The sequence below is a fragment of the Lactuca sativa genome, chromosome 4 (genome assembly GCF_002870075.4).
Source record: "Lactuca sativa cultivar Salinas chromosome 4, Lsat_Salinas_v11, whole genome shotgun sequence".
NCBI classification, from domain to species: Eukaryota; Viridiplantae; Streptophyta; class Magnoliopsida; order Asterales; family Asteraceae; genus Lactuca; species Lactuca sativa.
In genome coordinates, this window is record NC_056626.2 from 151,388,865 (window position 1) to 151,460,953 (window position 72,089).

A 72,089-nucleotide genomic window follows, 5' to 3' on the forward strand; every position below is an offset into this window, starting at 1 on the left:
CGCGATATTCCTTGCGCAAGTATTTCTGAGCCTGAATACTAGAGATGATACGAAGGTTTGTACTTGGCTTATCTCCGTATATCAATAGGGCCTCTCGATTCGGAAAGTTCAGGCGAATGGCTTTCTCGGAACATAGGATGTCGGCGTAGTGAAGGCTTAGCCAATCCATACCAACAATGACATCGAAATTTTTGATTGAGACTGGTATAAGATCGATTAAAAAGGGGTGATCATCTAACGTGAGAGTACAACCTATATAGATTTCATTAGAGCTTTCTGTCTTCCCATTAGCCATTTCTACAACGAATGTTTCTTTTAGTGGTTGAGGGGTTTGTTTGAGTAAGTGTTTAAAGTTTTGATTTATGAAGCTCCTTTCTGCACCACTATCGAATAAGGCACAGGCATAAGAGTTGTTGAGAAGAAACGTACCCGTGACGACTGTGGGATCGGCTACTGCTTCATTGTGACCGATAGCAAGTAACCTTCCAGTTCCCCCAGCAGTTGCAGCTTTCGGACAGTTCTTCTTAAAATGGCCCGCTTCACCGCAACCATAACAAGTTGGTGTCACTCCCGTACCAGGAACCTGTGTAATAGGTTTGGGAGGGGCCTTGCAAAACCGAACAGTATGGCCCTTCCGACCGCAGTTGGAACACTGCAATTCACGGCATGGACCGTTGTGGTGAAAAGGGCACTTGGGACACTTAGGCAAGTTCCCACTGTAAGCCTTCGGCGGGGCTGGAGCAGCTGGTACGGCCGGGGTGGTGGCAGCATGAACCGCCACAATTTGCTGATCCCTGGAGGCGGTTTGAGTCTTCTTGCCCTTCTTCTTATCCCATCGTTTCCTTTTTCTGTCAGGTGATCCGGATGGTGCAGTGGTAATTGTGGTTGTTGTTGCTGGAGTGGAGGAGATTTCGTGGTTGATCAGGCTCTGGGCCAATTCCTTGGCGCTGTCGAAAGTGGTAGGGCGTGAAGCCAGAACATTTCCTCGATACGGGGGCACTAAACCCCAGATGTAACGCGCAATCTTCTTGCTTTCGGAGGGGATCATGTTGGGACACATAGCCGCCAAGTCGCAAAATCTGGCCGTATAAGCCATTATGTCGGTCCCCTTCATCTTGAGGTTCCAGAGTTCTTCCTCAAGCTTCTGAACTTCGCCCCTAGGGCAGTACTCCCTTCTCATAAGATCTTTTAGAGTGTCCCAGCCCATGGCATTGGCTGTGACCAAGGAGAGTGCGTTGACATGGCCGTTCCACCATGACAAATCCCTGTTAGTGAGGGTAGCAGTAGCGAACTTGATTTTGCTCTCTTCGGGACAAGAGCACATTTCGAATACAGCTTCGGTTCTTTCGAACCATTGGGACAATGCCAGAATTCCTCCAGTACCATCGAAGAAAGCAGGTTTACAATTCATGAAGTCCTTATAAGTGCATCCCTGCACTCGCTGGTGGACTTCACCAAATCTAGAATTCCCACCACTCGCATCACCCGAGTTCATTTGGGCCATGGCTGCTGTTACAGCTGCAGTCACAGCCGCTTGGAACAACACCGGATCGAACTGCGGAGGAGGAGGTGGTGGAGGAGGGGTTTGAGTTTCAGGTCTTCCTCTGCTGGGATGCCTTCGTGGAGGCATCCTTCACTGGAAGATCATAGAAATGATAGCAATAGTAAGAGCCTATTGCGAATATGAATAGTGTGTCTTGTGGATTAAATCAACATAATCCAAGATCAGGGTAAGAGTTATAGCAATAGAGAGATCAACTGCCAATATACTGGTATTAATGATGCAGCACAAGTTCATGAAAATTGACCTAGCAGTAGGTCTTACATCACACCATAGAGAAAATGTTGGCAGTTTAGAGGTCCTGCTAGAGTACTTTTAAACTAGGAATGTTTACAGACATAAGACCTACGGAACATAGAGATAAAAGGCTAGTCCTTTAAACAAAAGAGTGAGGTATCTAGATGTCTTCTACTGGCGACGGCTGCTTGTCGGGCGAACCCTCAGATCCTCTAATTGACGCATAACTTCTTGAAGGTGTCGATCATGAGCCCTTTGGCGTGCTCGGAGTTCCCTAACTTCAGCTCGGGATGCAGCCAACTGATGCTGCAGAGCCTCATTGGTCCTCCTTGTCCTGTCCACGGCTTCCTCGAGTTGGCGAATGCGAACTGTATTGAGGTTTGAGTTGGCATCCACTTCTACAACTCGACCAATAGTTGCTTGACCTTGTTCAACATTCCTGGCAATCCTTCGGATCATGATGGGCAGAACCCGATCTGCTGATCCTCCCTCGCTTACGTTGTAGAAACTTCGGTCTCCATTGTAAGGCAAGGGCTGACCCTGCTCCTCGCTCCATCGACGCAAGGATATTGCCCACATAGGAGTGGGGCCCTGAAATGCCGGTCGGGGGTTAGGGTTCGGGGCTTCAGGAGGTTGGTTGTTGACTTCTGGCTCGGAGCTCGAGCTATCCGAGAAGCCTTCAGCATGATGATCATCCAAAGGAATAGGGTGATCATCGTCTGACTCCTCTTCGAGCCATCCTCCATTGCCCTGGTTCGGAAAGTACGGATCACCGGGTAGGTGGAAGCCAGCCATGCTATCTACGCGAGAAAGGGGGAAGGAAGATTAATAGACGTACTATTCTAAGATACTTATAGGAGGAATCATTATCAGTTGACCCAATACTTGCATAGTGCATACCGATCACATGTAACCGTAGCAAGATAGTCCTTCGAATAAACCACCCTAACTTCAGACCCCTAATCAAACAAGAACAGGGAATGAAGCAAAGGCTGCAGATTCTGAGTCTATAGCGCCCCAATCACATGTAATCGTGGTGTATCCACTTAGCAACTATTGTCCTACTAGTAACGACCCTTGATGATAACACATACGTATAATCTAGCGATACAGAATACTCCTATAGTATTCTTATGTTAGCGTTATTGTGGTATTGTTGGTAAGTTTTAGACTTGTTGCAACATCACAACCGAACTTAGGCACATGCTAGTCACCCTCAGGAAAACGTAGTTGATCAGGCTACATCATCCTGAATGTGACTATATGTCTCTAAACCCAATTGTGCTGCCCAACAATCTTAATACTTTTGTTTTGTTCTAGGATGATACTGATTCCTGTGTTTCATAGTGATGTGTGTATATATATACTTAGTTAGATCTTTTAGATACTTAACAGTATATATTTTTTGGTCAGAGTGTTTTAGTCCCGAAGTGTTTATAGTTCGTATATCTTTTATAGGTTGATATACTTGATTCACTATAAACAATGCTCTGATACCAATCTGTCACACCCCAAAACCGATAACGGCGGAATACGTTTCGGAGTGGATGACATAGAGAACAGTATCATCACAATTGCATAATAGTAGAAACAAGAAACATACAACCATAGTATTACATAGTGAATTTAATTACATGCGTGTTTTGTAATGTTTAACAATCACCCAAAAGCAATTCAAAAATAAGAGATGGGTCTTGTGTGCTCCACCTTCTCCAAAAATGTCGCGTCTGTACCTGTCTATCTTTGACCTGAAGATACAAGTTATTTTGAAAACAATTATCAGCATAAAGCTGGTGAGTTCATAAGAGTTTAGTGTGAGTTTTTGTATACAAAGCATTAGTGTTAAAGATGTAACATTTATGTTCATAAGTAGTAGAAACTTAGAAAAATCCCATATTTTCCAGGAAATACATTGTAAGTGACAATCTGTCAAAAGTCATGCATTCTTTATTCCTTTGAAAACAGTTTATTTTAAAAATACATTGGCCAATCTCCAAATGACAAGTGATGGAATAGGTTGAGCCTGTAATCAGTGATAGAGGTGCAAGCTTCCTTTAGTGATAGATACTTACTTACTTCGGGATGCAGTTTAGTATTTAGTGTGGTATTTTAGAGTAGTTGTAGTGTATTCCTTGTATATTACTAATAGTGGGGATAATAGAGGATCCCATGACCTTCCCGGTCATGCACAGTATAGTGAGTAGTGGCATCCCTGGGCCTGTACGGCACGGACTGAGTTAACAGTCGGGATGTAATAGCGTCTGCCCCGTATAGATCTATACATGTAGAGTCGTCTCCTGCTGGAACACTCTGGGCGTAGTGAATAGCGAATAGAGTATCTCATAGCGGGTTAGTGTATTATTGTTTGTTTAGTGTTTTCTCTATTGTCATAGTGTAGTCATCTTTTAGTATGATCATAGTGTATTCTCTTACTAGTGTATCGTCTAGTAATAGTGAGTATTATAGTGTAGTTAGTAATAACTTTAGCGAGTAGTAGCGGTAGCGACCCTAACCATACCTATTATGGTTATCTTAGTGGGGATGTTTCTTAGCACGTTAGTGACTTTAGCAATAAGTGAAAGCAGTAATATTCGTATCCCACACTGATATACAAATTATATAAGTAAGAAATCAACGACAGTCGGACGGATAACTACTACCCTAAGCCCACAATCAAACAAGAACAGGAAATAAGGCGAGATACCGGTCCTAAGTCCTCCAAGTCTTATTTATATAAATATATCAGTGTAGTTACATTTTATAAGTAAATTGGTTTAATAAAAGTATTTTTCCAAAAGATCATTTATTATCTGACTTGCTGTTTAAAAATAGTTTGAAAAGGGTGAAACCCCTTTTTAAGGCATAGGGACAAATCACATGTGATTTGAACTAAGAGTAGTGAATCACATGTGATTAATCCTTGAAACTCGGAAATCGTTCTGTAAAACTTTGTATAAACATTTATAAGCAACTTGTATCTCCCCCCTAAAACATGTAAAACACTTGAAAGGTTCATTAAAGGGGTATGAACTCACCTGAAATCGCGGAAATCGGGTGAATCGGGTAAATCGGGTAATAGTGTCGATTGAGCGTTTGGTACCAAATAACCACTTGAGCACCTTTTAGGACCCTAATGTCATATGAAATATGTATTTTGCAAGAAGTTAATCATCTTATGCTTTTCATTATAGAATTTGGACATTCTAGTGTCGTTTTCGGGGTTTTAAGGCCTAGAAAGGGTTCCCGGGAGTGGTACAAGGCCATGAATGATTTACGGGAGGGTCCTTGAGTTCACTCTCTTAGAGTTTATGGTCTAAAAGCCATCCATTGGGAGTTTACGGCCATAAGCCCCCTAGGCTTGGCCGTAAACTCAAGTGGTGTCCCAAAGTGTATGTTTAAGGCCTTATATCACTTCCTTAATTTAGTGGTGTGTGTTTTGGACCAAGAGGGAAGGATTAAACATCTAAATTTGTGATATTTTTGGGGAGTTTACGGCCAAGACTTGTTCTTGGGCCATAAACTCTTATAAGTCCTTCAAGATGAAGGTTTTACTTGTACAACATGGTCCCAAATGGCTTAGAAAAATCCTAGAAGGCCCTATAGTGAGTTTGGAACAATTTGGCACATATTTATGGGGAGTTTACGGCCCAAGAACATCCTTGGCCGTAAACTCTTCATTTGGTGTCAAAATGAAGTGTTTAATGGTACAACACACTTCCATAGGCCTTAGATAAATTCCTTTCATGCATTAGAGTAGTTTAGGGACTTGTTTGACACAATTTCTTGGGTGTTTACGGCCCAAGCTTAAGCTAGGCCGTAAACTCCTCTTTTTGGCCTCAAATGATGATGTTTAATGCACTCAAGCCTTCCTTGGAGTCGAGTCTAATTTACTAAACACCCTAGAAGAGTTTTTGGGGCTTAAAACATGGATTTGTGGGGTGTTTGTGGTGTTTACGGCCTAAGCACATGCTTGGGCCGTAAACTCCTTTTTAAGCACCTTTTTCTTGTGTTTTAATGTCCAAACCCTTCTAGTCATAAGCCTTAATTAGTGTACTAGCTTAAAGGAAGGAAAAACATGGCCTTGGGCATGAATTTGGGGGTTTACGGCCTAAGGAGCTTCTTAGGCCGTAAACTCCTCTTTGGACCTTGATTCCCATGATTTTGGCCTTAAAATTCAATGAAGTATGACTAGAATAAGATAGAGGGTGAATACTTACGTTTGGAAGTCGGAAATTAGCGGAATCGGGGTCGTTTTTGAGTCTAGAGAGAGAAAGTAGAGAGAGAGAGAGTGTGTAGCAAATGAGTGTTCAATTGTTGGGCACACCCATTGCATATGTCTCGGGAAACGCACCCGATACACGGCTACCCAATGTTTAAAGTTAACTGGGTTAAAACTTTTTACCCGGGTGAAGTGGTTGAAAAGGTAATACAACTCTATTAGGTTAAACGGGGTTAACACATACGAGTTATATTTCTTATAATAATATCAAACCATGCTTAAATTTAGATATTCGGATATTGACGATTCCAAATATTGCGTAAAATAACGTATAGTGACGCTTTCCGTTAGTGAAAATGGGATTTTTAACGGAATTAGATTTGGGGTTGTCACACCTTCCTGATGCAGAACTTGAAACCCACCAATTCTTGCTTCAACTAGCATGCTTCCCAAGTGATTTCTCCACCAAAAACTTCCCTCCAAGCTTAAACCTCCAAAGAACACACATACACTCGAGTTAGGGCCTTTATGGACTCTCAATGGACTATAGAAAGAGAAAAGGGGCTTGTGTTTCTTTAAATAGAGTGCAAAACCCCGAGATTTTGGGTTTCATCTGCCAGCTCCTACTCGTCGAGTCCCTTCTTGGACTCGGAGAAGAGGCCACTAAATTCGCGAACCAGCCCGCTGCTACTCGACGAGTAGGGCAACCAACTCGTCTAGTAGACCTTGGAAACAAAAGAATTCTTATTTAAATCAATACCTGAGAATCGAGGCGTTACATTCTCATTTTAGAAAAATCATCGTTTTTGAAACTTTTTCTCAACTCCTCAGTTTGAGTCCAAACACACCCGGAGGTGCATCCGAATCCCTCAAGCCAAGGCTCTGATACCAACTTGTAACACCTTAAATTTTCAAACCAAAATTTTCATTTTCAACACCATAAAACACATGTCACACTTCCTCAAAAATCTCAAGTATCAAATATCAATATATATTTCAAAAATTGTTTATTACGAATCCAGGATCCACCAAAAACATAACTCCAGCTCAGGTGTGTGTACAATCAAGCCGGTACCTTCTCACGATCCTCAGAAGTACCTGAAACACATAACAAATAATCACGGTAAGCACGAAGCTTAGTGAGTTCCTAAAAATACCACACACAACTCATTTGCCACTTGAGGCTATAACTCAGTAAGACCCTCCGGTCTCACAGCTCGGTTTGGACCCTCCGGTCCTGGCTCGATGGAAACCCTCCGACCCCACATCTCAGGTTGGACCCTCCGGTCCAATCTCAGTAAACACAAAATATAACACACAAATACACACACACACACACACACACACACACACACACACATATATATATATATATATATATATATATATATATATATATATATATATATATCACACAAGCAACTAGCATAATATTACATAACTCAATAAGCACATAAGACCCTCCGGCCACACAGTAGATTACCACTCTATGTAAAGTATAGTGAGAAGGCTCACCTCGTAAGAACTCGGATAATCTCGAACTCGAATCACCGGTCTAGCCTCCGCCTAACACATACAATAATTATCCCTAATTAATAACATCTCTCATGAAGCTAGACTAAGCCTTCTATAACTCACAAAAGGGTAAAAGACCATTTTACCCCTCCATAGGCTTTATAGTCCACAAATTGGCCAAACCCTAAAAGTCAACCAAAAAGTCAACGATCGAGAGTACGATGCATGTACCAGCTCTCTACGCTAGGCATACTCTGCTGCCATGCATGAATCGAGGATGCTCAACCACTACGCTGCGTGTACTGGGATTACGCCCAACGTACGCCCCGGTTTCACTCTTCTCACTCATTTGGTCTTAATCAGTTAAGACCTTGGCTTATATAAAAAATCTGGACTCCCTAATAGCTCAATAAGACCTCGTCATGTTCATCCTTACTAGCATCCCATAAAAAAAATATTTTATTTTTTGTATTTTTATGGTCTGGATTTTTTTAATCACCTTAACGAAGGAGGTGGACTTCAACCAAGTCAGCCGCTTCCTGCTCGCGAGGAAAGAAAGAAGAGCGACAAGGTTAAGTTCACTTAGTCACGTCTCCCCAGATAAGGAAGCAAAGCCATAGCACGAGAGAGAAGGCGTTCCTTCGCCGTTTTATTTCGAGGAAGCGCTCAAGTCGAGACTATTATATGTCAATAGAGAAAGCGGATTCAGAAAGAAAGCGAGTCCTTTTAGTCTGTAATCTTGTAAAAGAGGGTTTCAACTAGACTACGGGTTGTTTTACTCCGTAAAGTCAGTCACTCTAAGCCTTTGCATGGCTGATATGGTCACAAACACACAAACCAATCACTCTTTTATCTCAAAAAGCTCATAACTCATGCATGGCTTGATTCCAACGTCTAAGATTGGATTTTTATGACATTTCACCACTAAATAGACTCAAAGGGTTTGATCAAAGTCTCTGGAGCTCAATATCTCATAAACTCTCCAACTTTTGGGACAAAAACCCTAAAATACTCTACTATGATTCACAAATGAATAGAGTAAGAAAGCTTGAAGCTTTATATCTCTATGTGAAGCTCTCAACACAGATATGCTCAGATCCAAGGGCCTCTCTCACTCCTTCTTCTCCAAAACTTCCCCTTTACTTAAAGAACACACAAAGACCTTTAAAGGCTCTCAATTGCACTCACAATCTCTAAGAACAAAGGTTAGGGCACACAAGGTTTTGGTATCTGAGAATGGTGGCCAAGAATGAGGCCATCATATCCTTTATATAAGGGACTCACCCTAAATTAGGGTTTTCACTTTGGGCCTAGTACGCCCATCGTACTAGGTGGCTTTCGCGTCACATGCACGCATATGAGTACGCTGAGTGTACACTCGCGTACACCCCGCATACTCATTTACCACCTTTGCTCAATAAAGGGCTAAATTGGACAAGTGCTCAAAAGATCAAGGGTTTCAAGGTATACTTGAACTCAGGATGTTACATCGGTATTCTGGTAGATATGATAGTTCTATGTGGTTATGATGGTAGATAGGATGTTGCTATGCTTAGTGATCTGTAGATCGGTTTGTCTGTCTGTAGACTGTTATATTATTATTTGATATATGTGCACATGTTTGATTGGTGGTTGAGGCTTATCTGCTTTGTGCGAGAGCCAACAAATCATGACATTCCAACCCGATGGTTGTGGGCCAAGAGTATTCCATCTCGATGATGATTGGACTCATAGTATGTGTACATTCCAACCCGATGGTTTGTGGGTCGAGGGTATAACTTCTCGAGGATGATTGGACCCATAATATGTTGGCATACCAACCCGATGGTTGAGGGTTTGGGGCATTCCAACCCGATGGTTGATTGAGCCCATAGTATGCTATTATTATATGTGTGCTATTTGTTGTGCAGGTATTTTGAGGGAACTCATTAAGCTTTGGGCTTATAGTTTTGAATTTTATTTCAGGTACTTCGGATGATCGCAGGAAGACGAAGACATGATCGTACACTTCCTCGTTTATGATTGTGATTTTTGGGAAAACTCTGATATTGATTTATTTTGATAACAATTTGTGAACATTACTGGTTTTGCAAACAATTTATGAACTTGGGTTGATTTTGAAAATTTTATAGTTTTTGTGAATTGTTATGGATGTTACACTAAGGTTGTTGTAACATCATTCTAACATCTTTAAAAGGATTTTTGATGGTTTAATTTTGTTATATACTTGAAATTTACTAGAAATTTTAAAGTTTTCGTTACCGGATTTTATAAAAAAAAAAAAAAAACAAACTATATAATGTATCAAAACCCTTAGCAAGAAGGGTGGAGATTGCTCAAGATCTACTCAATAAGGAGCTTAGGATCCTTAAATCCGCTTCTATATGGCAGAAAAACTATTGGGGAACCTTAAAGAACAAAAGGTAAAATGGTAAAAAAAATCTCTCTTTTATGGAATGATTTTTATAAGTGAAATGGAGTAGAATTTTACTTTTGAATATGGGTACTGTTTTTTTTTTCTTTTCTTTTCTTTTCTAATTGTAATCTTATTTAGGTTTTAATGAGCTTTTATGTTATTGAACTTTTTTGTTTATGTACGTAAGCTTTTTACTAATTATAACTGAATAATATATTAAGTAAAAGTTTAAAAAATATATGTTATATTTAGATATACTGTTTATGTTATTATGACATACCAATTGCCATGAATAATATATTAAGTAAAAGTTTAAAAATTATATGTTATATTTAGATATACTGTTTATGTTATTATGACATACCAATTGCCATGTATATTTTATTACACTGTCAATTCAGTTTTTTCATTATTTCACTCGGTTCAATCAAATATGTTTTGATGTAGTATTTGGTAGGACAAAATGAGGAAATGAATGAAAAAAATCATCAAAATTTAGTTTATATATATATATATATATATATATATATATATATATATATATATATATATATATATATATATATATATATATATATATATATATTTCATTCGGTTCAATCAAAATATGTTTTGATGTAGTATTTGGTAGGACAAAATAAGGAAATGAATGAAACAAATTCGTCAAAATTTGTCTATATTGTCTAATATTTTATCTAATTATTGCAATTTCAAACGGTGGAATTATAATGAAAATTAGTTACATACTAACTAGTGATAAAAAGCTTCACGAGTCTCAAAAACTATATATTGGGCCATTTTCTTCTAATGAACCTAATGAACATAACATGCCATCTCTTCAAAATGCTTCTTGATGATGAGCTTCCTACCCATCGCCCTTTACCAGGTTTAGTTCAATCTATTATTATGTATGATTTCAAGTTCTATATTGGTTTTAATTCTCTATTATTTTTGTAAGTTTGGATTTTTTTGGTTAAGTATAATGTGATTACAAAAGCTTGGAACTACATTTGAGGTGGTAAAACTTATGTTGTTTTTCTTTTAATGCATTTTTTAGACTAAGTTGATAGTTTAACACAAAATGTCATTGTCTTCCTAACATTTTTGTTTTTAACGTTCTTAGTCGCTTATATAAACCTTTACAGTTACATTATATTCACGGTGTGTTTGGTATCAACAACATATGTATCAACGGATGCTATAATAGAAACAAATGAAAGTAGGATGTTATAAAAGAAAATAAATCGATCCATTGTTTCAATCCAATAATAGCAATGGAATTATTATTATTTTTTTTTTTTACAATTTATAACGACATTCTTATCTTTTTATCAAATAATAAGAACATACTTCTTTTATTACACGGTTCACTATTTTTCCCAACATTGAACTTAAAAAGATTATTGGATCAGGTGGATTTGGATAGATTTGTCATATTATAATGAGTAAATTACATGAATGGTCCCTATGGTTTGGGGTAATTTACGCGCTTGGTCCCTAACTAATTTTTTTAACTCGAAAAGTCCCTACTGTTTGTTATTGTTACGCATTTGGTCCTTACTATTTGTTTTTGTTACGCGCTTGGTCCCTATCTTACCAAAAAAGACTATTATTTAAATAGGGAAAAATGGTGGGATAAGTAAGGTAAGGTGATGGGAATGGAGTTCGGGGTGTGTTTATTTAAATAAATCAAAAAAATCAATGCAAAAAAGTCTTTTTAGGTAAGACAGGGACTAAACGTGTAACAAAAACAAACTGTAGGGACCTTCCGAGTTAAAAAAATAAGTTAGGGACCAAACGTGCAAATTACCCTAAACCATAAGGACAATTCGTGTAATTTACTCTATTATAATGCATGGTAACAAATTACAAATTACACGATTCACTATTTTTCCCAGAAGGAAAAAGCTTCATACCTTTATCGACCTTTTGGCTAAGATCAAGTGTAGTATTAGTTCTTACCAATTTAATATATGATATGTGGGCCCTTGGCTTACTCGATATTAATCTTGTTTTTTATGTGGAAATATCTGTTGTAATAGCTTGCTATTGGGGTGTTTGAGTGTTGGCTTGGCGTTGCACTATTGCCTTGGCATGGCGCACCCCTCCGAATCTAAAGTTTAAACTTTGTTTTCCATTAAACTTATAAGCACTTGTAGGTAGGTACCATTGCACTTGTAAAAGGGATAGGGACAAAGGACAAGGATGTTTGGATCACAAAATCATCCTTGAGAGACAAACAAAATATTTGTGTTCTCTTTAACGAAAGCCAGGGAGGGCCTGTTTGCAAGTTCTTGCAACAACAAGGGATGTGAGTAGATCACCTTCAGTTCCAAATTATTCCATCAGCTTACCATTCGGTATTGATTACCCACCCTTCCTATCATCAAACCGCACAATCATTTCACCCATCAAATCCGTAATTCCTACCCCCAAATCATATTATTTAATTTCCATTCATGTTTTAGATTAATAATCAAAGATACCGTGGCTATTGAGTTCATGAAAATGTCCAAATAGCTCTAACCCGGGAGTTTAACTGTAAATTTGGTGGAACATATATATGTTAGACTAAGTAATGATCTTGGCTCTTCAAATCAAGAAAAGGTCTTAACACTCTCTTTTACTAGATTTTAAGGTGAGTACATAGTGTTTTATGAGCACACATCCTCTAAAAGTAAATCATTTGTAACAACGTAAATTTCAAACAATTTTTCATTTTTAAACCATACTTTTATTCATAAGATAATATCAAAACATAATGTATCCAATGTTATCATAACAAAAACATATCCCAAAATCTCAAAACATAAACTCTGTGAGTGTGTACGAATCATGCCGACGCCTTCCCGCGATCTTCGCTAGTACCTGAAACACATAACACAACAACTATAAGCATAAATGCTTAGTGAGATCCCCAAAATACCACATACAATACATACGCCTTTCCAGGCCATAACTCTGTGAGATATTCCGATCCAGGTATCTCAGGGGACTTCCGTCCCGAATCCTGGTAGACCTTCCGGTCCTACCCATATCGACCTTTCGGTCCATGTCATCTTGACCTTCCGGTCCTTATCATACATAACATACATAACACATACATATCACATAACAACATATATCACATACATCTCATAGCATACAAGACCTTCCTGTCACACATAGGTACCCTTCCAGGTACAATATAGTGAGAAGACTCACCTCGTATGAAGTCGGATAAACTCTTGTGCTCGACGTCCCGACCTAGCCTCCTACTATCATCTGAATAACATTCCTGATCAGTACCCTCTCATAGTCTCATCTCTAAAGATTGGGTAGAAGGCCATTCTACCCTTCTCTGAACTCTCTTGAACCAGTCTTGACCAAAACCCTAAAGTCAACTGAAGTCAACGGTCAAAATTTGACCCGACTCGGCGAGTCCATGCGTGTCCTCTGAATCCTCAAAAAGCCTGACTCGACTCGTTGAGTTAACCTTTCACTCGACGGGTTACCACTGGTCACGAATCGCGGGGCAACCTGACTCGACTCATTGAGTCCCTATATGGACTCGGCGAGTTCCCTCCATGGCAACACCCAAATGACCTTCTGAGGTCAGATCTATTTCTCTAACTTATAGATCTGACCTTCTTACACCCAATAATCACGTAAAGGTTCAATCTTTAAGCTCATGCAACACTCTTTATGCCCTTATATGAAGAAATAGCTCCTAAAATGGCAACCTAGATCCATAACCCCAAAGGGACTACATAAAGCTGGAAGATTGGGACTCTCTGGACCTCTTAAGGTCCAGATCTAAAGCTTATTCCACCTTGGGACCTCATATACTTCATATTCCTTAAAAGAAAGGGGGGTCAAGAAACCCTAGATTCATACAATCAACACCATACAGGAGGAAAGGTTCGATTTATTACCTCAAAGTGAAGCTCCTTGCTTCAAAGTCTCAGAATGTCAACCTCCTCTAGTCCCTCATGCTAGAACCCCCTTTCTCCCTTGCAATGTCACACCAAAAAGGCTCAAAATGGCTCTTCTCCACTCTCTAAGCTCTTTGGTTCGAAAGGAGCCTCTCAAGGGTGTAGGTGGCCGCCACTATAGGCCATAAGGACCTTTAAATAGGTCCCAACCCGGACAATTAGGGTTTTCCTTAACAGCACTGACTCGGCGAGTCAGATACCCGACTCGTCGAGTCCCTTAATTAAACTGGTCACCGAGTCACGATTCTACTCGACGAGTTGAGGCGTTAACTCGTCGAGTCACTCCTCATAACTCAAGAAGAAATACTCGAATTGCCATGCCTGGAAATCCGGATGTTACATCATTTTTACCAAATATTGTAATGTGCTATGTTATTTACTATATGTACTACTTGCCACATGGTGGTCTGATCTATTATAGTTATACGATGTTCGTTTTATCCGGTTGACATACCATGTTGTATGGGTGTGTTAGCTTATAGTTCATGATATGTTGTGTTTCCATGCCAAGTGCCAGATTGATTATTTATGCATACATGTCATTGTGGGAATATGTCGACATGTTCGAGAGTTGAGATTAGCATGACCTATGTTGTGATGCATTTGTAGTGCTATGCATAACCACAGTTGGAGAGAGGTGAAAACCATTGGCCCTTCTAAACAGGTCGTTAGACATGGACGAGCTAGCTATTCACAAATTTATGTGTCCATTACGTGTGGAGTATTTCGTATGCTTTCTAGTTGTAAGTACTCATTCTCCTATAGTGATGTATCGTGTGTTGAAGTCCCCCTGATTTTTTAGTCATCCAAGAGTATGAGATAGCAGCATGTGACGTTACCTTTGTAGTAGGCGGTGTTGCGGTTATTTGCATTGTTGTACGGTTTATTATGTGCTGATATATCATTTTTTTTATTTGTTGCTGATTATTGTATAGGATAATTGTTTATTTAAATTAATCATCATTTCATAAATACACTTTTATTTCATTTCTTTATGTATGATTATTATGGAACCAAAAACCGTGTATGTCTCTCTAGGATCCCACGCAACACCCCTTGTAGGGCCACTTTCTAAATAGTATTTTCAAGCTTTCAAAATAACTAAAAATATGTTTAAGTACCAAAAAAATAACAAATATCCGCAATATATTAAACTAAAAAAAAGTTTCAAAAAAATACAACAAATATTCAACCTTCATTAGACACTAAAGACTATACTGTAAATAAAGTCCAACCGTCATTATAGAAAGCAAATGAATAATTTTAGCCAAAAGTGAATTGTTACCACTTACCGTCAAAATATTAGGCATATAAAATTTAGAGTAAACTACAAATAAGTCTATTTCAAACTAATTATTTATGCTTTATTTCAAAATGGAATTGTTAGGAATCTTTCTTCTAGTTTTGATATTATATAATGATTTACTCTATATATCGTGAAATATAACTACTTTGTTTTCTAATCTTTTTAAAATATTATTTTCGCCTTTTGACTGAATTTTAGAAAGATTGTATATTATATTGACCTTAATTGTAATTATCTCTTATCATTATATTATTTCTTAGCTTATAAATTATTTTATTTTTAAAATGCATGCATGTAAATAACTTTTATAATTATTTCATATTAAAATAACAATTTTGTCTATGTTATTTCATACTAAAGTAACAATTTTGACCTTAATCGTAATTATCTCTTATTACATATGGATTTGATCCTTCCATAAAAGTGCATCAAGTGCATTCATCTTTGCTCATGGTGTGTAAAAGATGCATGAACCTGAATTCTGAAAGAATACGAAATAAAACATATTTATACTACCTAAATGTCAAATTCAAAACGAACTATATTAGTGGACCAATTTGATCCTTTCATAAAAGTGCATCAAGTGCATTCATCTTTGCTCATGGTATGTAAAAGATGCATGAACAGAAGAATATGAAAGAAAACATATTTTTACTATCTAAATGTCAAATTCAAAATGTACTATATTAATGGATCGATATGTTTAATAACTCGTTAAGGTTTCCAACAAGGGTAAAAGTAGGCTAACAAGGGCAAAGGGAGGCTCAGTAAATTGGAAGGATATTGGAAGGATCAAGGATGTGGCCTTCAACATTCAATAATTAATATAAAAATAAAATCATTATAAAATATAAACTATAGTATTATATAAGGGTGAGACAATTATTTTATAAAGTGGCCAGAAACGCAACAAAGTTCAATTATTAAGGACTGAATCATGAAAAAATAAAAAAGGTCAGACGCACGCTTTAATCACGCACACATGAGCGAATATACAGGATAAGGCATAAGCCCTCTGTTCTCTATCAATCGCGAAACTTCATTTCATAAACCCTACTCACTCAGTCAGTAACTTCGAATACGACGATGGCAGCCATGGCGTCGACATCGATGAACTTGACGACCACCTTTATTGGACTTGCCAAGCTTCAGAAAACTTCAATTGCCGGAAATCATGTCCCTCGAATGTGGAGAACTATCACTTTCCGCCATCGAGGTTTTGCGACAACCTCACGCTCTATCCATCCACCATTCGCCGCCGTTAGTTTATCCAGAGCAAAGAGATTGTCACGCAACTTATCTGTTGCTGCAACAGCGGCGCCGACGCAACAGGATGAGGATTATGAGGATTCTGATGTCTTCACCAAGATTCCTCCCGACAACCGAATTCCAGCAACGATCATCACCGGTTTCTTAGGCTCAGGAAAGGTAATCATTTCTTCGTGTATCTGAATCAGTTTCTATGACGTTGATGCCATCATAGTGTATGAATTTGTAGCACAAGTTCACATTATCTTCATTTTTCTTGTTTTCGCGTGAAGTTAGGTCAATAAGCAGTTTAAGAAAAATTAAAAATTTTAGCTAATGATTATTTCTGATTTTCTTGAATGTTCACAGACAACATTATTGAACCATATACTTACAGCTGATCATGGTAAACGGATTGCTGTTATCGAGAACGAGGTACTATCCAATTCCTCTATGACTTCATACAATAAAGTCGAATAACAATTAGTTCTGCATATTTTGGTTTTAATATCTAGTTTTTCTTGGAAAACTGTTTATAACATCACAGTTCATGTAGCCATGTGTATATTTTCACCCTTTTGTGTTAGGATTTGACTTCTTCTTTCCATTACATTTGCAGTATGGGGAGGTGGACATTGATGGGTCTTTAGTTGCTGCAAAATCTGTTGGTGTGGAAGACATTGTCATGCTTAATAATGGGTGTCTATGCTGCACAGTCAGGGGTGATCTTGTTAGAATGATAGGAGAGTTGGTGAGTAAAAAGAAAGGGAAATTCGACCATATTGTCATAGAAACTACAGGTATGTAGCAGTGATTTGAACTTCATCTAATTGTGGGCATTCTTTCTGGCATAATACTCAATAGATTTGAGTAATTTTATTTATCTTTTTGCAGGATTGGCAAATCCAGCACCAATTATACAAACATTCTATGCTGAGGATCAGATTTTCAATGATGTTAAGCTTGATGGTGTTGTTACTTTAGTAGATGCCAAACATGCTAATATTCATCTTGATGATGTTAAGCCAAAAGGAGTTGTCAATGAGGCTGTAGAGCAAATTGCTTATGCAGATCGTATAATAGTCAATAAGGTGTCTATTACTTTCTCTTTATCTTTCCATCATTGTGAAGTTAATCTCCTATTTAATAGTAGAATTGAAGTCTTTGAATGTTGCTTCTAGACTGATCTTGTTGGAAGTGCTGAAGTTTCTGCTTTGATTCAGAGAATAAAGGTACAAAACTGCTTATTTAGTTAGTTAAATCTGTCTTTTTGTATTGATCTTTTCTACTTTAATGTCTCTTAAATGCAGGGCATAAACAGTATGGCAGAATTAAAACGTACCGAGTTTGGAAAAGTGGATTTGGATTATGTTCTTGGGATAGGTGGTTTTGATCTAGAAAGGTTATTTCTCTCTCTTCATAAGTGATTATGTTCTCTTTTTTTCCCCATTAAGTCCTCCTGTATACATAAAGTCAGTTTCTTTTCTACACCGAATAAACCGTGTGAATGAAGACTAAATGATTTACCCTTACATCCCGAAAACCAAATATTCTAATATGCATCAATATTAATGTGAGGAGTTGGGTGGAAAAAAGAATGGGTTCATGGGCTTAATAGTTAAAGACTTTATATTTTTGCTAGAATTGATGATGCTATTGAAGATGAAGCTTCAAAGGAAGATGAGCACGAACATGATCATGACCATGAAAATTGTCATAATCCTGATCATGATCACCACCATCATAACCATGACCATGACCACAAACATGGTAACTTGACTTAATCTTAATTTTAATTTATCTATGCTTTTATAAACACACACACACACACACTCATAATTATATTATATAATGATATAATGATATGATGCTTTTTTTTGGTTTTTTCCAGAACATCATGATCACACTCATGATCCTGGTGTCTCATCTGTCAGCATAGTTTGTGAAGGGAGCTTGGATCTTGAAAAGGTGTGGTTCTTTCATATAGTTATAAATTACTTTTATTTATATAGTCTTTCAATAGTAATAATGTTTCTAAAACTCTATAACTTTAATTAAATTAGCGATATATCTCTTTATGTGTAAAGTTCCATTTTTTTAGAACATTATAATATGGTTTTCTATTTGTAACTTTATAAGTAAGAAACAAAGTGCGTGAACGATTGATTCCATTCCATTCCATTCTTTGAAGCCAACCAAACATGATAATGGAATGTAATGACACGTTCCATTCCTTTATTGATTCCATTCCATCATACCAAGAGCCTGACAAATGTGATGTGTTATGCAGGCTAACATGTGGCTTGGGACATTGTTAATGGACAGAAGTGAGGATATATACCGAATGAAGGGGCTTATGTCAATTGATGGGATGGATGAGAGATTTGTGTTCCAGGTGATTGATTATTATTATTATTTCCCATTAAAATTTATTGAAACATTTTCAGATAATTTGTATCATTAATAATAATAATATTTGAGTTTTGAAACAGGGTGTACATGACATATTTCAAGGGTCACCAGATAGGCCATGGAACCCTGAGGAATCAAGGGTAAACAAGATTGTGTTTATAGGGAAAAATTTAGATGCTCAAGAACTAGAGGAAGGTTTTAAATCATGTTTAATGTGAGAGCTCATAACTTACAGAATCAAACATCATATGATTTGAACTTGAACTTGATACGGATAATTGGATATGGTTATACTTTTTGTCGTGATTTTGTTGTATGATGAACTATATCGCTTCCCAACTAACTGTCTAACTAACTTTTTACCTCAAGCTCAAATGACTAATCTGTCCCTTCCTTTTTTAGTTACGTGCTCTACTCCAATTTCTTCTAGAATAGGTGTATTGTCACATTACCCCTGCTCCAATATAGGTGTGTGTGTGTTTGTGGGGGGTGGGGTGGGTGTTTGTGGGCGGGTGGGTGGGTTGGGGGGGGGGGGGGGGGGGAGTGGCTGGATGTGGGTAGGTAGGGGTGCGGTGGGTTGGGGGTGTTAAGGTGGGGCAAGGTAGAGGTGGGAGTGGGCGTGTGTTTATATTTTATAATTTTTTTGGAATTAGAAATATGTGGAAAACAATGATTATCGGTGTGCTTTTAGTTGTGGAAAAATGGGCCGTTTTTCGGAAAAATTTTTCAAGAAAAATGAGAATTTTGAAAACGCATTTAGTTCGTCTATTTTTCTAAAATTTTCACGGAAAATGAAAATTTTCCGTTTCCTAAAATTACAAAGAAAGTTGTAAATTTTTGGAAAACCGATAATCATTGTTTTCCACATTTTTTAAATCTAAAATTTTCCTAAAATATAAATATCCACTCCTATCTTATCCACCTCTCTATACCCTCACCTTAATACCTTCAACCCACCACACTCCTACCTACCTAACACTCACTCCCAAGCTCAACCTCACAAACACACACACACACACACATCCCCACAAACACACACACCCCATCCACCCCCACCCCCACCCCCATAAACACACACACAACCCCATAAATTTTTGGAAAACCGATAATCATCGTTCGGTTCGTCTAGGGGTGTTGTGGGTTGGAAGTGTTAAGACGAGGGTTGGTAGTAGGGCTGTAAACGAACACGAACGAGATTTGTTCATGTCCGTTCATTTAAGTTAGCCGAACAAATAAACGAACATGAATGAATAAACAAATGAGTTTTCTTGTTTATGTTCGTTCGTTTAACAAATTACATTGTTCATGTTTACTTGTTTATGTTCGTGAATATGCTAAGCGAACTTAAACAAACGAACATAAATGAACAAAGATAAAAAAACATAATTGAAGATATATTAACATAAATGAACATATAATACACTAATGTAAATCAAACACAATTAGGCATATGTGAACATAAAATGAATTTATATGAACGAATATAAACGAATGTAAATGAACAACATAAATAAATGTTTACGAACATAATTGAACGAACGTGACCATTGTTCATATTCGTTTGTTTAACTAAACAAATGATAATTTGTGTTTATGTTCGTTTATTAATTAAATAAACGAACATAAACGAACTTACCGTCGAACGGTTCATGAACAGTTCGCTGAACGTTCAGTTCGTTTACAACCTTAGTTGGTAGAGGTGGATGAGGTGAGAATGAGTGTGTTTATATTTTAAATTAATTTTGGAATTATAAAAAAGTGGAAAACAATGATTATCGGTAGGGATGAGCAAAAACCGAACCGAAAACCGAAAAACCAAAAAAATCGACATAACTGAAACCGAAAAGCCGAAACCAAAGCAATAGCCGACGGTTTAGGTTTGAACTTTACAAAAACCGAAAAATAACGGTTTGGTTCGGTTTTGATGTATAAAACCGCTCATGAAAACCAAACCGACCCACATATATATTATTTATTATATATACATACTAATTTAGAAGTACCAGATAAACAGTTCTTTGCTTCTACTGGCTGGATTTTTTTTTTAATTTTCTTTTTTGTCTATTGTGTCTTCTTCAATACAATGGTTTCCATGTGCTTTGATGGCCAATACATGTCTCTTCTTTCTTTCTTCTTTTATTATCGACTCTTCCCCACCGCGTCTAATCTCGATTTCCACAAATCTCCCACCGCCTGCCGCCTCAAATCTATCGCCTCGCATAATAAGAACATCAAGAACGTTTATCGGTTATCTTCATCAATACAGACCCTTCTTTTGGTACTAAAATAATCACTGTTTGAGTTGTGGATCCCATTCTACCAGGTTCTCCATTGTTACGTGTTTCCCATCGGCTTCTTCCAGAAAAGCACCACCGCCTACCATCTGGGTTTTACCCAATTTCAATCTCCTCTAGCCAGTCCATCGCTCTCTTCGCCACCATGACACTCAATCACATCCTCCGCCAACACCGGTAACTGTAAGTTCTCTTCTTTTACCATCTTCTTTTCTAAATCTACTCCACTTGGACCTCCCGTTATTCACTGCTCCCAGGTTCGATAATATGCGATGAAGATCAACAGAGGATAAGTAGTAGTTCTGGAAAAAAAGGAGGTAGCGAACGTATAACATCGAATAGCTTTCAAGAATTTCAAAGTAATTTCTTCGATTTCTTCCCTTTTTTGTTTCTTTTCATGTTCTTGCTATGTTTTCGGTCAAATAGTTTTGCTTCTAGCTACAGTATTGAAACCAATGGAAAGTGGATAAGTGAAATATGTGTAATATCGATTGCAAAAGAAGTCGATTTTTTCGTTGGCGAGTCCGCCTCCACTACAGCAGACGTCGACAACTCTGCCTCTCCCAAACTCAACTAAAACTTTAATGCGATGTTTATCGGCTCTTAAGCTTCCTACTTCCAGTTCGATCTGGACCAACACCCTTCAAATGATAGGTTATGCCTTTTCACTTTCTAGGTCCCATAAAATCACGTAATTAGCCTTTGTTGTGTGTTTTCAATAATCCCAATAATTCCCTTTTTTTATCTGTTCGCTCTGCACATTTTTCCGTATAGGTATGTGTACATAGATCATATGGGCAACGTTTGTTGTTGCTAGAACAATGCGAATCGAATACCCATTTCTTTTTGCCCTGGATTGTAATTTATCCTATCTATCTTCTTCTTGATCAGAAATGTGCGTCCTGAATTGTATACAATGTTGAAGTTTGGTCATCATATATCTTTGGATAATATTTCATTCTTAGTTTACTGAACGTGGATTTATAGTTTTTTTGTTGCAGTTTTCTTATATTTTTAACCTATAACTGAAGAATTTGATTTACCAATCATATTCTCAATGGACTCTATAAATCAAATTGTCAAATTTATCATTATAATGTTGTACATATACCTTTAATTTTGTCTTAGAATTTGTATATTAGATAAATGGGCGTGAAGCAAACGCATGGTTATATGTTCATTTTTTTGGGTATCATTTAGATTGCATATTATTTCATTTGTCTTTCCATATTCTCCCGCTCTAACTACAATAATATACTTATAGAGATGTATATATGGTTTGATTTCTTATCCATTTTAGCTTGATTTGGATGTCAATCTTCAACTCACTCATATGTTCGATTCTGAAACACAGAGGCAAAACATGAGGGTGTTCATTACCTCACCCCTAATACACACAAAATCAAGTATACATTTATAGGGGTAAATCTGTCCAAAATTTAGGTGACGCGTCCATTAGTTGTGTGATGCATCTTTAACTTGGGACAGTTAAATATGTTCACCATTGATGGTTTTATTTGATTACTTTATTTTATTTTTTTTTTCCATTCTTCACGGTACATTCTTTTAATTGCTTTGAGAATACATTTTTTTTCATCTATAGTAATGATTATGTGATGAATATCACAACTTTGTCATTCTGGTTAATCATATATATGCATGCACCTTTGTCATTCTGCTCTTCTTATAGGTCAATGTTTGACAAAGTGGATAGATTTCCCCTTGAACATTAAAAAGGTCAATAAATATCCCCACGAGCTTTAGGCTGATTGGCTCCCTTTTTAAGAAGAAAGAGTATTTTTTTTGGGTATTTGAGGCCTGAAAACTTTACTCACACATGCCTATCAGGCATGTTGGCACAATACAAATATACAATCAGGCTATTCATTATTTTGACATCAAATTTTAATAATAAATACATACATATGGTTTATTTTTTTAGTATTTGTTGTTTTTCATGTACACTTAAGATATTTTGTATTAGTATTGGATATAATGATCAGCAAGACTCTTAGGGTTCTATTTGTATTGAGAAATTGATGTTTCATGATCGCTTTGAAGATGCTTTACACTGATCAATAATCACAAAGTCGTTAAACGAAGCTTCTTAATTTTTCGTTTATATTTAACTCGATTGACCTCCAACCAAAACTGTTAAAGCAAAAAAATCTGGAAAATTTTTTACTTCATCGGGACTACACTCCTATAAACTATAATCAATCATCATCACATGGGTCCCTTTCATTCAATTTTCACAAACTTTACATCAAAATGTGCGTAATCTTAGTGGAAAGATAATTTCAGTTATGGATTGATGTATTAAATGTTAACTTTGCTATTTAACTTCTACAAAGGAAGTAGAGAAGATTACATCAAAGTTGGTGTTCCCCTATATGAAGCAGCCATTAAAGGCGATTGGAAAACTACTGAAGCGATTCTTGATAAAGATCTAAAACTGGTACGCTTTAGCATCACTGAAAATCATGAAACAGCCCTTCATGTTGCAGCATAAGCAAAATGAACAAAACAGTTACAAGAGTTTGTGGAAAATTTAGTGACTAAGATGGATGAAAAGGACTTAGAAATTCAAAAAAACAGTTCCAATACTGCCCTTTGTTTAACTGCTACAGTTGGAAATGTTGAAATGGTTAGGATTATGGTGAATAAGAACAAGAGGTTGCTTTCAATCCATAGTACTCAAGCAATGATGCCTCTTTATATGGCTGCTTTATTTGGTCAACATGACATGACGAAGTATCTCTATGATAATATTAAAAACTTGAGTGATGATGGTTGGACTCTTCAGAATCGTGCGGTTGGATGGAGAAAGAAAGACCAAAAAATGGCCGTAGCAGGAGATTAGGGTAATTTTTTGTTTTAAAAATTAGTTTTGTATTCATTATTTGAAATCATTTGTTAAATTTGATATCTAGAGACATTAATTAAAGATAAACGGGAGAGAATCTTTCAAAATGTAGCGAATGTTTGTAAAGTTTATGCTTAACATTCTTGGAGTAGTTATACAATTTGCAACCTTTGTAAACCATCTATTAGGAATTGTCACTATTTGGGTTCTGAATCTACTGATTTTATCCGTATGTTTCTCAGTGGTGTTTTTCGTAACCAATCCCGCAACGCGGGACTCTTCCCTAGTTATGTTTTAAACTTTTAATTTTAGACTTTAAACTTTATCTCTTTAATACTTTATGTTTATTTTCAACAAACTTTTAATTTTGTTAAAATTTGATCTTTTGAACACTTTTATGCTTTTAGAATACTAGAATTGTACTCTTTATTTTAGTATATTTGAAGTAGATACAATATTATTTATCGCAACGTACTTTCACCGGGTTTGAGCCAAAAAACTAGAAAAAAAATAGGAGCTCATAAACCCACGGTTTAAAACCAAAAACCCATAAGACCAACCCGGAAAACAAAAAAAACCGAACCATGCAAAAACCAAATCTATATGGATTTAAAAACCGAAAAACCGGCTTTCTATGGTTTGGTTTGGTTTTAGCCAAAAACCGATCCAAACTGACCCATGCTCATCCTTAATTATCGGTTTTCCAAAAACTTTCAACTTCTTTGTAATTTTAAAAAACGGAAAATTTTCATTTTCCGTGAAAAATTTAGAAAAATAGATGAACTAAATGCGTTTTCAAAATTCTCATTTTTTTTAGAAAAGTTTTTTGTTTTCCGATTCAAACTTCGGGACGATTTCATGGATTTGGATTGGGATTCAGGATAACTACATCCTGGACGGAGAACAGAAGAGCATCTGAGACGAATTCCAGTTTCAGGTCTTGGGGATGGGGATACCAAACCCCGGCTTATTAACATTCAATTTCTCACTCTACTACTATACACTTGTTAAAAAGAAGCGATGGGGTTCCCGTCTCTTTAATTTATGTCCATTGAATATGGGATGGTGACATGGGGTGTCACTTTAAAATTGTTGATTTTTTCGTTTATAAGGATGTAAGTTTCGTGTTGTTCTTTTTTTTATTATTTTTATTATTATTTTTTTTTTTGTGGTACGATACAAATTTCTAGATATAAAACAAATACCCGTAATAATTGTATTTGTTTGTTAAAAGCAAGTCATTCGTTTATTATTGTACAAATTGTTTATACTAAAACCGATCTTTACTTGCTTTTCTAACACAATGATTGTAAAGTTTATCATAAATTTAAGTTTTTTTAAACAACCCATCTTTACTGATAACCTTTTGCAATTATGTCATATGCTGCAAATATAAAAGTGGATCGAATAGTCTCTTTCAAAAAAAAAGTGGATAGAATAGGCACATGCAAGGTAGTAGCTCAAAATGTTTTAAAATCAATTTTACCAATTCACTAAAGTTTATGACATATGCAGGTAAAATAAAAAATACCATTGTTTTGTTTCTCAACTAACATAACATCGTAGTTAAAAATATAGATATACGGATATGTGACCCCTAAAATAAACCAGAATTCTCACTTGCTTGGGTTAGCAGGTACTTTACATACTGCTGTTATAAATTAATTTACTTTTCTCGGCCTTAAATCTTTTTTAAAGTTGTTAACGTTTTTTTAATTAAATATAATCCTATTGTATATTATTTAATGCCTACCATGCAAAGGTTCACACCTAGTTCATAACAAATGGTATTCCTCATAGACCAGATTTTTACTTTACTCAAAAAGTTTGTATATGTTGGCCTAAAGATGTAAAGCAGCCATGCATGATGGAAATAAAGATGAATACGATCGAGAGGATTTTTGTCATTACTTGAGAAGGAAACTTGGCTTAAAATGAGTCAACTACTATAGCATGGACCCGAGTTCTTGGAACCTACTCAATTTTTAGGATCTGTGTCAATTTAATTTTCAAAGGCTAGCTCTTGTGTGTTCATTAGTAGTGATGAGGGCACCATGGATGTGTAGCTTTTTCTTCGGCTTCTTTCTCATCTTCTCATCCATCTCTGCTGAATCTAATTACTTTTCCCCAGCAAAACTTTCATCCACATGGACCAACAATGAATCTTTTATCCGTTCCATCAATTTCAGAGATGGCTCAAGAATCAGAGTCATTCTCAATAATGAAAAGAAATTCCGTTGTGGCTTCTTCTGTAATGGAACCTGCACATCTTACCTCTTTGCGATTGTGGTTATCAATATGACAACCACCCGAGACAGTCTGGCGGTGATTTGGTCAGCAAACCGAGACAATCTGGTCAGGGAAGGCGCAATTCTGAATTTCACTGCAACTGGAGAATTGATGTTACAGGATGTGGATGGAAACATAGTTTGGACTACAAACACTACCGGGAAATCTGTTGCTTCCATGAACCTAACTGAAGATGGGAATCTGGGGTTGTTGAATGTCCATAACTTGACAGTTTGGCAATCTTTTGATCACCCAACAGACTGTTTGTTACCTGGGCAAAAACTATTTCAAGGACAGAAGCTCATACCTAGTGTTTCCTCAACCAACTGGACGCCTCAAGTAGACTTATACTCTCTGCAATTCAACGAAAAAGGTTTGTTTTTTTATGTTGGATCGAACCCGCCTCAAGTCTATTATGGTCACACGGTTAATGGCCTAGATGAAGGTTATCTTGAGCTCAGAGGTAGGAGTTTGTGTTTGGTAATTTCTTCTTCTAGGCCAAATTATTGTCCTAGTGTGATTGATATACCTCCAGCATTCCCATTTGAGTATATAAAACTATTGCCAGATGGGCATTTGAAAGCGTTTGGATGGGAGACAGACAACGATCTACTATTGGGTCATCTTGGAGGTTGTTCTTATCCTTTGGCTTGTGGGAGAAATGCCATTTGCTCGGCTGATCAACAATGTAGTTGTCCAATATCAAGCACCTCTCCTGCGACGGACTATTTTAGAGCAGTGAATGATCGCCAACCCAACAAGGGTTGCTCTCAAGTTACTCCTCTCACATGCAATGCTACACAAAATCATACTTTCATTGAACTCAATAACGTCACGTACTTCACATTTACCTCGGACATGGAAGATGTGGATATTGAGACTTGCAAACAAGCGTGTCTGAATAACTGCTCATGCAAAGCAGCACTAATCAAGTATGGTTCGAATTCAAGTGGGGATTGCTATTTACCTTCTGAGCTTTTTACAATAACGAGTCTTGATGCAGGGGTACTTCCACAAAATGTTTTGTTTTTTATAAAAGTCCTGAATTCGTCTATACCCCAATCACATGGTCGATCGTCAAACAGAAAAATTCTAGTTGCAACAATTCTCGGTTCCACAATTGGAAGTCTTATGCTTCTTATTATGGTCGTAGGTTTTACTAGATTCATACTTCAAAAGAAAAATATGAACAGTGAAAGTGAAGAAGAGTATCTAGATCAAGTTTCAGGAATGCCCACTCGGTTTTCCTATGATGAACTGAAAACAGCCACGGAGAATTTCAGTAAAAAGCTTGGGGAAGGGGGATTTGGATCAGTTTTCGAAGGAACTCTCAAAGATGGGTCAAAGATTGCAGTAAAATGTCTTCAAGGTCTGGTGCATGTTAAGAAATCATTCTTGGCCGAGGTTGAGTCCATTGGCAGCATTCACCACGTGAATCTAGTTCGACTTAGAGGGTTTTGTGCTCGGAAATCACAACAGCTTCTCGTGTATGAATTCATGAGTAACGGATCATTAGACCAGTGGATCTACTATGGAGACAGGAAGCAGGTACTCCCATGGATAAGTAGAAAGAAAATTATTCTTGATATAGCTAAAGGTTTAACATATCTTCATGAAGATTGTAGACAAAAAATCATCCACCTCGATATTAAACCTCAAAACATACTCCTAGATGCAGACTTCAATGCCAAAGTATCGGATTTTGGGTTGTCTAAGCTCATCGACAGAGATCAAAGCCAAGTGATGACTACAATGAGAGGAACCCCTGGCTATCTAGCTCCAGAATGGTTGAGCTCAATTATAACCGAAAAAGTGGATGTATATAGCTTTGGGATCCTTCTTTTGGAGATCTTATGTGGAAGGAAGATAGTTGATAGATCTCAGCCAGAAGAAAGTTGGCACCTACTTCGTGTCTTTCAGAGATGTTGGGAACAAGAGACGTTGTTAAACATAGTTGACAGGTATAGTGAAGATATGCAGGAACATGGTACAGAAGTCATGGAGATGATGAAACTGGCTTCATGGTGTCTACAGACAGATTTTACTAAGAGGCCTTCAATGTCAACTGTGATTAAGGTGTTAGAGGGAGTAATAAGTGTTGAACTGGACTTGGATTACAACTTCTCGTATCAAAGAATGCAGGAAACAACATATGGACATGAGAAAAGCTCACAACCAGTGTTGCCACCTAGCCTGTCAGCTCCAAGGTGAGTTAGATATAGGTTCTTGTGGATCGTTTGTATGGATCGATCCTTTTAATGCTTGTCTTTTTCTTTCTTAAAGAACGTTTATAATGGAGTTCATCTCTTTATGTTTTGTTTAGGATAATTTTATTAGTGTATATATTGTATATCTTTGTTATCTCATTTGTATAGCCCAACATAGCCCTTTTTGTATCTTGTATATATTTACGTTTAATGAAAGATATTGATTCATGGGAAAATAATATCAAACATGGTATCAGCGCTGTGATAGCCTACTTTCCTTCTCTCCTTAGTTGTATCCTTCTTCCTCCCTCTAAGCGGCGGCTAACCCTAACACCACCGGCCACCATTTTTTCTCCATCACTTTTCTGCACCATTGTTCCTTTTCTATTCTTACCCTGATCATCGTGAGTAATCAAAAACCATACAACATTACTAGCATCAAGGATTACTTTCCATTAATCCCCGATCTCAACGAACTTAATTACGACTCTTGGTGTGAGTTGTTCCAAACTCACTGTCGCGGATTTGGAGTCCTCAAGCATCTCACCGGAGAATCCAAATCCAAGGATAATGATGATGAATGGTACAATCTTGATGCCTTAGTCAAGATGTGGATGTATGGCATTATGTCCCAACCTCTCATGAACGAGCAACTTGTAACATCCACACACAAAATTCGAGCCAATTTAAAACTTTTTAAATCATTTAAAACCATTCAATCATTACAATTTGTTTTCAAAATAGTTTAAACATCAGAGTTTCCAGAAATCATAATCATTAATCGAGGAAGTGTACGGTCACGCCTTCGCCTTCCCGCGGCCATCCGCTGAACCTGAAACAATAAACTGAAACTGTAAGTCCGAAAGCTTAGTGAGTTACCCCAAAATACCCATACCCACAACAATATACATATAATCATAAACAACATACTATGAGTCCAGTCAACCATCGGGTTGGAATACCCTAGGCCCTCAACCAACCGGTTGGAATGCCAACATACTATGGATCCAACCGTCCTCGGGATGGAATACCCCAGACCCACAACCAACATGTTGGAATGCCCACATACTATGAGTCCAATCATCCTCGGGATGGAATACTCACGGCCCACAACCAACAGGTTGGAATGCCCAGGTCTATTGGATTTCGCACAAAGTAGATAAGCCTCAACCGCCAAACAAACATGTGCACATATAACAATCTATAGACAGACAAACCGATCTAACAGATCATAACAACATAACAACATCCTATCTACCAGGATATTGATCTAATGGATCATAGCAACATATAACATCCTGTCTACCAGGATACTAATCTAACGGATCATAACAATATATATATCATCCTATCTACCAGGATACCGATCTAACAGATCATAACAACATATAACATCCTATCTATCAGGATCCCGATCTAACAGATCATAACAACATACAACACCCTATCTACCCGGATACCGATCTAACAGATCATAAGAGCATATAACATCCTATCTACCAGGATACCAATCTAACAAATCATAACATCTTAACAACATCCTATCTACTAGAATACTGATCTAACATACAAACACTTTACGCCTAATCATTCCGGATAACGCTTGCATCCTCTGTATTACCGTGGCTTCTGGCACAGAGTTAGCCGATGCTTATTCCCGATTCTCAAACCCGATGCCACTTGGATCAGTCTTGAAGGTCTTTTCCGAGATAATAAAGATGACCGCACCATTGAGCTTGGCAATGAACTCCGCAACATGTTCGTTGGTGATCTCACCATCTCATAATATTGTCAATGAATGAAGAGCATCTTCGATTTACTTGCAAATCTAGACTCTCCTGTTCCAGAGAAAACTCTTATCACATATCTCAATGGACTTTCACCCAAACATGAAAATGTGACTACTCTTCTCCCACCACAGAGACACTCTCCCCATGTTTCTGTAGGCTAGATCAATGCTCATGGTTGAAGAACTCTGTCTCAACCAAGTCTGTCCATCACAACCTCTCCATATAAACCACACATAAGCTCCCACTGTGCTCTAAACCACTGCCACCAGTCAAGCACCTCACCGCCACAAGCAAAACAACAACCATGGTGGTCGTCGTCAGCAGTAATAGCGCCGAGACAACCGCTGACTGGTTGCATCTTTTTTTTGCCTAGAATCCTCCTGCATCGCTGCCTTCACAGCCCTTTAGCTGGCCCATGCCTGCTCCATGGTCTAATAAGCGCCAACCCATTATCGCCCAACAACAACAACAACATCTGCACCGGCCCACAACACATGCACATGCTTTCAGCATCCTCGACCCACCTCCACAACATCCTTTGTAGGTTCATCAGAACGCTTTGACCCAGATAGATGCAAACCAAAGCACCTCTTCGGGTTCGACTCCTCCTTGGCAGTGGTTCCCCCCTAGGAAAACTGATTAAGCTACTGACATTGTTCAAGCTTATAGTTCCATGACCCTTAATGATGCAAATTGGTACATGGATAGCGGGGTACCTCTCACCTTGCATCTGACACATGTAAACTCAATTCTTTTAGTCATAAGGCTGGACGAAATGGAAGCGGGAAAGGGGAGATGGAAGCTTCCCTCTCACTGAAACACCATCCCTTGGGTGAGGGAAACAACCCGCGGGAAAGAGGTGGGGGGAGGGGGTGCCGCACTCTCCCTTTCTCTCCTCATTCTATTGGGCAATTTTTTTTTATCTTTTTTAATATTTATAAAATTATATACCTACTAAAAAATATAAAAAATATATCAAAATTCATTGTTTTTAATTCCCTACAAAATAAGTATAATATATGTATAAAATATATTTTTTTAAAAAATAAAAAAAATAGTTAGGGGAGCTTCCCACCCATTCCTTGGGTTTTAGGTGAGGGAAAGGAAAGTAAGGGAAAGGGTGGTGTGGCCCACAAAAGTGAGGGAAACATCCCTCCCATACTCTCCAGTCTAAGAGTTATTTTAATTCAGTCATTCTTCACAATGGCCAATCTACGAAGTACATTTCTTTTAAAGTTAAAAAAAATCATTTTTCAAAAGTTTTTAATATTCTTTTAAAAGTTTTTAATTAGTCTTGTTTTCAGTTAAATAAAAAAAATAATACTAGTAAAATTAAATAAAACATATATATTTTTCATATTTTTAATTAGTTAATTAATAATTATAAATCCAATTTCTCAAATTTTTAGTTAGTGTTTTTTTATTTAACTGTTTCAAGTGGTTGAATTTAGTTCATTTTGAATTTGTCTTTTTTATTTATTTTGTTTCTGTAATTATTTTTTAAATCTAAAAATTAAAAAAAAAATCCAAAAACAAGTGTGTGTAGATCTTCCAAGCAAGGTGTTTCTAGTGTATATCTTGTATCAACTTCATAGAAATCTAAGGGGGAGAATGCACTCACGTATCGAAATGGAGTCAATAATTTAGTCATTGTTGAAAATGGTAATTTAGCATGCTGTTCTAACATATCAAAACATAATCCCCAACTTCCCAGTGCTGCTAAAGGATTGGCTGCTGGGAGAGATCTGGTGGTCGAGACACAACTAAGTAAGAGGAAGAGAGCTCTTTCAGCAAAGGGCTGGGAGATTGAGGTTGCTGACCTGGGTACTGGAAGTCAGGAGAATCATGAGGTGTATGGAAAGTGTGGACGAACTCATAGATTTTCTTTTTAAAAGTTCAAGTGTTATAAGTGTGGGGAAAGAGGGCATGTGCAACGGGATTGTAAGAAGGATCATAAATGCTTTCATTGTCACCAGCCAGGTCATTTTCGGTCCCGTGTCCTGCTTTGGGGACCGAGGGAGTCCAGGTTCCCACGCTCATCATTCCTAAGGAGGTCAAAGTTGAACCACAAGAAATCTCTGGTATGTAATTTGAATCCCAATTCTGTATTGATATTATGGTTAAATTGTACTTGATCGGTTTTGTATCTACCATGGAACCTTGTTGGGTATGGGTAAGTGGTATCTTTAGGTTAGTTTTTTGTTTTTCCTGATTAATGTACTATGAATCTTCACATTCCTTTTTTCATGACAAGTATTATGGGTGGGTCGTATCTTGTTGGTCGTGGTTCAGTGGTTCAACGGGTTGTTCGGTTCCTTTGGTGGATCTAGTTCAGGGGTATGGATTAGAAGATGTATGGTCAAGGTAGCAGGAATAGTTCATGAGCGAATTCGTAGTTCGGGCGTAATAGCATTCGTTTAGGTAGGACCGGTAGTTGCCCATGAGAGAACCTTTGGGTTCAATCATTATCGCTGCTAGGGAAGGAGCGGTAGCAAGGAGATGGTGGTGTCAGTCGCATGAGTCCTTGGGTCGTTGGAAGTGCCAAGGAATTTTATTACCACCAAGGATTGTAGATAAATAGAATTCAGGGATTCATTCGAGGATGAGAAGTTAGGGTAAAGATCCGCCAATTTAGAGCAAGGGTTATGGTTTTGGTCTCTAGTGTTAGGGTTTTAAGGATTTGGTGCAGTATCCTGAGAAGTGATCGACATTAGCGGATTTGCTAGGATTTCTGGGAGCATTCTTTGGGAATTCAAGAGTTGGACAATCATCGAGATCGGCTAGTAATGGGATGCTGTTATTGGTAGATGCAGGTTATAGTCGGTTCCTGATAATCAATATGGGTTGGGGACCCAACATAATTTGTGGGATAAGAGAGTTTCGGAAAATCTAGGTGCGGGAGAATCGATCAGAATCTTCGGGAGCCGACTCGGGTGTGGAACTAGGGTAAGTTTCACTTTCCAATTTAAGGGAGGCAATAGTTTAAGGAGGTCATGAGTATAATAGGGGGACGGTTCGTGCCTCGGGCACGCCAGGAAGGATTTTTGGAGCCCATTTCTCCATTTTAGGTTGAGAACCACTAGGGATCGAGGCGGAGTCGAACTTGCATATCTATAAGTGGATGGGACCCATGGGCAAGGCCGTGTGTTTACGAAACTTCAGGTATGACTTGGTAGAGACCGTAAGGTCGGGGTCTTAGATCTAGAGTTATGGATTGAATATCGAGATGGTTCTTGGTGGGAACTCGCGTTGGGAATCACGAGTGTTTATGTGCAAGGTTTTCATTTTAGTAGGGTATAAAGTAAGTAATATGTATGCCAAGGATATCCCTTGGAGGGTTCAAGGTTAAAAGATGGTTTCAGTCTGGATGGTAGATCAGATTCGTGTGGCTGTGGTTTGATTTGATTCTATTTGTGTGGGTGTCAGATAATTTTAGGATTTCGGAATTTCCAGCAACAATATGTTGATTAAAGAGTTTAAGGAAGAACCGTCTTGTTCAATACTAGAAGGTTCATCTCTCAGTTTATCTCCTGTTGTTTGTTATTCTTGGGAAATGGTTGTCAACAGGATGAACTTTCCCCTCGAAGGAATATTATTTCCCTTTAGCCAAGTATGAGGTTGTCGGCAACAGCGTTTGGTCTGTGAATCCGTTTTCTAGTGGGAATTTTCGGTAGTCAGAAGTTAAGAAGTCGGTTTGGGGACAAGTAGAATGGAATTAACATCAGTCCAGTATGTGCGGTCTGTTAGGGAGTCAGACCAATTTGAGACTTCAGATTTCAGGTTGAGTGGATGTAGTTATTTAGCATGGGATTATTTGAGCTATTGTATGGACAAAGATATTGCACCCCAGTTTGCTGGGACGAGGATAGTCATAGGTTTATAGGGCGGACCGAAGTGGTCCTTTAGACCATGGGGATGATTCAACAGATCAGACAGAGATTGCAAACTGCTCAGGGTCAGCAGAAGAGCTATGCTGATTGACGCCGAACTAAGTTAGAGTTTCAGGTCGGCGACATGGTGTTACTAAAGGTCTCACCTTAGAAAGGTGTGATATGCTTCAGAAAAAAGGGAACATTGGCTTTCCGGTATATTGGGCCATTTCGATTGATCGCCAGGGTTGGCAAGTTTGCCTATATATTGGATCTTCCTGAGGAGCTCAGTCAGATTCGCATCACATTATATGTTTCGCGGTTGAGAAAGTGCATGTTGGATGAGGATGCGGTGGTTTCCTTGGATGATATTCAGGTTGATGAGAGCCTGAACTATGTTGGGAGGCCAGTAGCTATCCTAGAGATGAAGGTACATGTGTTGCGTGGCAAGAAGTACCTTAGGTGAAGGTACAGTGGCAACATCGGAGGGGCTCCGAGTGGACCTGGGAGGCGGAGGCTGAGATGTTGGAGCATTATCACGAGTCGTTCGCGGCAGAAGACTTCGAGGACGAAGTCTAGTTCAAGTGGAGGAGAGTTGTAACAGCCCAATATTCAGGCAATTTCAAATTCATCCTTATGGTTTTAATTTATTTCAATTTTGCTAGCCCTAGCCCTTGTGTGTGTTGAGCCCTATATAATCCCTTTATGTCAAATTCATCCTTATTGTTTTAATTTATGTCAATTTTGCTAGCCCACACCAAAGCTTCTCAAAATATCCCTTCTTCTTTCTTCAAAACTAAGAACACACACACACACACACACACTTAAGCTCAACACACACAAGGGCTAGGTATAGCAAAATCGACTCAAAGTTATCGGGCTAACAACATCAAAGTTATATAAATTAAAAGCATTAATGAATACATAGGTATACCAAATATATAAAATATGACTTTTTAGGTTATTAATACAGATACACATGTTTGAAATGTATAAATATGTATCTAAATACAAGAATGGTCAACTTCTACACTATACTATACCATCCACACATGAACTAGTGCAATATACTAATACCTACACTAATACATATATAATATGCAACTTATTATCCAAATGTGTATACTTTTGTGTATAACTAGTATAATATATCCATACACACCCAAATACACAAATAATTAGGGTATTACCTTGTTTCTAAATCCGAACAATACATAAATAATTAAACAGACACATCAAACAAATACATTAATGATAAAAGCAATACACCGCTTGTAAATTTAATATCAAATACACCTCATAAATTAAAAGGCAAAACAAAATGAAACTTATACACCTTATCAATCAATGGTACAACTTTGGAGTGTCCATCTACACAAAATATTACTTGCAAGACTCCTTACTTGGCTGTCAAATTAAAGATTGATTACACTTTTTCTTTCAACCAACATAACAATCAAACTTACCAAAATAAAATTAGTTTTTATAAAAAAAGGATATCTTGTTCTACCATTTTTACCCATTTCTGGATCTTTAGCCAAAGAAGAAGGTTGTTGCCCTTCTCTATCCTAGTAACGATCACAACATTGTTTCTTCTTCTTCCTTTTCATTTCAAGAAGCAAAACAGCCTCATCACAATCATTATTCTTCATTCCTTCCTATCAAAAATTGAACTCAAACACCCACTTAAGCCCTATCGAATTTTGCCAAAAAACAGAAGAAGAACAGGGGAGCTGCTGAAGCAGCCCCCATCCACTCCCCTCCAACCATCGTAGAAACCCTCCATCGACTTCAAAGCAGCCTCCCACCACTACCACCTTCATCCTTCGTTGTTTGCTCCCTCAAATTTGAATGATCTAGTATGCTTAAGAGTCATATTAGAGTGATATTGCTAAATACCATATGATACTAATGGGTCACATTAACAACAACTTGATACAATGGATTATTTATTAGAAATTGATTTTAATAAATATTCAATAAAACTCTTATAATTAAATTGAAAATTATTTTTTTCATGGAAATAATAATTTTCATTAGCAAGTAACATTATATTATTTCATATGGTATGAATTAAAAAGTCATGCTCAATTTTTTGGACTAGTTGAAAACCTTTTGTCTTTTACTCAAAAGACAAAGTTTATATTTTATAAACCTTGAATTTATAAAATTTAAACTAAATTTCCTCCCCTTTATGTAATTTTCGAGATTTGCATAAAAAGAAGAAGTGTATGACTTGTTTAATCATGCTTTAAAGGCATGGGAGACATGATTATGACAATGGGGACAAGTTTGCTTAAAGCGCTAAGGACTAATGGTTAATACCTTCACTTTTTGCATATAAATAATAGGCTTGCATTTGGCTAAAAGTGCTCATCCTTCACTTCTTGCATGTGGCCAAAACTCTTCTCTCCCTCTCATTCTCTATAGTTTTGCTTTGAAGACTTGGAGATTACTTGCATTTATACTCTCTTGAAGTTCATACTTTGGTTATGAACTTCAAGCTTAAGAGTTTAAGAGTTTATGGAAAAGCATCTATATCAAACAAACTGAGTCATTGTTGGTGTCTCAAAGGTTCCATATTTTTCATAAACTTCCAAGCCTCCCAAGAGGACCCAAAGAACTACAAAGGTTGTTATTTCTTCATCCTTCTATGGTTGTTGTTTTAATCTTTCTGTAACTTGCAAGAAGATCCTTGGTAGGTATAAAATGTTTATGTTATTTCAAAATTAATGTCTTCCGTTGCCATATTTATCAAGTCTATAAAACTATTTTTGAACTAAAACCCAACAATTAGTATCAGAGCCATCTTGCAACTTTGGTTAGATTTTTTGATTTTTGGAAATCTTACTTTTTGGAGAATATGGATAACTTATTTTTGTATAAAAATAAGCTCATACATATTTTCTATGACAACTTTTTGTTATTTTATGTGACAAAAGTTTCATGCAACTATTATCATTTAAAGTTGTTTTAGAAAAACAAAGGTTCTTTGATGTGTATATTGATGTATATGGTGTGCATAAACTAGCCAATGACCAATGTGTTGTTATGTCGTTGTGTTGGTTATTTTTGTTATAAAATGGTTGTAATAATTTATTTATTCATATGGTATGTAATAATTAAATTGATTAAGTTTTCTTGGTTATTTGGTAATAATTTTTTTTAGAAATAATTTATTTTTACAAAAATTTAACAAGAAATGAAGTTGGAACCATTTTTGAATACAAAACAACAACTTTCAAGTTTAAAAGGTGTGCCGGATTTTCAGTGACATTTTCTGAAAAGTATCACTATGTTGTTCACAAAGGGCTGTTGGCTTTTAGCGATGGTTATTGAGTTTTAGCCTTCAAAAAGTTTTCCAATCTTTTGTAAGAAATGTGTGTTTACACAAGTGGTAGCTTCTACAATAACATTACAAGAAGTATTTGGTCCCCTTATATGTCTCTTTAGGAATGGACTTGACATTTTATGCTGGCTTATAAAAATGTCATTAGTTGGTTATGTTTATGCACATAAATTTTTTTTATGCATGTTTGTGTTGTTTATTTTATGCATTATTTTGTGTAGTTGATAAAATTAGTTTTTCACATGCTAAAATAAATTGAACAAAATAAACATCACATGGAGTTTGGGTTTTTCAAAATTGGACATAAGATATAACCAGCTATTATATTTAAAAATAAAACCCGCTTTTTTTAAATCGTTAATAACGACAAATTTTGAAATACTCCATTATAAGTTTAAAATGGTGATTTTTAACTTATACGAACTCCAACTATGTAATTAATAAAGGGGAGTTTTATTAAAGATATAAAAGGTTCAAATGCATTCAAACTTAATACCGGTTATTAAAATTGAATTGCGTCAAATTATATAAAAACTAGCCTTTTATATAGAATCTTTAAAAATGATTTTATTTTGAAAATTGATACCATGGTTTATTATATGCATGTAATAAACATGATAACATATGTTTTTAAACTAGAATTATAAAACATATAAAGACCATTTTTACAAACCTCAAATCTATGCAATCATTTTGAAGAACACTCACACGTCTTTTGTATGCACTAGTGGGATAAAGGATACCTAACCACTTAGTATTATCTTTTGATGGCCGGGGTGTATTTGCGATTTCTATAACCAAGTTATAGGCCGATTGCACAAGTTTTTCAAATTGGACGATTTGATCTGAAATCATTTGTGATAAAGGATACCTAAGCAAGAGAGTTTTGAGGCATAGATGTGATCAAACATGTCTAATTAAATTTTTTATTAGCGATCCCATAAATCTAGGAATTATATAGCAAGATATAATTGATAATCGATATCTACCGGGTTGAATTCAAATGGATGGGATAAAGGACACCTAAACATTTATTTGTTTTGCAACTTGGATCCTAGACACTGATAATTAATGTTTTTGGAAACAAAAAGGGTATTAATAATTGAAGATTAAATATTTAAAATACTAAATGAATTTTGTTAAAATTTTGTAGTTAAATAATCCATTCTCATTATCATGAATTTTCATTTTTTAATGACTAAATGAAATAGTAACATTCAATAGATACAACTTGCATGAATGTGTTCATGTCTTAAGAGACAATCTCGTGAGAGATATGAAATTGTATACACTTAAGGGTCCTAGTCCTAAACTATTTGCTTTGAGCAATGAATCTGAACATGATCCCTAGTAAAGGCATCACCGTGATGCTTAAGGTGTTTCTAACATCAAGCTAGGAATAGTTTATTCATGACTTCTAGGAAGTCTTGGATAATATAAACATATATTTGATGATATAACAGGTTAAGCAATATTCCAATAAATACAATGATATTTTATTTAAAGCTAGTTTAAACATTGAAATAATGAAAGGCTAAAAGAATCACCTTGTGTGATCTAGGAGGCCCATGTTTTATGGACAAAACACATTTAAGCCCAAGAAATGTATTAAAGCCCACATAGATGGATCTTGTTTCTTTTATGAAGAAACTGGTCACTAGAAGAGCATTTACTCCTCTTTTTTGGAAGAAAGTCTGGAAGAGACTAGTAGTTCTTGTATCTACTAGATAGAACTCATACTTTTCATATAACACTTAGGTACTTGGTACTTAAATGTTAATCTAATATTTGTAAATGGCTTATAAATATTCATTGAAGAGTAACCAAGCTGAGCACAATCAAGTTAAAACTACACTCTCGGGGTTTAGTTTATTATTTATACTTAGAACATAAATTACTTGTAATGTGAAACAATATTTTTTTTTGGAACAAAGTATGTTTTAATTTAGCATGTCTAAATTTATGTCTCAGTTATTTTATTTAAATGTTTGATCATTACTCAATCGCTTTTTCATAACGATAATACTTAGATTCTGAATGATTAACTTCTATTTATGAGACTAGATCTCGTAATAGAATTATGAAGTAAATATTAACATTCTTATAAATAAAATTAAGTTCTATATGCAATCACTTTTTGACTTAAACTTATTTTAAGTCAAACTCATCTTTGACATTGTTAACTTTATTATATAAATGGCATTCACATATTACAACTTCAAGAAAGGGATATTTGAAGGCAAATAATGTAGTTTATTTGACATATGTGAACCTTATTTATATGTAAAAGATTCCTAATTATATTTTCACTAAGGTGTAGAGAAAAATAATTAAGGAACTATACACTTTGGTGTATGACTTCCTTTCTAATGAATGTCAGAGATTAAGCATAAGATACCAAATCAAATTTGGTAACAATGATAGTAGTTTCAATTATATTTTACGTGGTAAAACATAATTGTGAAATCTTGTTGAAGGTTTGAAAAAAGTTGAGATACAAACCAGTAAGAACCATCTAAGACCTTAATGATAATAAAGGATGAATTAAATCATACTTGGTATGATTTACTTTCTAATCGGTACAGATAATACTTCAATCACTATTAATTGTATCTTGAATACAAATACCAACTAATAAGTGGATTAGACACTTTTTAAGATTTAGTATGGAAAGGCTCCATCCATATCTTAGTAAATGATTTATGGATTTAAAGCCTATGTTGTACTAACAATTCTAAACCCAAAATCTACTAAATACATATATCTATAATACTCTAAATGTGGCTTAGATTATCATATGCAAACCCACCAAGAATAAGTTCTTTTATTCTTGTGAAAGCTAAGTTAGTAGAAAGCAAGCTTTTAATGACAAAGCAAGTGGGAGGTACATGGAACTTGAAGCATATCAAGAACCATAACCTTATGTAGTAATAATTGGCTCTAGTTTTAACAAGGATTGTTAAACCTGAATAATAGTAATTCACAAACACAAATTATTCGCATTAACGGTAGAAATCATCTATGACTTGAGAAATGTGGAATCTCTCATTGATGAGCTTTTATTGATGTTTTCTAGAAAATCCATCAAATACCAAGATGCAATGTCAGATCTTGAATCTGATAAATGACTTCGAGTTATGAACATAAGATGTAATCCATGTATAAGAATCAAGTATGGGCTTGATTAAAATTTCTCCCTATAGCAAGGCTAGCAGGAGTAAATGATTCTTCTAGAAAGAATAAATTACATGGATAACCATACACATTTAAAGCAAGACTTGTTATATAAGGATTTTCTCTTACACTCATGTCATTGACTCTGGTCCTCATCATACTCATGACACTGACTGTGATCAAACCTTTTTTCACAAGTAGCTATGATTAGATCAACAAAGTATTATTTTATATAATTCACATTCTTAATATGAGATATAGTAAATAGATTTCAAGAAAGACCACTTTTCTTTATAGACATCTACTGGAAGATATCTATATAGATTAGCCTGGAGGTTTTCTTAATCCAAGTTATTCTAACAAAATGTGAAGAGCTTGAGATCCACTTGTGGATATATAGAAAACATTTAAATGTTATAATCATCATTTTATGTAAAACCACAAGGTGTGGTTTTATGTCAAAATGAATAGAACATGTGTGTTTACTAAGAACTAGTGGGAGCATAGTGAAATTCCTAATCTTGTATGAATGAGTCATACTTAATCATTTGAAATCACATTCTGACTAAGCAAAGTCGTTTTCATCTTGACTCGGAAAGTGTTTCTAAAATGAATGACTTAGGAAAGAGAAGATACATTCTTGGAATGTAAAATCTATGAGGGATAAATAAAAGGAATGTTAAAAGTTTCATGTCCTTATACATATATTGACAATATCTTGAAAGGGATCAAGGCACAAGATTCTTTTGGAGAATTCTTGGCATTTTCATATGGCACCATTTTGAGCTAGCCTCAAAAGTACATTTCTCATAGGTTTGAAATAGATTAAATGATTTATATTCTATTTGCTTGGCAAATGAACTCATCATTTACGCCATATTATGTATAGGACATGGTATTTGATCATGCTGTAAGCATGTCATAGGATACTAACTAAATACATGGTTAAGTCACTAGATGACTAAGAGAGTATTCTAAGATTACTTTAAAAGAACTAAGTGAATGTATATGAGACAATCAGTTTAGAACAGATCTTTTTGTAAATATCTACACAAGATGTTAATTTCTAAATAGATATAAATAATTATGAATTATAATTGGATTTTTGACTTCATTATGGAATGAAGAGTAAGTTTTGTTGGAATGAGGTCCAAGCAAAACATAACGACACAATCTGATATAAAATAAGAATATACTACTTTATAAGTTGAATTCAAATATAATTGGATGAATGGAATCATTGAAAAACTATATTGATTTTTGACATTTGAGGATCACATAGAAATCTTTGTGACTTTGAGAGTATACTTAATCAAGATAAGAGACTCTATGTCACGAAAGAACACCAATCATAGATATTTAACTATACTTAGAGTAAAGTTAAGTATGAAGATGAAAGTATTCACAGAATTCACACAAATTAAATTTTGACAGATCCATTGATAAAGTCATTCTTTTGAGCTTAGTATGATTGGTCACACTTCAGCTATAAAACTTTATTATTCTAGAAATGGGTTTTTTATTTGGATTTAGTATTTGGATATTGGAACATTATAACAACAACTATTAGATAATGTTATGATATATTGGGATATAGTAATCACATTAATACTTGTTGTGTTCTATATTAACATGTTTAATCCATGAATAATGTTATTATTCTAAAAGTTCATAGTTGGTTATAATTGTGGGAATAATTATGAAGTAAGACTAATATGAATTGGATTGGTTGACTCTCACTAGATGAAAGTAGGCAAGTGGTTGTAACCAAGTTTCATAGGTACTTGTTAGAGAACTAGTATTGAATTGACCCATATCAAGATCATCTCATGGATCGCTATCATGAATGATACTTGATTAAAAGGTACTATCTTTGTATCCTTAACACCTAAGATACATAGTGGGACTTAAGTGTGGGGAGTACTATGCTTTGATATTGGTTAAATGTTGTTCCTTAACTAGGTAGTTAAAAAAGCCATTTTCAGATGTGGTGTGAACTATACAAGAGGTTTATGTAGTCGAGATGAGATTTGTTCCTCTTATGTGTTGAGAGTTAGACATCTAAGGCGCCTTAACAAAAGTTGAACAACCAATAATGTCACACCCCCAAACCGGAACGGCGGAAACGTTTGGGGGCGGAGGACGTCATGCTCAGTATCATAACCATAGTGAAGAAAGTAAACACAACCATCATAAATATAATTTAAAAGGTTACATCATTGCAAAATACATGTTTCCAAATAAATTACATATGATGTCAAAATAGTTCAAAAGAAATCTACACCTTAGCGTCTTGTCTTCAAAAGTCTTGTGGTTACCTGTATTACTGATTACCTGAGAATACAAGTTGTTTTTGAAAGAGTATCAGCATTAAAGCTGGTGAGTTCATTAGCAATTTATGAATGAAAAATGAATGTTGTTCCTTTAAGTTTGTTATGAGTTTGTTTCCAGAAAATCCAATATTTTCAAAAAGGTTTATTGTAGTCTTAACTGAACCAAGACTTAGTATATGTAAGTAAATCATCATACTTATATGTGGTTTTATATGTAAATAAAACTCCTTTTTGTGAAATCCTTAAATTCCCGTGAACAACATGTTTGTTAATTTCCCATGTGAGTTGTTATAACCATACTATGACTCGAAGACCTCGTACTTGACGTTCTTCAAGCGTCGGAATGTTATGACACTTGTCACCCCAGACCTGCCGGTCTAGCTGTTGCAAGTAGCTCAGGTGCGGGTTGTCAAACCCAATATAGATCTATATACAACTATCACGCTCTCCTACAAGAGATTCTGGCTATAGCTACAGGACTTTTCTGTAGTACTAAAGAGTACTCCGAAGATGAATGTCTCACAAATTTATTCATTAACATGTTCACGTAGTTTGTAATAAAATACTCGCTTTGTAAATCGATAGTATTACCATTTGAGGTGTCCAAACTATACCTATTATAGTTTTATCAAAATGTTTTATGTTGTAAATGAAACCTTGTTATGCATGACCTTGTATTTCAATAAAATGACATTGAAAATGTTAAATATAAAATCTTACACACCTTGCTCAACATGTTACAAGGTGTGAAAAATACTCTTAAACTTGTTTTAACAATTTAACTCTTAATGCCACTGTTTTAGATTATTTATAGAAAAATCATCGTAAGCCGAAAACTAAATCCGTAAACTCAGAGAGATTGGAAAAAGAGTCTAGTATGTTCACAAATTTTCTTATAATTTTTGGTGGTCTCAAACCAATGTGAAAATTTTCATTTTTACAACCTGGTCTGATTTCGTTGCTGCAGTGATAGGCAGTTTGGTAAAAATCACCAAATATTGTAGAAAAATCGTATGAAGATGTGCAAGTAGTCATTTTAAAGGTATAAACCTGAAATATTTTCATATTGAACAGTTTTGAAAAATATTAAGTTTACGTTGGGTAAAGGTCACAACTTTTCTGTTGTAAGCTGTCAAGTTAAGTTTCACATGTGTTTTGGTGTTTTAACTTGTATTCCCCCCCCCCACCCCCCCTCACCCTTGAAAACTAAAGAAAACTAGAAAATGTAGGGGTATGAACTCACCTTTAGTGATTCTTGAAAGAGTGGAGGGTCAAAGACGAGGAGTATCAAGTCAAGAACACTTGATGAACACGTAAAAGCTTGGATGATCCAAAGAACGATTCTTTGGCGTTAGAATGTGTGTAGATGATTCAAGGATGTTATGAAAACATGGAGTAACACTTGAGTTTAGAGGAAATACTTAACAAAAAGTGAAGTAATAGCTCAAGAACACTTCTAAAAGTGGCTGGAAGTTGAGAGAAAATAAGCTTCTTTGTGTGGTAAGAAAGGTGTGAAAGTGTGGGAATGATCAAAGTGAATCAAGAAATCCTCCAGGGATTTTTTTTATATAAAGGAGTTGCTAGAGCAAGTTGTGAGTTTGAAGTGATGTGTGCATTGGTTTGTGTGATGTAGATAAGGTGGCAAGTGAGAGGGTGACACATGGAAGGCAAGTGGGCACACTTGACCCACTTGTGGGGTAAATATCCTCTTATTATAGATTAATGATTTTAAATTAATAAACCCTTAGGAGGTGAGAACCGAGAGAAGGGAGGAGGAGGGACCGAAGGTAGGTGAAGGAATCGAAGGTGGAGGCTCGGGCCTGAAGGTGGAGGTTCGGTTCGCAGGGTTCAGTCCGAGGGGTGGCTTTGATTTTGACGAGTTCGCTTCTGATAGCTTCGGTCCTTATGAGAGGTTCGGCCTTGAGAGGTTCCCTCTAAGAGGGTTCGGTTCCTAAGAAGGGTTCGGCCCTAATTAGCCGTTTTTCAATATAACTTCACGTTTCAAGTGGTTTTTGGCCAAGTTAAGGGTCGGGATGACCCGGTTGACTATAAAAAGTTGAAAGAGATTTGGGAGAGATTTGAGAGAGATTCACTTTTACCCATTTTCATCGAATAATCTTGCGATGCAAGGTTCGTGGACCCTGTTATACCTCGTTCATGATTATTTTAAGTATCCAAAGGGTCCATAGACGTGTTTTTGATGCGTTTAGCTCCCTTCTTAGGGTTTCACAATGATAAACACATAGATTTACCGAGACACTTGAACTCTCAACATACAAATGTACGTTTACATGGAATAACTTTTAATCATACACGTATTTTACAAGATTGACCGGTTTGACTTGTTGACTTGACTTTGACTTGTTGACTTTGACTTTGACTTGCATTTGACAGTTGTCACAAATAAGATTGATTTCGATCTGTATCTGATGTTCAACATGATGTCTGTAGCAAAGAGATAACTGATAAACTTACCTTATACACCAATTGTAGCTTTGAGCTTTTTGGGAATTGGGCGTTGATAGAATGGCACAAACAGCCGTATGGTCTTAGGGTAAGGGAAATGTTGCTAAATGTTCACCACTGTCTATATCAGTTTAATATGAGTCTTGCGCAAGTGGGAGATTAGAAGATTTAGTATGCTCAAGAGTCATATTTTTTTTTTTTGACATCAACTATTTTTTTTAACATAGATAATTATCATCGTATAACAAGTGAGATGGCAAACGGGCAACAAGCTGCTCCGCTAAGCCTTTTTGTATAGCAAAGCTCAATCTTTTAAAGACTACATTCATAGAACTAGGGGATATACCATTGCAATGCATAATCCGTTGTACTCTATTAAGAAGCTCTACCGCATCCGGTGCGAGGAAACCAAGCGTATCAAACGCAAATGGTATGAATACGTGTTGATTTTCCATGCACGATTTCTCATGTTTGTCGACTTTGCCAGTAGCAGCTTTTAAAGCAGCCAGTCCTGCCATGAAACCCCCCGCCCTCAAGCCCACGAGAGGGGATACCCTTGTAAGGTCCACACATGCATGTTTCCCTCCGACCCATCCAAAAATCAAAATGTCAGCCGGTTTAAGGGTTGACCTTCCTTCTGTCGGGTTAGTAAAGAAATTCACAGGTGCCTCTTTCTTAGCGGAAACTCTTGCATGCTTAAATATATCGAACAATACATCTCTGACCATATCGTGCCTGTATTTGAACCCCGAGAGTTCTTTACAGTGAACTGCATGCTCTCCAAAGGAGTCCGAACATGCCTTGTGACACACCGGACATATCTCGTCAGCTGGGAATATTGGAATCATGAGTCGATATTTGAGGATAGTACGATACTCCACAGGAGTCATATGTTGGCCAATCCCATCTAAAGGGATAGCAAGAAGAAAATCTTGGGCATGTGGTGCACGTAAGCACTGGAAAACCGCTTTCTGACGGGCTGTCATGTCGAGATGAACTTCCATATCTTGGACAATTTTACGAAAAAGGGCACTCGCCAGCGTACTCTGGGATTTAGGGGGGGGGGGGGCGGTGTCTTTAGTAGTAAAACTGCTAAGGTCAGAATCTGGAAGCTTGTTACGAAGAGAAGCCAAGGCACCATCATAATCAGAATCCATACCACATATGTCGCTATCCCGTAAGATGTGGTCTTGCAATACCCAAGTTTGGGCCCTTGAGGCAACAAAAGCATATGAAGTAGCCTCTACTGCCGAATATAAACCCAAACCACCAAACCTATTAGGTAAGGGAAGCAATGCGCCATTGTATGTCACCAAAGAAAGGGCCACCACAGACCACAATGTCCTCAATGGCCCCGCGCAACCCATTGTCAAAGAATATTGTCGCCTCCTCCATGTGAACGGGTTGACATGTCCTCAGCCGAAAGAAAAGCTTAGCAATACCTATACAAGACCGAAGCAGAAGGAGCTCACTCTGAGGGTCAGACAATTGAGGAAGAAGGCGCATCAAATTCACAGCGTTTTCGGCTCTCTTTATGGCAAAGCTGCTAATGAAACTAGCATCTCTACTAACAGCTCCCCCAAGAAGTTTCACCCCCAAATGTGGCCTCCCGATGTCAGCCGGGAATAGCCCCTCACGTAGCTTCCTACCGTCGCACGAGGGCCAAAAGAGTTCGGTTTTCTCGATATTCAGTTGAAGGCCCAATTTTGGGCCAATCTCCGTAATGATGTCCAACGCTTTGGCCACCTCCTCCGAATCTCCAATAAGTGTGCCATCATCAAGGTACCATGCATGGAGAAGGAGCTTGCAATTGTTGCTAATATTATGCAAGAGCGGGTGTAACACAAGAGCAAAGAGAAGTGGTCCCAAGGGGTCTCCTTGCTGAACCCCCGTAGTGGACCAAATATGCGTGTTGTCTAGATACAACCTTGCTGCTTGACCATAGAGGAATTCTACCCACAAGGATATAGAAGGACATCTCAATTTGACCTCATGAAGCAATGCAGATCTGTCGACAAGGTTAAAGGCATTAGAGAAATCCATGGTAAGCATGGAGAGAGATCCGTCATCATGGCGCTCGCCCAACACCCTATTAGCGCTATGTAATATGGCCTCAGCATCACCCGACACCCCGACCCCGAACTGAAAATCATTGAGATACTTGGTCATTTCCTTACCAACACCTTTCATAGCCAACTTGGAAACCAAACGTCTCCATATAGTACCTACAACAATAGGTCGTATTCCCTTGTCAGGTTTTAAGAGTGGCATGAGAGGAGCAGAGGCAACAAATTCTGCTAAACTCGAAGGGCATCTCCTCCCAATCCATAGATTAACCACAGATGTAATAGCACGCAGGAGGTCGTTGGCTATAGCCGATCCTTCCCCACAAAGGGCATCCAAAATATGTTGAGCTCTCAACCCGTCTCTCCCACACGAGGTACCTTTAGGAAGGATTTAATTCCCCAAAGGACATTGTCAACATCCACTACAAGGGGAGGTTCTGAAAATATGGTGTTGGGCATGGAAGGTGGTGGATTGTATGGATGCTTATCCTCCAATGCCTTCGTGGTATCAGCCCCAAATGGAGCAACCCCCGAAGAACATAAAACTTTCACTGCTGCTGTAAAATGTCCATCGGCAACCTTACGAAGACATTGTCTGACATTGGCGTTGCCCGATGTTCTTCCATCCTGAATGCACTCTTCTTTTTTGCCTTGTTGCTCCAGCCTTGCATTGTCAACTAAGTTCTTAACTAGCTTGGCGATACCGTCTTCAGTCCCCCAAGTGGCTAAAGCGCTCAAAATATTACGATGTTGCAAAGACTTCCTGTTGGCAGACCTCCTTTCTTGCCTATCCTTGGGCTTGAACACCTGAAGAGTACACCTAGGTAGAATTAACAAAGCAAGCCACGCTTCAACGGACCCGGTATGAGCAACCACCTTGGAAAGGGATGCTTTAAAAGCTTGAGAGAAAGCCATGCGACAACTATGAGGGAAGCTTTTGACGGTGGTGATAGGTAGTTTAAAAACACGATCAAGTAGTTGAGCATCCATCACCAACCCACCGTTGAGGTCGGCTTCCGGTTCATTGGGAGTCGGCTTTGGAATGCCAACAATATGCCCGCTCATGTCATCATCCCCGTCATTAAACTTAATCAGGCCATCCGGGTGGTGACATGAACGACTCAGGGCATGAAGCTTCATGCAATCCCCACATATCCATTGCCCAAACTCCTTCAAAGTTGCTGCCACCGCCATAAATAATCCATGGTCAGAAGTAATAGCCTCTCGTAACACAGCTCTGCGTTCATCTGTATGGAGGTGTAAGCTCTTAAGATGAGATATCATACGTGAAATCCCTTTACTTCCAACAATACCATTTGGGCAACAGTGAAACCCCCGAAAAGGACATGGCCAACTCCCACTCTCAAAGGAAAGAGAGGACGCCATAAACACACAAACAAAGTTTATTTAAGCGTCAGGCGAGACCCAAAATTAGAAGCACTAACCCAAATGAAAATGTGACACTCCAACAAAATGTTGGAGTGTGCACAATGAAACCCCAGCCAGAATCTCTACATCTTTTGGAATCTAAATTTGGCTACAACACTTGAAAACCTAATTTAGGCATTTTATCAAACACTTGGCGGGCAGGAAAGGAAACACCTTGTTAACATCCGTAAGCCTTAAATTTTGTATGCCCAATTGCAATCTATAAGAGGGAGGCAACGAAGACACTAAATAAATGCTGACGATGCTCAAATGATTTTTTAAGGCCGATCCTTGTAAAATATATTCACTGAAGAATGCTCGGATTCGATTAATCTATCCTTGTTGTTGAATCGACTTGAGTAAAATGATTTCGTTGTCTTGTTTTGAGAGTGATGCGTATGTGGAATGAGATGAATCTGAGATTTTGATGAAGAAGCCATGGTTTGGCCATAGTTCGGATCCGTTTAAAGTGATATTGTTAAATAACATATAATATTAATGGGTCACATTAACAACAAGTAGATATAATTGATTATTTATTAGAAATTGATTTTATTAAATATCCAATAAAACTCTTATAATTAAATTGGAAATTATTTGTTTCATGGAAATAATAATTTTCATTAGCAAGTAACATTATATTATTTCATATGGTATGAATTAATAAGTCATGCACACTTTTTTGGACTAGTTGAAAACCTTTTGTATTTTACTCAAAAGACAAAGTTTATATTTTATAAACCTTGAGCTTATAAAATTTAAACCAAATTTCCTATTCTTTAAGCAATTTTCGAGATTTACATAAAAAGAAGAAGTGTATGACTTGTTTAATCATGCTTTAAAGGCATGAGGGACATGATTATGACAATGGGGTCAAGTTTGCTTAAAGTGGTAGGACTAATGGTTAATACCTTCACTTTTTGCATTTAAATAAGAGGCTTGAATTTGGCTAAGAGTGCTCATCCTTCATTTCTTGCAAGTGGCTGAAACTTTTCTCTCCCTCTCATTCTCTCTAGTTTTGCTTTTTAAGACTTGGAGATTACTTGCATTTATACTCTCTTGAAGTTCATACTTTGGTTATGAACTTCAAGATTAAGAGTTTAAGAGTTTATGGACTAGCATATACATCAAGTTGAGTCACTCCATTGGACCTTCATTTCTTTGGCCTTCGTACTGCCTTTTCCCGTTCTCTGTTCGCCTGCCTTCGTTCCTTGCCATCATTTGTATCCCGTTTATTTGACCAAGCAATAAGTGAAGTCGAAGGCATATGAGACCTAAATTCAGTTTATTTTAATAAATGGGTTCAATGTTTGGGGTTTTGGGACTTATTTTAAATAACTAGTCCACATAACAAATACTACATGATACAAAACTATACGATTTTTATGTGACACTGTATATTATAACAAGTAGATTACAAAACTTTGTAGTATTTTAAGGATTGAAGCTATTACTATTCATGTATATTTATTTTTTTAAATACATAAACTTTATACATGTACATATGTTCATTACTTTGAAACATACATCTTTGTAAAAGCTAGTACATTACACTTTTACATACATACCAAGCATACTCGGCTTTTATAAACATTATACAATGATATTCATTATGTCTAGTGACTTAATCAAAATTAAGTTAGGGCTGAGATCTATTCACATACTTTTTAGTTAAGTAATTTTTAGTGAGGCTATATTCATTATCTGAGTCTAAACACTTAGCATATCCACACAAGTATAACCATTAATCTTCGCAGTGAGATACATATGTATAAATCTGTACGGGTTTGACATCCCCACGTACGGTTACTAACTACAACCTCGATCGATCAATCGAAGCGAGTGATAAGTGTCTACAATTGTTACTACAACGTCCAACGAAGCATTGAAGGGGGTACATTCAGTCACATATCTTGGTTAGTGGACTCACTATATACATTTACTAGAATATCTCTCTCTCACTACAAACAATGGGTTTGGTTGCCTTAAAAACTATTTTAAGTATGGAATTGCTTATGTAACCGGACAATTTGGTTTTCAAGGATATTTAAAGATTCTTTACAAATATGATTTTTAATTATAGATTACTTATACAAAGATACATTTTGGCTTTCAAAGACTCTTTGAAAACACAGTTTTAACTATTGTTATACATACAAAGATAATACTTTTTAGATTTTTTAAAAGTATTACCGCTATTAGCAGAAAACCTCTAACTCTCACCAACCTTGTGTTGACCTTCAAAACTACATGTATTATCAGAAAATCACTAAACAGACATTCAAGATGGATTGGATTATAGGTGGCCTAGTTTACTCGTTGTTCTATAATATGCCTATCTATTAGGCAGTTCATGTACTATTATTATCTATAAGAACCTTGTATTCAAATATCAAGATGGAGCTTGAACGCTACTTTCTTTATTGTTGTACTTGTGCTATATATTTAGTTTACTAGTGATCCATGAACTTAGTCGCACAGCCTGACGTGTTCCGCCACCTCGACCGGTTGTGTGACAGATTGGTATAAAAGCTAAATTGGCTATAGAGAACTCGTATCCTTGAAAGAGGAATACAACTAAAACAACTAGCTTCTAATAAAAGTATTATTATTATTATTATTATTATTATTATTATTATTATTATTATTATTATTATTATTATTATTAATTACACTACTTCTTGGCTACTTACGGCCTGGCGAATCTGGTTTAAATGGCCGCATAGGGTTTTTGGATTTTAGAACGGCTTAATTGCTAAAATGCTCATGCCCTCTGGTGTTTCTTGTCTAGCCCTCGTCTATACTTGTTAGTCTTGGAGTACAAAACAAAATTTAATAATACTACAAATTCGACAAACAATAATATATAAGAGCTATATATACTCTGACCCGTGATGAGAACACTTAATAAAACTCTAACATACCTTCAACTAAAACTACCAACCTAACCCTTTAGGTCAAACACCTCAACTAAGGTTAGTACCGTACATAAGCCATACCATAAATAAACATGAAATGTATGCCTATGTTATTTATGGTCAGGCCGGTGCATAACCATGCTTGAGCATAGAGTTTGACAAACTACAATGGTGGACAGTTTTAGAGATTGAAGGATATTCACAAGATTTGCTGCAGAAACCTAGTACCTTAGAAGCCTTATATCAATCGCAAAAAAACATATGCATTTTAATAATTAAAAATCTGGGATACCATTAAAATTTTCCTAGTTTGCCTAAAACCAGAGAAGAACAAAGAACCAATAGATCAGCTACTGTCGTAGTAGAAAAACCCATAGTTCCCAATCGATCATTCAGTAGTCTCCAAACAACTCTCTCTATCATTTGAAATCAGTAGGATTTAAATTATCTCTCCATGATTTGGAAATCTATAGGTTTTCTTGAACCGACCACTCTCAATAGTTTGCAACCTTACCATGTGAGGATTGTAGGTGACTGTTTACACCTCCTGATTTAATGACCTCACAAACCTTTTCCTGGGAATGGAGAAACCGAAATACAAAGTGACCGAAAGGTACATCTAGGGATTAGCTTCACCCGTTTAAGGTCTGGTTACTACATCCATGACCACTATCTTTGATAGTGATATGCAATTGACCTATCAATAGATTGAGTAGTATACCCTTTAGGGTACCAGGACCCCATAAACTAAAAAGAATCGGGCTAGGAGTACAAAAAGGAAGTTCCATGACAATTGAAAGGGGAACTTCAAACATCGCAAACCCAATCCAAAACCTATGGATGTGCACCTCGTAATCACAAACACTCCCACTCAATCAAAGCCCTACCTTAGGAAGTTAACCCATAGTACCAAGTGCAATTTCCACCATGTCATAAATTGCATTGTTTACAACATTTGTAACTTGAGAGGTCATGTGACAACCGTTAAAATTTGAAATAGTTCTAGATTTTAATAACCTTAGTTGCACATGTAGGCACAAAACGTTCTAGACTTTGTAACTAGGAGTTATGTTATAACCTACTAGAAACTTGGAAACAAGTAGACTATCCATATTCGGGTCATACCTTGAATTGAACATCTTTACATGAATCATGTAGACACATCATGCACCTGAACTAGAAGTAGAAGTTAGGTTAAAGTCTCATAGAAACTTAAGTCAAAGTAAAAACTAGGACTAGTATACTTCATTCATCAAATTCACTTGAATCTCGGAACCACTACATAGAATGCCAATAAACTGATAAAAATAAATAACAAAAATTATTTCTAACTTGAATATGAGTTAGTGAACACAAAAGTAATTTGAAGTCTCAAAGATTCAATTTAAGTAATTTGAAGTCTCAAAGATTCAATTTATTTTGATATCCAAAGATTTACAAACTCTCAAAAACCGTAAAAGTCGTAAAAACATAAATTTATGAAGTTTTATATTTAAATCCCATGAAAATTTTTATAAACTTTGTAATATCAAATTAAAATATTTAAAATGTGGAAATATAATCAAGGAAATTAATTTAATTCATTAACATTAACCTTAGTTTTATAAGCTAAAAATATAAGAGTTATGAACAAAATTTACATAAAATATACATTTTATATAAATTGAAAGAAATTTTATAAAAATCAAGGAATTAATTAAAAAAAAGAAAAGAAAAGAAAAGAAAAGAAAAGAAAATATCCTCTTTCCTCTTCAAATTTTGGAATTCCTCTCTCTCTCTCTCTCTCTCTCTCCTCATTTCTCCTCCCAAAGTAAATTACTTTCACTTCCCATTCACTCAACCTCCCACTTTTCTCTCTCTAAAACTTCTTTGTAAATGAAGAACATTCAATTTCTCTGCAAATGAGGAACTTAGAAGCATAATAACTAGGAGAGATTTTACATTCAATTCTTCATGAGTTCATAAGCATCTCTGTATTTTAGTGGAGTATAACCCAAAAGAGATGACGAGAGAGATGAGCTATCTACAGAGATAGGATCTCTCTTTTCTTTCTTTTCTTCTCTCTAAAACCCTCATTCTTTCCCTCTATGAATTAGCTCCAAAACCCATGGAATTTCCAGCAAATATCCCTCATTTTACTCAAAAATCTTCATCATTTGAAGTTGATATTCAAGGTAAAATTAATTTCCTTAGATTTTCTTTACTTTTCTTTCAAAAATTTCATGTTTTCTTGCATTTTTCCCCCTCTTCTAGACTTTTATTTGTGATTAATCACATGCATGTTCATGCATGTCAAATTTGATGATGATGGTGGTATGATTTCACCTAAAAACAACATGCATGTTGTTAGAAGGTGAAATGCAAGTATCAAAACCTAAATCAAATCCATTAACTTGAGTTTTACAAGTTTTAAAGATCCAAAACCACGTGCATTCAAGTTTTTCATTTAGAAACATCATTTTGAACAAAATAAGTTCATTTATGGTCTTCAAATCATAATGCATGTGATGAACATAAGGCTTAAATGCTTGATCATCAAAATACATTGTTAAAAATGCTTAAAATGATTTATTGATAAATAAATAATTAAATATCTAAAACTTCTTTTCTGCTTAAATCTGGTTTTTCCCAGAATCCAAACAACAAAATAAGATGATCTGGATTTTTTCAGAAAATAACTCGTTTTTCTCGATTAATTGTAAGGTTTGCAAGAAAACAGATCAATAATTCATATAAAATATTTTTGATTGTTAATAAATTTTGTTAAATTTCTGATATCACCTATGCTCTGCGTAAAAACTTTGCGTGAAGTTGTATGCATTTCTATGGTTGTTTTCTATTAATTTCCAATTTATTTTTGTTGAAGAGAAATAAATAGTAAAATACATTTATGAATGTTCTAAGCCATAGTTAACACTTTTCGCATTTTCTAGATATCATAAAGACTACATGAAAAAGTTTTCAGATTTTTCCAAGACCATTTATTATTTTTCCCGATTTAATGAATGTTTAAGGGATTAAATTGATGAAAAATAGCTACACTTGTCCAAAAAATATGAAGCTTCATCCGAATGTTATATATTATGTTTTAATTGTAAAAACAATTTGTGAATTTTACCTACTTTTTAATATTTTTCACGAATTAATGCTTATTTAAATGAATAAAGCAAAGAAAATAGTTAAACTATTTGAAAACTAACTTTGATATTTTTTTTCCCACTTATATATGTTAAATAACAATGACACAAAATGTTTGGAGAATTTTATAAACTGATTCCTAGTTATTATGATTTTCGCTATAATAAATACACAAAAATCATAAAATTGGGTTAAATTGTTTGAAAATCAATTTGAGTATTTTCCCAGTTTATATACATTGTATAACAATTTTACAAAAAGATTGAGAATTTTTAATCACTGTTTATTATTTTTCATGATTTTATGATGTTTTCAAGGAATTAAATGTTGGAAAAATAGTTAAACATACTTACAAATCATCAAAAATTACAAGAGGGTTCTAAATTATAGTTAGAACTGAAATGTAAAGTTTGGAAATATTTAGAACTGATTTGATTTAGTTTTGGATTTTTAGTTTGTAAAGGTCTTCCAAAAGTGTTAAAATGCATTTCAAACAATAGTGCAAAATCGGATTTGTCACTTGAAAATGTTAATAAGTCAATTGGTATATTGAAATCTGAATTTTCAGAGAAGTGTTTTTAACTTATACAAAACCTAATTTTGAGACGATATTGGCATAATTATATTGTAGAAAGTAAGTATACTAGTGTTAGATTTTCGACTAGAGACTTACTAGTGTTTAACCTTATCATAAGGAATCGATAGTAGGATGTGAGGAAAGTTAGCTCAAGGCATCACAAATACCTTCACGTATCGTTGTGAGTATTCACGATTCCTCCTATTTTCATTTTTTAAATGTTTTGGGGAGGAAAAGGATGCCCAAAAACTGTTTATTGTTTGTTGTATTTAATTTGACTTGTATCAAACTTGGTTACGATATTTTGTTGTGTATGTGTATGCTATTCTTAATTCATGAGGCCTTATCGGGTTTATATCATTGGAATCAAGTCACACAACTCATTAACTTATTTGAGCCCATGGTCATTATCGATAGCGCTATTAGGAGGTATACAACTCCTCATTTGCACGATTCGCTTGAATGCATTTTAGCAATATTTCTTCCTATGTTAGCGATAAACATAGCATTCAAGAGGGCATTCAGTCTTAGGCTTGGTTTGTGAACCCATGATTTGATCACTACGCACATACAAACTTTGTTTCTCATTATAGTAACAAACTTTTATTACTAGAAACTTATTTACTTGTCTTAGCAATGAACTTGTTTGCTCTTTATAGTAACAAACTTGTTTTCTCTTTGAAGCAGTGAACCTGTTTACTCATTTGAACAACAAACTTTGTTTCTCAAAACTTCTATTTATGGAAACTTTATTACCTGTTTTAGCAACGAACTTCAATTTATGAAAACTTATTTACTTATTTTAGCAATGAACATTTGTTTATGGAAACTGTTATCAATATTCTAATTTTCATGATTTCAATCTATATTATGTTATAAAACTGTGAGTACTCACCAACTATTTTGGTAATTGACCACTCATTTTACATGCTTTTTAAGGAATCATTGAGTAAGTGGCACGTAGGGACACATCACTTATAGGAGCATTTACGTGTGCTGTTTTATTTTAATACATTGTAATTTATTTTAAAAACTGTTCAAAAGATATTGTAAATTGTAATGCTTTTTAATACTATGGTTGATGTTGTCTTTATCTTTTGCTATGAAACCCTTTGTACTGCCACGCCCCGTATTTCCGTTTTAGCGGGGTGTGACTGAAATGGTATCAGAGTCGAAGGTTATAGAGAATACCGATTTTCCTTTGGAGAAACACAACTATAGCCAAAAAGTTTCAAAATTATTTTCAAAATATTAGACATATTACTAGTATAACTAAGTCGAGTATGCATTATTGGACTCTAATTAAGTATAGCCTGGCCAACTATGCTTAATTAAGGAAAATTAATGTGAGGCTGGAAACTATTATATTAGAAATATGTTAAAAATGATTTCAAATTAAACTTTTGAAAAACAAAATTTTTTTGTGTGCGTATGGGCATTGTATATTATAGGCATTCATCTAGGTACACTTAGAAACTAAGTTCAATTTTATCACAATGCCTTATTTAGAAATATTCTTATTCCTTTATCAAGTACTAGGCTAACCAATTAGGTTATATCACTAGCCACTCTAGGAGCAATCCACTTAGTACTGAGAGTGAGTATTCCTCGATAGCTATTGACTTTAGACATAAGGTTAGTAGCTATAAAGACACTAGTAATAATCTTATGTCGAAACCAATACCAATTATACCTCAATACCTCTTCATCGTCTTTGTACTAGAGTTACAAATAGGAAAAGCGTTCCGATACCGACACAGATGAGAATTGGAGCATCGCGTTAGAAAGTAGATGAGTTGCCACAAGTAAATCACCTGGATGCCATTGACGAGAATCCCTAATATGACTTTTGATGAGGGAAGAAAGCTTAACCCATTGTTACCAATATAAGAGACATTCTTAATATGCTATGATTTAGCTATAGGTTGTTTCCACCATAAGCTTAAAACGTAACATAGGATATCTCTTTGACCCAAAACCTTATCTTTGGTAATTCTTACCTGTTGAGTCATTTAGTTGTAAAAGTCGATGCCTTGTCTTGTCTATTTCGCATGTTTATTTACTGAGTCACTTTATGTCGAAGCCTAATGTCTAGACTTAGTGTTTTTTGTACACTCATGTTTCCTATAAATAGGGGCTGAGGATAGAAGTAGAGACACGAGTCCTTCTGCTTATTTTTGTAATCAGTATTGTATTCGAATTCTCTGTTCAATACAAAACTTGTTGATTAATATTTACATTTGGTGTTCATATCATTCATTACTCATTCATCTAAATCATGATTGCTTTCTAAATCTCGATAACAATTCTCATCAATTGGTATCAGAGCAGGATTCAAACTGCATTGATCTGCTTTTCATTCTAGAATCATCTGCATTTTGATTTACGACTTTATTCAAAATATTTCCGCGCTTTTGGTTATGAAAATCTCTCTTGATCTTCAGATTTGAATTGATTTTGCATCTGAATTGTTTAGTCGAGTAATCGATTAGAAATTTGTGATCAATTCATTTGATCAATTCACAAATTCATAAAGTTTTTCAAGTTTTTTTTTTATCAAAATCCTCGTGTTCAACAATGGCGAACTTTAACATGAACACTATGACATCATACTCTCATTTGCTTGGTTCATCTACTAAAATTCCGATGTTGATTCCAGAATATTATGATCAATGGGCTGATAGAATGGAAGATTATCTGAATAGGATTGATGAGGAGCTCTGGAATTGTATCAATGGACCATTTCTACCTCCTGCAAATGTTCAAACATTAGGAGCCTATGGAACTTCAGATCAAGTCAGTAATCAAGGTGATCATATGAAAAAGAATGAGAAGAGATGTATGCGAGAGATGAGAGGTGCATTACCACCTGTGGTTTACAACTACATTCGTGGTTGTAAAACAGCAAAAGACATCTGGTTCACCTTGAAAGAAAAATACCAAGGTAGTGAAAAGACAAAGATCAATTCTGTTAAACAATGTCTGGTTGAGCTTAAGGAGTTCAGACAGAAGGATGCTGAGACGATTGAAAATTACTATGATCGTCTGAATGAACTCATTTATCGATGCAGCTGATATGGAATCACAAGGTCTCATATGGAATCCAATCTTACATTCATCATGGGGCTTCGCAAAGAATGGCGAAGTGTGAGCATGATGATAAAGAATCAGCAGAGCTTTGACACTTCGAGTTTGAATGATTTATACAATCAGCTAAAGACACATGAAAACGAAGTGGCTGAAATGTTAGAAGAGTTGAAACAAAGTTTGAGTGGACCACTGGCATTGGTGTCGAAAACGAATGAAGTTGAGTCTGTTGAAAAGGAAGGATCGAATGATGAGGGGTTCCTGATGAATTATGATGATGAGGCAATTGCATTTTACTCAAACAACAGAGTAAAGAATTTTTTTAAGAAACCATTCAAACCAAAGGGTATGCAAGGAGATGCGAAGAGTGGTTTTGTGAAAGCTGGAGTAAAGGATGGTGATGAGGAAAAGAAGAAATATGAGAAGTATGAAAAGGTAGATGAAAATGTGAAGGAATAAAAGGTAGAGAAAAAGTTGAAAGGTGACTCAGGAGTCAATTGTCATTACTGTAATGGAGCTAACCACTTCGTAGCTAATTGCATGCTAAGGAAGAAGGATGAAAAGAAATCCAAAGTTAAAGATGAAGCTTACTATGCTGAAAAGATTGAGGAACTTCGTGCAAAAGAAAAAGGGTTATCTTTGGTTGCTAAGGGAGAAATGGATGATGATGAAAGTGGAACCTACCAAATCTGGTCTTCAGGTTCAAATGATGAAGAAATGAGGCATCCTACACATGGTGCGATGTTCGCTAGTTTTGAGAAGAATAGCGAAGAAGAAGAAGAAATCTATGGACATTGCTTCGTGTCTAAAGCCACTGATAAGTCTCCTATGACCACCAAGGTACGTTCTATTCTTGAATCTTTTAATATTCCTTTAATCGTTATGATGCTGAAATAACTGCTTTCGATGATACTGTTGCTTATTTTGATGCTGTTATTGTGTCTGCTAGTACTGAGGCTCAAAATCTAAATACACAACTAGCTGAGACACGAAGACAGTTAGACATAACACAAAGCAGGGTAGATTATCTTGAACTTCAGATGAAAAATTTCAATTTTGATAGGGATAGTCTAGGTAGAGAAGTTAGATTGTTGTTAGCTCAACGAAACATCTACTGTAATTCAACTAAGAGACTATATGCGAAGTTAACTGCTTTACATCATTCATCCGAAATAAGCAAAGAACAACATAGAAAATTACTTCCTTTTCTTGCTTTTGAACGTGAAAAAGTTGATGTTATATCTTATGATTGTGAAGATACTATTGCTTAGTTTGACAAAATACTTGATGATAGATCTGCTTATGGTATTGTCAAAATTGATGAATTTATGGATGCTGATGAATTGATAGATATTGTAAATGATAGTTTAACAAAGAATGAACAAATTAGGATTTTAAAGAAAACTGAGATTTCGACTCTTGATTCTCAACTCAATTATGCTGATGTCGATGATAATTCAGATAATGTGAGTGAAATTAGTGAAATCGAAAAGGAAGAAGAGATTGATTGTTCTAAACTGTCTGTAATTAATATAACATCTAAGGTCAAAGGTAAAGAAATTTTAGTTGATTCGATAGTGAGGGTTGACACTGAAAAACCCTAAACTTCGCAACTTTTTGACTTTGATGATGTGGAAGTTTGAAGTAGCCAAACAGATGACACTGATGATGACGAAGAAAAAGTGAAAACTTCATGTTAATGTAAGAAAGAGAAGAATGTTTCGACTAAAACATCACCTACATGCGTTGTTGTTGAACAAGTATATAGTGACTCGAAGGAATTCAACGAAGTTCATAATGACAAAGGTGCACACTACTTGGAAACCAACACGATTGTCTATCCAAATTTTACATGCACTGATAAAACGGTTTTTCCAAACCAAGTGTTTGTAACTACTAGAAATGTTGAGAATATCAAGCCTGAATTTAACAAAATGGTTGAAAATGATAACAAACGATCAACTACCAAAGGTTTCTTTGCAAATCAAAACATGAGAGAAAACAATTTAACTCAAAATTCTTATGTTTTTAAAAAATAAAAAATCATCACAAAAATGGGCGGTTAAAAATGCAAAAGAAGAGAAAGTGTTTCAAAAAGATGGTAAAACAAAATCAGAAGTCAAATTGAATTCTCACGAGTTTAAAGTGATGGTTGGAAAATTTTCATGTGAAAACAATGTTTCGAAAAAAAAAGCAAGAAAGACAATTTTTTGGCAAATAGTGTCTAACGAAAAGCCTAATGATGTTAAAACACAAGATTTGATAAATAAAAAGGTTGGATCTATTCGAAAATATGATAACATTAGAAAATATGAGAATTCGCATAAATTTGTGAATAATCGTAAGTTTCAAAATGTTGGAAAATCAACGAATAATTCATCAATTTTGAATGTAACACCCCAAACAACAACAAAATTTTCACCTAAACAACCAAATTTTCCAAATCATTCGATCACAAAACCAACAAAGGTTTCTTACGCAAAAGGAAAATTTGATGTAAATTCGATCAACAATTGGCTGGAAAGAAAAGGAAAACAATTTCAAAATGGCAAATTTTCACAACAACAAATCAAGACTGCATTCGAAAAATATATGAATGAATCTTCTATTGATAGTTCATCTTCTCATGATTCAAATGTTCCAGTACAAAAATGGAAACCATTTGTGAAAGTTAAGCAGGTTATGAAGGCTGAGGTGAAAATCAACGAAAACCCAAAAATATTGAACAACTTTATTTCAGTATCTAGGTCTGATGATGTTGATTTAATTCAAAGTGTAAAGGAAAAAGTAAAAACCTAGGTTTTAAATTCTAAAAATCTGTTTAATGATACTAATGAAGGACCCAAAAAGTCTTGGGTTCCTAAATTTTTTCATTAATTGCAGATGATGTGTGATGAGCAATATGATTCGAAATGGTATATTGACAGTGGTTGCTCTCGTCACATGACTGGAAGAAAGGAGAACTTGCGAGATTATAGAAGCTTGGACAATGCTGGAGTAGTCAAATTTGGAAAAAATCATAAATGTCAAGTGAAGGGCTATGGAAAAGTCACAAATGGACAATTCACAGTAAATAGAGTTGCTTATGTCGAAGGTCTTCAACAAAACTTGATTAGTGTTTCGCAACTTGTTGTGGGCACTGGAAATCAGGTGGTGTTTAATGAAGAAGGTAACATCATATCAAAAGTGAATACAAATGAAGTGCTTCTCAAGTCAAAAAGATATGGATATATGTTCACACTCGACATCAAACCAATTGTGGGAAAACCAGCAGTGTGTCTCTTATCGAAGGCTTCACATGATATTAGCTGGCTATGGCATCACAGATTGTCTCACTTGAACTTTCGCAATATCAATAAACTTGTCACTGAAGATTTGGTTCGAGGGTTGCCTGTACTTAAATTTGATGATGATACTTTATGTGCAGCTTGCGAACAAGGAAAACAACACAGAAAAGCACATCCAATCATTATAGATTCGAATATCGTAGAACCGCTGGAACTTCTTCACATCGACGTATGTGGACCGTTGATTGTTGAGACACTCAATAAAAAGCGGTACATTTTAGTTATTGTTGATGATTTTTCTCGATTTACATGGGTATTTTTCTCAGGTTAAAATCTGAAGTTGCTCAAACGATGATTGACTTTATCAAGAAGATCGAGATGAGTCTTAAAAAGAGTGTTCGCAAGATCAAAAGCGATAATGGTTCTGAGTTTAAAAATCAAAAGTTGGATTCTTTTCTCACAGCTAAGGGAATTTCGCATAATTTTTCATCACCATATACACCACAACAAAATGGCGTGGTTGAAATGAGGAATAGGTCTTTATGTGAAGCGGCAAGGACTATGCTGACATATGCGAACTTACCTCAATATCTTTGGGCAGAAGCTGTGTCAATTGCGTGTTTTACTCAGAATCGATCATTCATTCATCGAAGATTCAATATTACTCCATATGAAATACTTAACAATCGAAAACCTAATGTAAAATTTTTACATGTTTTTGGTTGCAGGTGTTTTATAATGAACTGAAAAGATAATCTCTCCAAGTTTGATGCGAAGGCAGATGAAGGCATTTTCTTAGGATATTCGCATAATTCTGTTGCATACAGAGTGTTAAACAAGAGAACACGAAAAGTTGAAGAGACTTTCAACTTAACCTTTGATGACTGTTTTCTTAAGCAGATAGATCACAAATTTGAACAAAAACCCATCATAGCCGATTCAAATAATCAAGTTGAAAATGAAAATATTATTGATTTTGATTATGAATTAGTATTTGGTATTCATATTAGGGCAATCGATGCTGAAATTCATGCTGCTGATAATCAAACACCAGAATCCTCAAAACACAATGATGACTCTACTTGTACATCTGACTCAAATGGTAGCGAAAGCATGCCGGAAGTTCGTATGGAGGGGGAGCATACGACTGATGAAATCAGTGTTCAAGGTGGGCATACTTTCGAGGGGGAGAAAAGACATGAAGATCAAAATGTTGAGTGGGAGCATCAAGACAATAATTCAGTTGAGGGGGAGTTTGAATTTGAAGATAATATTTCAGTTGCTGAAACTGAAATCGAAGAAGTGTATGGGGATGCACCATTAGACTTCGATCCGACATATCCACCAATGGAAAAATGGACAAAAAGTCATCCCAAAGAACATGTCATAGGGAATCCTCAAGACGGTGTGTTGACAAGAGCTCAGATTCGTGCTAAAAACAAGGTACTTAATGCGAATCAAGAATCGTGTATGTTTAATGTTTTTATTTCAAAAATAGAGCCAAAGACAGTAAAGAATGCAATGGAACACTCAAATTGGGTTGTTGCTATGCAATCTGAACTGGTTGAATTCGAACGAAACAAGGTTTGGAGACTTATTCCTAAACCTTCTGATGTTTCGGTTGTTGGGTTAAAATGGATTTTCAAAAATAAAAACGACAAAGAGGGCAATATTATTCGAAACAAGGTTAGGCTTGTAGTAAAAGGTTATTTGCATCAAGAAGGAATTGACTATGAAGAAACCTTCGCCAATGTCGCAAGACTTGAGGCAGTTCGCATATTTTTAGCCTATGCAGCTCACAAAAATTTCGATGTTTATCAAATGGATGTTAAGTGTGCATTCTTGAATGGAGAGCTAGAAGAAACTGTCTATGTCGAACAACCACCGGGGTTTGTAAGTAAGGAACATCCTGATCATGTCTATATTCTAGACAAAGTAGTTTATGGGTCAAAACAAGCACCAAGAGCATGGTATGCAACACGTACCAATTTTTTGAAACAATCAAAATTTAAACAAGGATCAGTTGATCCCACACTATTTCGAAAGAAAGTGGGTAATCATCTAATGCTTGTTCAAATCTATGTTGACGATATTATTTTTGGCTCCACTGACACTGAATTGTCTATTGAATTTGAAATTCTTATGAAAAGTCAATTCGAAATGAGCATGATGGGAAAAATAAATAATTTTTTGGTTTGAATATAAGACAGAATAAGGATGGAATTTTTATCAATCAAGAAAAATACATGAAGAATCTGCTCGAGAAGTTTGGAATGATGAACAGTACAAAGCTTAGAGTGCCAATGGCAGTGGGAACAAGACTAACTCCTTCGTTAGATGCTCTTGTTGTTGATCTAACACTTTATCGAAGCATGATAGGGTCTTTATTGTAGTTAACTGCAAGTAGGCCTAATATTATGATTTCAGTGTGTAATTGTGCCAGGTAGCAAGCAAATCGAAGAGAACTTCACTTAACTGCCGTGAAAAACATTTTTCGCTATCTTAAGGGGACGGTGTCTTTAGGACTCAGGTATCCTTCGAATTCGGGATTTTTCATTCAAGTTTTTTCAGATGCTGACCTAGGGGGATGTACTTTATATCGAAAGAGCACAAGTGGTGGATGTCAGCTTTTGGATGGGAAGCTGGTGATTTGGCAATCGAATAAGCAAACTTGTGTTGCTATCTCCACTGCTGAAGCTGAATATATTTCAGCTGCTTCCTGTACTTCTCAAATTATTTAGATCCAAAGTCAACTTCGTGATTATGCTATAAATATGAAAAAGATTCCCTTGTACTGTGATTCTCAAAGTGCAATTCGCATTTGTCACAATCCTATACAACACTCAAAGACAAAACACATTGCTCTTCGATATCACTTTATCAAAGATCATGTCGAGGAAGGGAATATTGAAATACATTTGTTAAGACCACTGAACAACTTGCTGATATTTTTACTAAAGCTCTTGATAAAAAATCTTTTGTGAGAATTTTAGTAGGTTTAGGAATAAATTCAGTGCCAAATAACATCACTCAAGAATGAAAGAAGTTTGTCAAGTAAAGAAATGTTCATTCAGCGGATCTGAGTCGGAATCATTCAGAAGTTACTGCGCGTTAAGCGGCTTCGCTATGATTCGCATTCGCATTTTGGGTAACTTTAGTTAATTTTTTTAAAGCATTGAGAAAACGCGAAAAACCAAAAATATTTTCATTTGTATGTAGTTATATTTTCTTTGCTCTGTATTTCATTTTCTAAAAATTGAAAAAATTCCAAAAAGATTTTCTTAAATTTGTTTTAATTTCTTAAATTTTGTTTTGAAAAATATAAAAATACAAAAAGATTTTTATTCGTTTAATTTTGTTCTTTTAGATTTGTGTTTTTCAGTACTAGTGGGAGAAAAATTCGAAGAGAACATGCTTAGGTTTCTATGGGAAGGTATCATTTCTTTGAACTATATACTAATTAGGGTGTCCCTAGAAGCATACTGCTGCATGTCGACCAAAGCCTTAAATGACTCTATGTGTATCAAACGAAAGCCTTAATGAAATTTTCTTATGAAAGTTTCTTCCCAATTAGGCTTACATTCGCAAAAGTCCAACGAGCTACCTTACTCTTCTCACATGAGTTAAGAGTTTTCTGTTTGGTCTAAAAATAACAGAGGTACATTTGATCTTACAACCAATCTTTTTCATCATAAAATTTCTTAACACGATGCACACACAAAGACACATGTCCTTGAGGTCACTTGATCAAACCAATCATGATTTAGACATGTCATCAATCTGTGTTAATGATCTCATTTCATGAGTCCGTGAAATAAGTAAAACCCAAAATCCTCACACATTAAGGAATTGACGGGGAACAATGTTCCAGAATTATACGAAACCTTTGTTTATGTACCTGATATTTCATATACTCCAAATAATATTCATTCGTTTGAGTGGTCCTGATCAAATGCTCGAAACCCACAATGTTTGTTTCCCTACAGGATCCAACACTTAATTTTTTTTTTATGAATATAATTTCCGTGTGAGTATATATCTGAATCCATTGTCACTTTTCAAAATAATCCAGAGCAATCTTGTCCCTGATCAAAACGATCAAACAAGTAATTTCGGTTACAATTACTCACCTTATGTTTAGGTTGATATGTAACGAAATTCGCATAACCACCAAATTAAGCCTATAAAAGAAGCCATTTGATACTTCTCTACAAGTAGTCGATTGTATATCACGGGAACACACGAAAGCAATTGATTACCTCTCTTGGTAATTAACGAAGTAACCTTTGCCCGGGGTTTTACTGCTTCATGTCAATAAAATTTGACATCACAGAATCCCAAAATTTTCTTAATATTGCTTCTTATCTCATTCGTTTGGATCACATGCACTCACGAAATCCTTGAGGTTCTAAGTACTACCAACTTAGACTGACGATTTCACAAGTCTGGCGTATGACTTCGTTTAACATCCCGTAAACGAAAGAGCCTTACCTCAAAACGAAGGGTTCATTTTTGACAGCTGAAATTGCGAAGGGTTTAAAGTAGCTGTTGGCCCTAGTTTCAAGGCATTTAATAGGGCATGATCATTACAACGACTAGTGATTACGTGTTTTCAGGAACACGTAACCTAGTCTATAATTCAACAACGGTTCATCTTTTGGGCAATATATAAAAAGGGAATCTTTCACTATAATCTTTACGCGATTCATAATTCTCAGACGAACAAAAACCCTAGAATTTTTTCTCTCAAGATATTTCCAAGTTTTCAATAATGGCAGCCAATCAATCCAATACTGAAGAAATTGTATCACAACCTTTGATGAAAATCCAAAGTACCAATGATCAGGTTGATGCTGCTGTGTCGACGTATCCAGAGGAATTGAAGATGTTGATTGTTGCTTTAAAATGATCACCTTTAGCAACGGTGATGTTTAATTCTTTTTCTGTTCCGATGACATGGTTATCAATGGCGGCTTCCACAGCTTCATACAACAACGCAACAGACATCATCACTTTCAACTTAGTGAATGATAAAAGGATTCGATTGACAAAGTCGATGTTCATTAGCTTCTTGGAGATTCCTAACACAACTCCATTCTTCAAACCTCACAATGCACAGATTGTTCACATGTTTAATGAGATGGGGAATCAACCACCATTGGACAAAATAAGTGATTTCAGAAAGTCAGGCTTGCCATGTATGTGGAATTTTCTTTTTGGAATTTTCCTCAGGTGTTTAACAGGTTGAAGTGTAGGACTTAACAGAGGCAGGATGGAAGTATATGCTATGGTCAGGGGGCTTTACTTTGATCTAAATGTGGATTATGGGACTCAATTATGGAAGGAATTTATTAAGATTCTTGAAAATACAACTGTGGAAAAGGGGATTTCGTGTGCTCGTTATTGGAGCTTGATTCTTCAACATGTTTATGAAAAAGCAGGCATTCAAGTTCCTGAAGGTACAGAGGTTGCAGAATTTACCAAGTACCAATGTCCTAAGGCAGTGGAGGATGATGAAAATATCTTTATGAACATTGCAAGAATTCCTGATACAATGCTTCGCAAAGTTCATTCTTCTCATAAAGTGCTTATTAGATATATGAAGACTATCAATCCAGATGTTCAAACTGGAGGTTTGTTGACTGTTGAAGGTGAGTCTTCCAAGCAAGCAAAGAAGTTGAAGAATGAGGAACAAACAAATACTGAATTACCTAAGTCTTCAGTAGGGGAAGATGTTCAGACGGTGCTTGGATCTGAAAGCACTGCAAAGGAGATTATTCCTTCAAAATCAGGATTTTTAAAGAAGCTTCCCAAATTGTCTCACAAGCGGACTTCATCTGATGTTTCTCCAACAATTCGCAAAACACAAGTGAATAGTAAAGGAATTGTTATCAGAGAAATTCCTGCTCCTACTTCTCCAATGTCCAAGAAAAGGCGAGCTCATGATGTTTCGAAACATATTACTGGGAAATTGTATAAGAAGAGGAAGCTTGTTGTTAGAGATGGCTCTTCAGAAGATGAAGTTGTTCCTGAAACTCCGATTGTTTCAACTTCAACGACGGTAACTACTTCCATTATATCATCAACTATCACTTTGCATGTTTCTACCACAACTACATTTCCACTCGAAGTAGTCTCTACTGAATCATTTAATGAGGAGGTACCTACTTCTGATATGGTTGTCAACGTATCTGATACAGGGGCACCTATCAAGAGTGTTGACACATCTTTTCCCATTATTTTGTCCACTTCGTTACCTATCTCATCTGAAAGCCTAAATACTTCGTTACCACCATTTCCCATTCCAAACTCATGTGTTACAACTTCACCCATATTTGATCATGTTCTGAAACATCCTTTCACGACTCTATTCCCATCTCAATCTCTTGAGGATCCACAACCAATAACTTCTCAAGCTCATTCCGATGATGAAATAGAAGGAGGTGGTTTCAGAGGAACTTTTGAAGATCTTCACTTTGATTCAGAGGAGGAGGAGATACCTGACCACATGCTCATGTTGGGTAAAAAATTCAAAATCTTGAATCGTAAATTGAATACCATCCTTCAGTCACAAGCTGACTGTGGTGCAAAGCATTCGCTTTCTGGTATGGAGGTTGATGCAATGATAAAGGCAGCTGAAAGACAATTGCTTGAGAAGATAGACGGTAATGATAAAAACAATGAGCTTCGGCTTAAAGCTCAAGGGAACAACTTTGATGGGGCTTTACACGAACTGAAAAATGTTACAAAAGAACGTCATGTTCTTTTTGTCCAAGTTGTCAAGAAAGTAAGGGAGGATGTGAACTTGAAAGTCGAAGAATTGAAGCAAGAGCTTGCCAAAGAGCTTCAACAGATTACTTCGCAAAATTTGATAATTCAACAATGTGTTGACATTGTGGCTGATGGACTCACAACGTTTGTTAAAGACTATCAATTAACTGTGCCAAATATCGAAGCCAAGAGAAAAGATGACAAGGAACAGTTCGTTAAGCTCATTGAGTTGTTAGCTGAACTAAAGGCAATTGTGTCGAAGCCTACTTCGCAAACAATTTTAACTCCTGAATTGCTAATGCTAAAAGTAACTTCGTGGGAACAGGCTATTCAGAAGGCTTTGGCTCCCATAACAAATTTTACTTCGCTTTTGCCGAAGAATGCCCCACCTGCTCTCACAGGGGTGCAAGGGGGAGAAGTAAAAGGAAGTAAAGGGGATGATGCGAAAGTTGTTGGGAAAGTATATTCGACTCAACTAAAAACGACATTACCTGTGAATACCAGCTCAATTCCTTCAACAGTTGTAACATCAAAACCAATTACAAAAGTAATTCCTAAGGGAATTAAAATTGGTTCGACAGATAAAGGAAACTCTATTGCGAAGCATGATACTTCAAATGTTGGGAAAGGAAATGGTATTGCTTATGAAAAGTCAAAGGAGGAGAAGAAAGCTGAAATCGATGCTGAGATAGAGAAACAGAGGCATATTCAAGGCATAATGAGGCTAAGAGAAAATGACCCACCAACAATGAACAAAGGAGATACTGCGAAGTTATACTCGTTCGAATCAATTGAATCCAGAGTGTTGGGGAATCACCTGTATGCTTTTGAGAAAAAGCCAAGGAAAAGCTATGCCACTTCGAACTCTGACATGTGCCAACTAGACTTCCCAATTAACGAAATGTTGTTTATCACAGCACAGTACAAGGTCAGTGAAAGATTCAAAGATCCTAATGAGTACACATACTTGAAAATTAGATTTCATGCTGTGCTTGGTAAAGATCAAGATGAAGTTTGGTCATTGGTAAAGATAAAAAGAGTGACAGCTATCAAGAAAGATGTCATGTTCGAGAATCTGCTTCAGAACTTTCGATACTTTGTAGTTCAAGCAGGCAACAAATCATTTGATTTCTCAATTGCCGACTTTCCTTTGATGAATCTCAATGATCTCATTCAAGTTGCCCTAATTTTGAAGGATATGGAAGAAAACCAACTGAAGAAAACTGATTTAGATCTGTTAAGACTTGGTTTAAGGCATCTCAAGATATTCATAGATAATTACCTTTGGCCTTAACTAATGAAGAGCTTGCTTCAGGTGTTGGAAGAAAGGTTAATGTTTCAATGGAACCTACAAAGCCACAACAGGAGTTGATGAAATATGCTGATGGTGAAATTTGTCTTAAACCATTTGGCATGGTGTTCACAGGGAAAGACACAAGGGGAAAGGCAAAGAGATTCTTATTTCAAGTTGCTGATATTGAAAGATATACAACTTCACAATATACGAACTTTATTGTTCGTATGAATAACTGCACCAAGAACAATGATGGAGACAAGAAGGAGCTTAAGAAGATAATCACTTGGTACTCAGAAATACAAAGGACAATGCACTCTGTTGCTCAAGTTCTCACTAACTAAGTGACTTCGACTGTTTATAAAGGGGGAGAATGTTGAGTCATTTAGTTGTAAAAGTCGAAGCCTTGTCTTGTCTATTTCTCATGTTTATTTACTGAGTCACTTTATGTCGAAGCCTAATGTCTAGACTTACTATTTTTTGTATACTCATGTTTCCTATAAATAGGGGCTGAGGATAGAAGTAGAGACACGAGTCCTTCTGCTTATTTTGTAATCAGTATTCTATTCGAATTCTCTATTCAATACAAAACTTTCTGATTAATATTTACATTTGGTGTTCATATCATTCATTACTCATTCATCTAAATCATGATTTCTGTCTAAATCTCGATAACAATTCTCATCATTACCCCACCATCTTTACCTTGTATCAAAGCACAAACCATCCCCTTCTGGAAAAACTTACAAGTCTTAGTTCGAGGCTCCCAGATGCACTGGTGATTATCACAAGTATACCATCAACTTACACTTTCAAAATTACTAACATGTTTCACATCCAACATCAGCCTTAAAATTTTTATGCTTGATCAAACATCACACTACTTCATTGTACGAATCCTTCCTACAAATTTTGAATCCTCCTTCGAACCTTATTATTTTCATACATTCTTTTAAGCCTTATCGAAATTACTAACATTCCTATCATTATAAAGGATTACATCCTCTTACGCCGTGAGCCAAATTCCAAACCTATAATTTAACCTGTGACCCCTATAAAAGGCTATGAAATTGCATCGACACCATAAAATGTTTTACAAACAATTTTTTTTGTCCTTTATTTTGGGGAAAAAGCCACCGGTACTCGCATTATACTCGCATTAGTATTAGGTACGACGAGTTACACTAACCCACTTAGTCCTGGCTTCTTAATCTTTCACCAAACCTATTTCACTTCACCAGTTTTATTTGCCATCACTAAAATTACTTGTCACTACTTCGTACAACTTACTAGACCTTTCCTAATAATGCAAGTTATATTTCTTTTTAAAAACAACCAACTTTACATATGACAACTTGCTTCAACTTAACAATTTTCTCCAAAACTCAATTTAACCAATGTTAGTTTTTACCTTGCTATTTCAATTTCATTTCAAATCTATGTCAATGGATAGATGTGCTTTTAAGGGCATATAAACCATTTTAAGCCTTGCTTATTATTTTGGGACGTTTTCGAAAAACTTAGAAACATTTTCTTTTATAAAAGTGTTTAAACTCTTTGATATAAAACTTAAACATATGACATTGAAGTTCATATTATGTGTAAAAGCTTCATCGAATCTTCAAAAGAAATTTTTTTTTGACTCTTTTGACCACTTTCTCATTTAGGAATTATAGTTTACTTAAATGTGTTTTAATGAAACCCAACATGATATTTTTACAACTTTCTACTCCATACATGTTTATAAGACATCACCTATACCTACATTTCAAAACATACATCATTTTTTTATTTTATTTCAAATTAGTTTTATAATCTATAAAGTTTCTTAAATTTACAACATTTCAAAACTTAGTATTCACTTTTAAACTTCTAGTGACACATTTTCAACAATGGACAATGATTTTTCTAAATATGTTGAGCATTTACCTTATCCGTTTTAACCATTCTTGGTCTCCAGTCTAAAAGGTCAAAACCGTCAGATTTTCAATTACAAGT

The 72,089-nt window shown here is 35.9% G+C and overlaps 2 protein-coding genes and 1 non-coding gene across 3 annotated transcripts; all 3 read left to right on the plus strand.

The window, feature by feature from the left end:
- Positions 1-11,860: 11,860 nt before the first annotated feature.
- On the plus strand, positions 11,861-12,056 carry LOC111892338 (U2 spliceosomal RNA). Its single transcript, XR_002850510.1, has one exon. It is a non-coding gene; the product is annotated as a U2 spliceosomal RNA (small nuclear RNA).
- A 4,168-nt stretch (positions 12,057-16,224) lies between these two features.
- LOC111892236 (uncharacterized) lies at positions 16,225-19,194 on the plus strand. Its single transcript, XM_023888308.3, has 10 exons — positions 16,225-16,656; positions 16,846-16,911; positions 17,096-17,276; positions 17,371-17,567; positions 17,658-17,708; positions 17,787-17,878; positions 18,119-18,246; positions 18,368-18,444; positions 18,767-18,871; positions 18,969-19,194. The coding sequence occupies exons 1-10, from the start codon at positions 16,315-16,317 to the stop codon at positions 19,104-19,106; spliced, it is 1,377 nt and encodes a 458-aa protein (XP_023744076.1). The 5' UTR covers positions 16,225-16,314; the 3' UTR covers positions 19,107-19,194.
- A 6,799-nt stretch (positions 19,195-25,993) lies between these two features.
- On the plus strand, positions 25,994-28,733 carry LOC111892258 (G-type lectin S-receptor-like serine/threonine-protein kinase SD2-5). The gene has a single exon (XM_023888328.3). The coding sequence runs from the start codon at positions 26,092-26,094 to the stop codon at positions 28,546-28,548; it is 2,457 nt and encodes an 818-aa protein (XP_023744096.1). The 5' UTR covers positions 25,994-26,091; the 3' UTR covers positions 28,549-28,733.
- Positions 28,734-72,089: the final 43,356 nt, after the last annotated feature.

Excerpts from the sequence above, each read along its gene's own strand:
- LOC111892236 (XM_023888308.3), top strand. The coding sequence starts at position 16,315 with ATGGCAGCCATGGCGTCGACATCGATGAACTTGACGACCACCTTTATT. Across the intron at positions 16,657-16,845 it reads GTTTCTTAGGCTCAGGAAAG|ACAACATTATTGAACCATAT; the intron begins GTAATCATTTCT and ends GAATGTTCACAG. Across the intron at positions 17,277-17,370 it reads TATTGTCATAGAAACTACAG|GATTGGCAAATCCAGCACCA; the intron begins GTATGTAGCAGT and ends ATCTTTTTGCAG.
- LOC111892258 (XM_023888328.3), top strand. The coding sequence starts at position 26,092 with ATGAGGGCACCATGGATGTGTAGCTTTTTCTTCGGCTTCTTTCTCATC.